The sequence below is a fragment of the Protomyctophum bolini genome (assembly GCF_963924005.1).
Source record: "Protomyctophum bolini genome assembly, chromosome: 17".
NCBI classification, from domain to species: domain Eukaryota; kingdom Metazoa; phylum Chordata; class Actinopteri; order Myctophiformes; family Myctophidae; genus Protomyctophum; species Protomyctophum bolini.
This window is the reverse complement of record NC_137878.1, coordinates 13,847,811-13,907,411: the sequence shown is the minus strand read 5'-3', so window position 1 is coordinate 13,907,411 and position 59,601 is coordinate 13,847,811. Positions and strand designations below refer to the sequence as shown.

The 59,601-nt window shown below is 40.6% G+C and overlaps 3 protein-coding genes across 3 annotated transcripts; 1 reads left to right on the top strand and 2 right to left on the bottom strand.

Moving 5' to 3' along the window:
* Nucleotides 1-24,791: 24,791 nt before the first annotated feature.
* vps72a (vacuolar protein sorting 72 homolog a) lies at nucleotides 24,792-33,449 on the bottom strand. The gene is made up of 6 exons (XM_080787350.1): nucleotides 33,055-33,449; nucleotides 32,204-32,356; nucleotides 30,587-30,707; nucleotides 29,134-29,313; nucleotides 28,044-28,188; nucleotides 24,792-26,311 (listed from the first exon to the last, which is right to left on the bottom strand). Exons 1-6 carry the CDS (start codon nucleotides 33,169-33,171, stop codon nucleotides 25,921-25,923), a joined length of 1,107 nt encoding a protein of 368 aa, XP_080643476.1. The 5' UTR covers nucleotides 33,172-33,449; the 3' UTR covers nucleotides 24,792-25,920.
* Nucleotides 33,450-37,197: 3,748 nt separating this feature from the next.
* Nucleotides 37,198-39,009, bottom strand: LOC308331609 (leucine-rich repeat and immunoglobulin-like domain-containing nogo receptor-interacting protein 1; the record flags this gene model as incomplete). The annotated part of the gene is made up of 1 exon (XM_080787094.1): nucleotides 37,198-39,009. One exon carries the CDS (start codon nucleotides 39,007-39,009, stop codon nucleotides 37,198-37,200), a length of 1,812 nt encoding a protein of 603 aa, XP_080643220.1.
* Nucleotides 39,010-46,227: 7,218 nt separating this feature from the next.
* On the top strand, nucleotides 46,228-49,906 carry ctss1 (cathepsin S, ortholog 1; the record flags this gene model as incomplete). Its single annotated transcript, XM_080787093.1, has 6 exons — nucleotides 46,228-46,344; nucleotides 46,936-47,088; nucleotides 47,669-47,893; nucleotides 48,614-48,782; nucleotides 48,970-49,075; nucleotides 49,810-49,906. The coding sequence occupies 6 exons, from the start codon at nucleotides 46,228-46,230 to the stop codon at nucleotides 49,904-49,906; spliced, it is 867 nt and encodes a 288-aa protein (XP_080643219.1).
* Between the last annotated feature and the right edge of the window lie 9,695 nt (nucleotides 49,907-59,601).

Here is a 59,601-nt window from a genome sequence, read left to right as displayed (position 1 = left end):
ATGTTTCTGCACTGTCAAAAGTAATGCTACTTCCCCCCCAGGAAGGATGATATATGGCCATGAGTGCCTATTTCAAACAAAGTGTTTTTTGACTGGGGGGTCATATTTTAACAGGAGGAATTGCCTGTCACAATTTGACCCCCCTGTATTAGGATGTTGATATTCATTCATCAGCCAACACTCCCCACTGACAGGTAGTACCCCCCCCTCCCCACTGACAGGTACCTCTAGGCCCCCTCATACATGTTACATGTTACCTCTAGGCCCCCTCATAAATAAATTCTCTGGCATCAAATACCACTGTTACGCGGACGATATTCAGCTCCACTGCTCTTTCAAACCGGACAAACTGGACATTTTAACCACCCTCCAGGAGTGTTTGCTCGCTATTGACAACTGGCTGGGGAGCAGCCTCCTGCAGCTGAACGCAACAAAAACGGAGGTGCTGATCGTTGCTTCGGACAAGACTGTCACTAAAGTGGCTTCCTTTATGGGGTCACTCAAGGAAAACATCCGCCCACACCTAAGAAACTTGGGTGTGGTTTTTGACCAGTCCATGCACCTAGACAACCACGTCAAATCACTCACTCGCACCCGTTTCTTTCACCTCAGAAATATTGCAAAACTCCGGTCCATCATCTCCCACTCTGAGCTAGAACTGTCCGTACACGCATTTATATCTTTCAGGTTAGACTACTGTAATTCACTTTTCACCTGTCTCAACAAAACATCCATTGACAAACTGCAACTGGTCCACAATGCTGCTGCCAGATTACTCACCAGGTCAAAAAAGTCATGTCACATCACACCCATTCTAGCCTCACTGCATTGGCTCCCAGTACAATATAGAATACATTTCCAAATCCTCACTTTCACCCACAAAGCACTCCACGGCCAAGCCCCTGCCTACATCACCGAACTTATTCAACCCTACACAAACACACGTTCACTCCGATCAGCCGATCAGCACCTCCTCGTGGTCCCCAGGACAAGATTAAAAACAAAGGGTGACGAGCCTTTGAAGTGACAGCCCCTAGGCTGTGGAACGCCCTCCCCCTGGACTTAAGAACTGTCCTTTCTGAGGCCTCTTTTAAGAAACAATTGAAAACGTACATGTTCAGACAGGCTTTTGGTCACCTATAACACTTGATTTTCTACTGTTTGTGTTTTTATCGGTGTTCTTATTGTCCTTTTTGATGCTATGTTTTTACTGTTTACTCTGTGATAATGGCTGCCTGCTGTTATTATAGTTGTTTTATTTTTTTACTATTGTAAAGCACCCTGTGCAGTGTGCACTCGTGCTGAGAAGGGTGCTATATAAATAAAGGTCATTCATTCATTCATTCAGGTAGTTACCCCCCCTTTTGATTTACATCAAAAGGGCATGTGAACTCAAACCCACAATTCGACAGTTTTAAGATGTTGATATTCATTTTGTATTCATCCTTAGGACCCCAAATCACACCTTGGAAAGCATGAGTGTCTATTTCAAAGTGTTTTTTGACTGGAGGGTCATATTTTGACAGGAGGAATTGCCTGTCATAATTTTGTATTAGGAGAGGACGTGGATTTGTGTTTTGTTTTCCTTTTAGATAATGTGGTGGAACCTCATTTTTATGGAGGGGGGTGTGACGGCTCTGCCTCACTGTAAGCTAACCGGCAGCATCTGTGATGGCAGAGTGGAGCAGGCCGTGAGGTGGGTGGAGCTTAGGGCACTATATAGGCCATTATAGGGAGCTCTCCTGGCTGCAGCTCAAGTCTCTCTCTGTCCTCCCTGCAAGCAGGACCTGCTACGGGTTGCCATCTGGCTCAAGGGCCTAACCACCCTTTTGTTTAAGTTATGTTTTGCACCAACTAATACAACACGCACCCACCACTCTCCACACATCCATACACTGCAGACATTACTGATAACTGATATCCTCACATCCCACACTTCATTATTTGCTATTCTTTAATTACCTTACTATAATAAATATGATCATTGATTACAAAATGTTTATGCTCCTGTTTTGCCATGCATCCCCTAGTAGTGCATGACCGGGGTCATTTGCTATCTTGACAGCTTTTTTCCTAATTAATTCCTTGTAGATACAACTTAATTGTTGTTTCTTTCCAATGATTGTTGAGGCTAGGTTCACTATTTGCTGCAGCTTGCTTTTTCCATTTACATTAAGATTGCCAAACCACATTGCCATGTTAAAAGTCAAGATTCCCTCTATCAGGTTCTTATAGACTGTTTCCATAATATGCTTGCTCACTCTAAAGGAGTTGCTTAGTAGGTGGAGGCGTTGTTTGCCGGTTTTAAAAATCTGGTCAGTATTTTCACTGAAATTAAGTTTGCTATCAATATGTGCCTAAATATTTAAAATGGTCAACTACCTCCACTATTTGTCCACTAATTGTAACAGACTGCACAGGTTCATATTCATGAACGACAAGTTCCTTTGTTTTTGTCACATTTATCCCTATAAGGAGCTTTTTTCACCAGTTCTGGAGAGATGACATACAGTATACTCTGAGGTTTCCTCCCCCGCTGTGTCCCCCTTCTTTAGTAAGGCAAACAAAGCCAAATTAGTTTTATTTTTTTTCCCTTCCTAAAAAAAATAAAGTTTAATACAGCAATGCATTGATATTAAAAAGTTAAACATAACTTGTACATTTGATATACAAGTAATTTTATAAGCATGCAATTCAGAATACTTTTTTTCCCTTCTTTTTGTTGCATAGTAGCAAGTACTCCAGTACAAATTTGACAGAGCAACTTTCATTTATCTGTAGTTGAGTAATAATTGATCAGGAGTACTCAGGATCAAGATACTTTGACTCAAGCACTGGGGTTGAGTAATAGGATGGGAGTAATGCAGACAACCAATTGCCCTTTGGGGAATTTCAAATAACTATCACTACAAATAATTCATACCCTTTATTGTTATGCAAGTCTTTGAGAAGCTTTCTCATTATTTTGAGAAAGAAGTCATTATTTTTAGATATCAAGTCATTATTTTGAGATGGTTCCTCATTATAATAACTTACAGAATATTTGTTTTTGTGTCCATCACATTGGCGGGAATGGGCTTCCATAATAGTGAAAAGTAGTGCACCTTTTTTCTCCCTCTCTCTAGGTCGTCCTCACCTGCATTACCTTTGGTCATGTGTTCAGACGTGATCGGAATCAATCTCACTCTACTGCCAAGTACCTCAAATGCATAATGTAGGAATTTGACATTGGGGCAAAGATATACAGACAACTAGTTAACATATCTCTGCTGTCGGGCAGAAACCAGCTAGCTCCATTTTTCAGGAAATGAAGAAAACCTTTTATTTTTAAAACGAAGCAATACTACCTCATCAAAGTTGGTATTGTCAGATACTTGCGTGAGAGGGGGAGAGGGGGTGGAGTTAGTTGATTTAGCAGACAGTTTGAGGGTCTAATGGAGTTAGCTGGTTTTGTCAGGAGCACTTTAATACTTTTCATTGGTCCTATATTTTTAACCAACACAGATGTAAAGGGTGTTCAATAGCTTTGATTTATGGAGAACAAAAAGGAAAAAGAAGAATGGAGTTAGCTGACGATATATTGATTAGACGCACATTACACATCTTTCCATGTTCTTGTTGTGGATTTGTTCTGACTCAAAGCAGTTGCTTCGCCCCTTGCTAAACTGAAGAAAAAAAGACCCCCCCATCAGAAATGTTCGACACTAATATCCTACGATTTCCTCTCTTCCAAAGCCTGTAAATAGGCGGCTCTCCAGGTTCTATTCTGAATCCCAGCTAATTGTTTGGTAACCATGGAAACAACTACAAGGGCTCCTACTTGAAAGAAAGTCACAGTATGTATCTCTTATTGCTTATGTATGTCCTAAATTGTGCACACTGGGTAGTTTTCTTGTAATTTAAGAGCTGCCAAGGAACATCTGGTGTATTTTGTGTTTTCTGCAAGCCAAACATTGTTTTTGTTGTTGGAAAAGCTCTTAAAGACCAGCCAATGCAGCTATCAGACAAATACCGCAATTCAGACTCCCAAATGAAAGGAAAGTTGAAACACTTTGAAGATATATGGGGTGACAACACATGGATTTAATAAAAATGACAACAACTTATTACTTTGACACAACAATAATTAGCTGTTGTTTTTGTTTACTTGGGTTTGCTTGTGTCTCCGTTTTGTCAAACAATAAGTAAAAACATTTTATAAATATATTTGGATAGGAAACAACAGGCTACTCTCCGGGTTCTATTCTGAATCCGAGCTAATTGTTTGGTAGTCATAGAAACAACTAACCAGGGCTCCTATTGAACTGGATAAGACATTGGCAACACAAATGCACAGAAAGGCGGATGGAAGAGAGTGACAGACATGACAGCGCAGATCACAACAACAAATGCTGCATTTGTCGAAAGAACAAACGCGCGACACATGAAACTGACTGACCAGACCATTGCTGGTGAACATGAATACGTGTATAGAGGCTATTCTGACTGTGAATTGAAGTCAGGATGGACTGGAGTGTGTGGGTGGCAACAGCCTCTAGCTAACTGTGATACAGAGGGAGAGAGAAAGATAGGAAGGGAAAATAGGAAGATTATGAGTGGGTGACAGAGAAATATATGCAGCCTTTGGCATGTACACTCTCTCTATTAATATACATCTGGCATCTTGATAGAATGTATACGTTCATTTCCTTTTGACGTGCAGATTTTAATAACACACTAAAGGGATATAAAGGCTTCCGTGTACAATCTATGCATTTCTCAAGAAAACTACATTCCATGGCTACAAGCAATAAAATTGGTTAAGGTTTATGAATTGCTTAAACACTTTTGACCTGACATCACAGATGACAAACTGACAAAAAGCTGCAATGCAATGCTTTGTGAGTTTGAAGATCGGTTACGTTCACTATTCGTTGTGTGAAGATTAAGGCCCCTTTTCCCCTCGCCCTTTCCAGCTAGTGTTAGGGGTAGTAAGTGCAAGGGCTAGAACCCCCTTGCACGAAGATTTTTTGGGGCCAGACTTAACACCGAGGGATATCCCACAATCCCATGCGAATCTTCAGTGAAATTATTTTCACCAATGTGGAAGGCGGAGGCGGTAAGAAGCCAACACACCATTCTTTTACTTCTTTTTGTTATTATGGAAAAATATGATAATAACCAATGTTATTTGTTACTTTAATGTATTATCAATATGCATCGCCAAAAAGATTGCAATCTCTAGCAAAGATTAACGTTACCTAACTACGGCATTGCATTCATATAACGTTACCCATTCATATGGCATTGGCCAGCTAGCAGCTTTATCCATAACACAATTATCTGTGGAACAAGTCAGATGCAATGCCATTGCAAGCTAGCTAGCACGCATTAGTCCAACCTAACCTCCCATTTCCTCCGTCCAGTCGTCTTCCATTTCTCCTCCCTCTCTCCCAGAATTGCAGTTCTTCTCAGTCTCTCTCTAGCCGAGACTACAATACAAGTAACAAGCCCTCCTCCCTGGCCTCTGTGTGTGTGTGTGTGTGTGTGTGTGTCAAACGCCATTTCCGTACTCGGACATAGCACGTACGCACACACGGGACACGCATACATAGGGATACACATAGCTGTCTATAGGATTGGCTAGCACCACTCAAAAATAACGAACTAACGGAGTAACACAGCATGTAGTAACGGTAACCAAGTTACTGAATTAAAAAAAATAATGCTTTACAGTACGAGTTACAGTCCCAACACTGAGTAGAATACCAGTAAACTATAACTAAAGGACAGGCATGCATTGGGAAAAAAAATGATTGTTATAGCAGGATGGATAATGGGATCAAGAGAAAGCCCCATATACCCGCCACCGAATGGTGATCGTGGGTTAATTGACCTAGACAATGACACACTGGACTGGCTTGCTGCAACGGAGTTGAAGGTCTAAGGACATACGACAGAAGAAGAAGAGCTAGAGAAAGCCGCATTTGCCTTTTCTTCTTTGTACATGATAGTGTTTGTATTTGTTGATGGCATGTATTATTATTATGTATTATTTTTCATGATAGTGAATTGAATACATGGGAACACAATGGAATCAAGTCCCCAGGACCATTTAGCCTTAATGCATTGACATATAGTATACTATACATCATTTCACAGACTGTCATTGACATAATATATAGGCCTATACCCTCGTCATTTAGTGTTTTCAGTGTTTACTCTTCCGCAACCTGTAAGTCAAGGCCTATTCATAGTATACTCGGTTGAGCGGTGAGTGTTGTATTTTTCGGTGGTCAAAATCAGCTTAGGATTTAATTTTAAAAATATATATTTCTCTCTGCTTTTAGATCCCAGACAGCATTTTTTGTGAAAACAAGCATATTCAACTGCCAATAACTAAAGAACAAAAAATTGTGGTAACACTCATCTTTCATTTGAGATATTTGGTGTGTACATAGTAATAGAAAAAATATTCTGTGAGTATTCAATCAATCAATCAAGAGGGCAATATATCATTCAAGACAAGCAAAGCCTTGCTTTCTTTCCCCAAAAAGGATACCACTCCAATAATGGAGCAAAGTAGGGCACTGCTTCCATGTTCAAACAGAAAACATCCCAAATGGTGACAAGTAGGACACTGCTTCCTTGTTCAAACAGCAAACGTCCCAAATGGTGAAAAGTAGGACACTGCTTCCGTGTTCAAACAGCAAACGTCCCAAATGTGAGCACCTTGTTCCCTGACAGTGACAGGTGTCACAGTGCAGCTCCATTGGAGCAGTGCTGGATCAGTGGTTGTTGATAACAGTGTGAACACTGTTCCTCATTAACCACGTTCAAGCTGGCTTTCCCTATTTTGGGCACATCATTATATTAGTCAGTGGTGGACAGTAACTATATATTATATAAGGTCAGTCAGATAATTTACAAATAGATTGAGACCATTAATAGCTTTGAGAAAAAGATTGTGAATATTATATTTATAATTTATATATTACTTCCTGCTCACAGCACATTAGAATTTAAAAAACAACCATTTAAAAGCGGGGAGCCCCCAGAGGAAAGCAGAGCCTACTGGTGGTAGGCACATACATTAGTGGAATCACTGACAGCAAGAGCAAGTGCAAGCTTAAGTATCGCAGCAATTTAATATTAATAGCCGGGACAGTTCAAATGAATAGTTTGCAGTAAAAGAAATAAGGGTATTTAGTTGAGTTATTATATATATATATATATATATATATATATATATATATATATATATATATATATATATATATATATATATATATATCCAGACAACACATGTTATCTTTGACCCACTTTTACTAAAAGTATATGAAAACCTTAGTTAAGCCTACTATTTTCTTTGTAGATTTTAATTATTACAATACACACTAATCACTTTGGCCATTTGAAAATTAATAGATTTACAAGATCACAATGCATCGCGATGCAAGTCATTGTGAGCTTGTAGATGGGCTATTTAGTTTTCTTCTGGATCTCCGGTCTCTAGCTAAAGTTTGAGAACCACTTAGCCCTTTTAGACTTCGACACGTCTTTATTCCTGAAACTCTGTCTTCACAGTGGGAATGTATAGATTCTATTCCTCTCCCTCTTCACACCAGGCATCCACTTTTTTTTCCATCTTTGCTTTGCTAATTTTTATCCCACGATAAAAATAAAAAAAATTCACCCAGTGAGTGTCTATTATCTAATGTAATCCTGGGCTCTCTACACTCCCTCTGCCAACCGTGGGTTATCAATATGTCTGTACACGTCCGTGGCATATTTTAGATTTGTTTTTACACACCATGATAATGTTCTCATTTTGATCATAAGACTCAATCACTGAACGTCAGTCTCCAGGTTTTTCTTTTTTTTTAAGAATATGTATGACACTAATTTACTATCACTATGTATGTATGGCACATCAGTGAGTCCACTGGCAGTGATTCTCAAACGTTTTATTTTGAGTGTACAAATGGGACCAAATAGTCCTGTACAGGTCCATTTGCACACTCTGTTCACCATAGATCGTGCCAACATCAAAGCAAGCGATACTGGATAATGATTGCAACGTCTCAAGTACATCCCCAGAAGAAATGATTCAGTGCCAATCAGTTGGTAAATAGGTCTTCATTCAAAAATGATGAAGGCACTTCATTCAAAAATTATGAACTGGGTCCAACCGGATAACCTAAGCTGGTGCTAAAAATAGCAATACCCAAATTCTCTCTGAGAGGTACTAATGAGAGTGTCGTGTTACATAGTGTAATGGGAATTTTAGAATGCCACATAGAACAATTAGACATATACATGATTAGGGTGCTTCTCATCCTTCCTGGCCAGTCTATTTTCACCATTGCTCATTCTGACTGAACGGCAGCTGTCAACAGCTGAGTCTCCATGCTCACTATACCACTGTATTTGTGTAACTATCCCATTTAGAATAGAAACAAGTCTAGCACCTATAGGTGCTAGTAGGTGCCACCTGTCAACCTACAACCATGAAAGGACAACTAACTAGGACAACTATTTTATTGTTGTAAATGTGGATCTGGGAGAGAATAAATGGGGGTGATTTCACTGACGCAGTAATGCTACCATTTTTCTGTAATGACTGAGAACTCTGAATAAAGATGACGATGCCTGAATGACTATTGACTACAATAGTGCAGCGACTATTCCCCTACTATACAATAACAGACAATGACACTCCTGGATGTATAAAGTATATCTCCGTATACCGGAGAACTCGCCGGTTTACCAACTCGACAAAGCGGAAAGTGGAGAGAAACAAGTTTCAATGTCTTCATCGTTATGCTAACATGCTGTATTGCTGTATTCATGTGTCAAACCCACAGATGTTATAGTTCATTTCCAAAGTGATCAAATTATTTTGTGCAATTAAATGGTCATCTAGGTAATGATAAAAGGTGAGTATGTGAATACCACTGATAGTACCAATGATATTTCAGGATATTGTTTACGAATGAAATTCATTGTTTTGGTACTTTGGTGTTAAAAATTTGGCATTCCTAATTTCCTACTAAACTCTAAACATCTCTCCATATCTCCACTTTTCTGTCAGCATGGTCATCAGCATAACTAGATGATACTATGGCAGCTGTCACTTGCACTCATTATTCCTAATTCTTACACCGCCATGCGAAGTATATATCAGGTATTATATGCATCCTACTGGCCTACCGGCGCCATTTCGACTGTGATGGCCTACATATTTGATCTGCATCAAGTGTATAAAGTTGGTGTTTGAGTGAGAGGGAGGGATGCTAAAAAGTATTGCTGCAAAGTCACTGCAGGTGTTGTGGCAGTGAGTGAAAACAAATCCCTTGTGTTGCCGGATTAAAAATAATGAAATATGGGACATTTCTGAGTAAAATGAGTAAGATGTACACTGTAGGTCTATTCTGTTACATCACATGCCTTCTCCAGAGAGAGAGAAAGACACACACACACACACACACACACACACACACACACACACACACACACACACACACACACACACACACACACACACACACACACACACACACACACACACACACACACACACACACACACACACACACACACACACACACACACACACACACACACACACACACACACACACACACACACACACACACACACACACACACACTCACACTCCTTAATTAACTCATAAACTCTCTCCAGGTGTACACACTCCATTGTCTCCATGCCAATTCTGAAATATCTGTTGTTTTGTCTTGTTTGGTACATGGGGCGCCAGGGCGGCCATGGCCGAGTGGGTATACAGTATAGAGACTGAGGCTGTCTGGCAATCGGAAGTTTTGACCTTTGACCCCAGTGCATGCGTCAATGTTTCCCTCAGCAGCGAGTGCCGAATGGCCTTCGCGCTCGAGTAAGGATGTGCTGTGATTGGCCAGTAGCGTGGCAGTCGGGGGAAATGCTCTTGACAGAACATGATATACTATTCTGTTGACTATCTGGTCGCAACTCGAACAGGGCTGAGCCGGCTAAGCAAACTTCCCGCACTTAGGTGCGCTTGTCAGCATCTCTCGTGTCTCAACTTCTCTTGAGACGGTGCACCTCCATCGTGGTCTACTTACTTTTAACAAATACTGTACACTTTTGAACAGAAATCTTCCTCCTTAAATAATAAAACTGATGATCATGATTTAGGGTGGAAAAGAATCACGGCACTCTATCTTTAACATTACTAACAACTGTGGTGGATGTAGTTGGTCAATCTGCTCTTCCATTGAGAAATCTATATCCTGGGGTCAGGTAGGACCACTACTGGTTGACAAGTGGTATTGCATGAAGGCCAAACGCATTTTTTCCTTTGCCCAAATGGGATTTCTGTAATAGCTCAGCAATAATTCCGGCACTCATGCAGGAGACCCCAGTTCAAATCCTGGGTAGGACATGAAAAATCTGGATTGCTGCTTTAAAGACTTTTTTTTTTTTTAACTCAATGGGTATTTTTGAATTGGAATATTTCTTTATGACCTAGAGAGAATCAGTTTTTGGTACTCTATTTGGTCTGCATGGTATAAAAACGTCTAAATTCGAAACAGCTTCAAGTGAACCATGCACACAATGACGCAATCTGCTGCTTGTTCGCCCATTTCTAACAGGCCAGTAGGAGCTTAACACCAAAAGAATGTGTTATTTGTAGTGTGGACGAGACAATGCTCTGCGCAGTTGAATTATATGGCAGGCTGTCATATTATTTTTCATAAGCAAATCTCAGAGCTCCCACAGAGAGCGAAGACAAGTCCGATTGATCGGCAAATGATGTATGAAGGTACAATTCACTAATTAGGGCCCTCAGAACTCCGTCTTGGGGGAGGCATGTGGAGAGGTGGTTTTCTGGCTTGGGCACAGCTTCTATTCAGATGAAAACAGGCTCCAGGAAACAGGAAATGCATGTTGATTTGTTGATTCCTGGAAAGTCAGGATCAGACTCCCATTTTAACCCATTAAAACCAGGAAACAAAGAATCTATGTAACCACTTTAACCATTATTTTATACTTTGGTTATGCAAAAAGGGAAGATAGCCTATAGCCTCTGGAAGATCTTGTATAGCCTATAGTATAGGCTATACAAGATCTTCCAGAGGGTCCCTGGAACGAAGTATTTTTAGATGGGGGTTGGCAGCCAAATTATACATCATTTTTAGTATCGGCCTCAAGTTTCTACCTTTGATGATGGTGTAATTCCGTTCAGGACTAGGATCGGTGTAATGGTCGGTGCTTTACAGAGTGTAAGGCCTAACAAAATAATACTCAGTTTTCAGATTGGCTGTCATTTTTGGGCTGAGTAGAGGTAGGGAATTTATTTTATTATATTAATTTTTTCCCCCTCTAAATAAATAAATGAGAGGAATGATAGACAGAGGAATAGACGTGGGGCTGACAGAGAGGAAAAACAATGGTCTGGTAAATTAGCAGAGGAGGTGAGAGAGAACTCCCTCAGCCACTGGTGGTTCCTGGACCAGAACCACTGACTAACAGATTGAAAACACACTCATTTTTAGACGTTTATTATTCAATTTTTAGACGCACGTCTAATAGCCGGCTATTGTGCTCAGTGGGGAGTGTAGCTTCACAACTAACTGCTATTTTTGTCAAACAAAACTGTCTGAGCTTTTGTTTTTGACCAATGCCCACTTCAAAGAGCATCTGATCTTACACGTGGAGCAAATTAATTAATAATGACCACAACGGCTGCTCTGCTCTGCAGCTCTGACAACTAGCTGCAGCTATGATGAGCAGTCACACAGAGCTGCCTGCTGAATGAGAGCGCAGAGCGGAGTGAGAGAGAGAGAGAGAGAGAGAGAGAAGGGGCTATCATGGAGGAATGCAAAATGCATGCATGTCCATCTTCATTTATAAATTGTCACCGTTAAAATGAATTTGCTTTAACGCATGATTAACGCGTTAACTTTGACAGCCTGAAAGAAAACTTTATTTTGACTTTGTGCGACCAGGTACGTAGTCTCACCAAAGACAGTTTTAGTGATCAAAGACCTTTTTGGTCTGACTCGGTCGGATTCAGACTTTTTTTCCTTCTTCACCAAATGCCAATAAAAATAGAGTCAACCGGAGACCAAAGTATTATTTTGTTAGGCCTAATACATTAGAAATGCTGTGAATAAGGGTGGGAGTTGTTGATTTCCCCAATTTCGTCATCTCCAAAATGGCAAATACCCCCCATGTGTACTGCAGTCCCCGTCTCTGCCAACCCCCACTGTTGGCCTGGAGAGAGAGTAGACAAGACTACCACATGCCTCCTCTGATGCATGTGGGAATCCACGGAGCTGTGTTGAAAACACTCGGGTAGGGTCGGTGACGTTATAATGGCTGCGGAGCACGGGCGTAGGTGGCGCTTCCGAATGCTCAGCATGCGTCACGATCTATGACTTGCTCACAACTTGTTACCAGCTGAAATATATAGGCCTATTGGATTATCGGTAAACATGCAATCATACCATCATAAAATGGGTTTCATTCTTGTTTTATTATTATTTACAATGGTTATTGTACGTTTTGTTTTGACCATGTATGTAGTTATACAATATATAAGATTAGTTTTGTCTACTCTATCTATAGTATGCAACGACTGTGACATGTACAGTATTCATGTTGTCTGAAACGAGACAGTCCATCTCAAGGGGTTTATCCTATAAAGAAACTTGAAACAACCATGTTCGTTTTAACGCCCAGTCAAACCAACCAGAGGCACTGCTTGCTGGAAATGATTAGCCTTTTAGTTCTATGGACAGTGTAATTAGGGTGTTGTGTCAATGTCATTAGTCCGGCAGCTCGTTATTCTGACGGCGAGTTGGTCCGACTCACCGCATTACTAACCCTGACCCCAACGGCACACGAAGCCACATAGTCAGAGTAATGGATATGGGCAGAGCCCATAACTAGAAAGTGAGAAAACACAAAACAGCCAGCAGACAATACATAAATGTCCTTTTCACAACACTGAGGAAGACCTGCGACTGGTTAGAACACCTCCGTTGCTGAGCAGTGCACCTTGATATTTTCATTGAAACTGGATTGTTGCTGCTGGGATTCTGCTTGCACTGCATTCTCACACGCATAACTTGCCCAGAGTATTTTAGTTAAGAACAGGAAACTAAGGCTACGATTTGCACAAGCTCACCAAAAATTGGACAATATAGAAGATTGGGGAAAATGCTGCCTGGTCAGATGAGTCTAAATTTATTTGGCATCAAAGAATGGCTCTATCCTGTCTAGTATCAACAGTTCAGGCCACACAAGCACAAGCCAACACTGCTGGCCGTTTCCCAGGACATACGAGAGAGTATTTTAATAACTAAAAATGAATAAGGACTACACACAGGAGCTTAAGTTTTGGAAGTATTAAGGGGTCAGTGTATGGGTTGAGGTCTTGAGGATGCAGTATTTGTCAGCAGTTGAGTGGGTGGCTGAGCCAGTGGAAGGCTCATTGTTCATGAAACGCTAATACATTTAAGAGGAAGAGAAACAAACCAAAACATATCTCCAGCATTTCACAACTCAACAGATATTTTGCATGCCAAAAGGCTAGTTCATAATGCAGGTTCATGTTCATGAGTTACTGCATTATAATTGATTGCAATGCACTGTGGGAATGCCCAGTAGCACTTACAGTACAATATAGAGTAGTACAGTACAATACAGAGTAGTGCATGTCTCTCCCGTTAGCATCATAGTGTAAAGTGGGACATTGGCCGCGGAAAGAGATGCTCCAATAATCGGCCAGCGATTGGTGATCGGCCATATTCACTCTGATCTGTGATTTACCCTGTCTGTGATCGGCAATTTACCCTATCTGGAGAAACTGATCTTTTACACCATTTAAGTGGTATAAATGTCAATCAGATATATAGTATAACATCATTTTGCATTTTTGTGACGGGCCTAAACATTCTCTCCTTCCTCCCCACACACAGGAACAGTTTTGAATTAAAATTTGCAACATTTCACAAGATCAGTATCGGACCTATTGGTATCGGCCGATCATGAGAAAAACAACCAGTGATCGGTATCGGTCTTAAAAAACCTGATAGGAACATCCCTAGCCGCGGCCCTTTTGAAGATGCACGCGCATCCAATTGCACTCTATGTGCTGCTTTCAATGGGAGGCATACTTTGGTTAGACATCCCATTGGTTACACATAGCATTGGTCCGACAGGATTAAGGTTGGTGAGGGGTGCGTTAAAACAACCGGATTAAGGTTGGTGAGGGGTGCGTTAAAAGACCGGATTAAGGTAGGTGAGGGGTGCGTTAAAACAACCGGATTAAGGTTGGTGAGGGGTGCGTTAAAACGACCGGATTAAGGTAGGTGAGGGGTGCGTTAAGGGTTGGGAGAGGGTTACGGTTAGGGTTAGGGTGAGGGTTTGAAAGCCTGTACATGTATCTCCAATTCGGCGTTTTTTCAACGGCCGACAGCAGGCGCTGTCATACTCGCAGTCTGTTTTTTTTATGCACCGAGCGAGAGAACAATAACCGGTCAAGATACCACACACAGCATTACGTCATTGTAACACCCGGTTACAATATACGTTACGTATATTTGGCTCTTCAAAATAAGGGTTGAAAGGGGAAAAACCTTGGCAATGCACGATAGATGAATTAATCCCATGGCGGTCAAACAGTAAGACACTTCCAAGACGGCTTGATGTGAACTCTATAATTGCGGCTAGCTGTTAGCGTAAACCCCAGTTCCCAGTGCCACCATACGCGTTCACGTTTTTTTTAATTTTAATATATATTTTTTATCCCACGATTTTGTAACCCATTTTTCACCCCTGTGTCAATCATCTACTGTGATCCTGGGCTCTACACACCCTCCGCCAACCTGGGGAGAGCAACGGACTTAACGCATGCTTCCTTCATGCTTGAGTGTCCAAGTTGCTCCTTTACACCTGACAGGGGGGAGTTTCCCTGGTTGGACGTAGCGCGTGGAAGGAACACGTTATTCCAACCAGTTCCTTTCCCCTCCATCAGGCGCTCCGGCTGGCTAGGGGGAGGCAGTTTAGAGACCAGGATTACTGCATGTTTTTGTGAGGGTACCTACCCTAGGGGACACGGGGAGAACATGCAAACTCCACACAGAAAGTCCCTTTCGCCAACCCCGCCTTCGGGTATGGGCACTGATGACGCGGAGGAGGAGACACGCCGCCAGCACCCACAGCGCCCCGAGCGGGAATCGAACCCAGGACCTTCTACCAACTGTGCCACCGTGCCCCCACGCGTTCACTTTAAAAGACGGAGTTTGCCTGCCCCCACACACACACACTCGCTACTCGCATTGGAACAAGCACACACCGTTTACCTTTCGTCAGAAGCCGCCCGGGCCTGTGATTCGTTTTTCAATCCCATAGTTGGAACAGTGGGGCGTTGCCATAGGAACTGGACCAATGTTAAAAGCTTCCGTAGGCCTCAACCATTATATAGACGGAGTATACTTTGGGGTACGTATATATACTGACACGGGAAAGAAATAATTACCTGGAAGCAGTTGTAGCATAGTTTGTGTGCATGCACTGCTATTGTCTATAGGGCACGGGTTTCCCATGATCACAGCCATTAATATTATACTGATAAATATGCTACCCTTTAAAACACTCAAAAGTAGATTATATGTACGAGAAGCAACAAATCAAGCTTAACATCTCCAATCTAACATAATCCACAACAATTAATTTGCATAATGGTTTCATTATAGTAATTCAACATGGCACATATTGGATTCACAGAAAACATGATTCCCCGAATATTACATTACGGATTTAATGTTTAAGGAACCCACAGCTAAATTAATTTCTGATCCTTCTCTTGGAGAACATTGCTTTGATCCAAGTACATCAAGAGGACACAGATAAGAGTAGAAATATCTGATGTAGGATACAACAACAAAAAATACAAATTAGGCAAAAAAAATGTCATGATGAAACTCTAGGAAATTGAAAACCACATGACTCAGGGGGTGTTAATGGAACTCTGAAGAGGGAAGTAAATAAAGAGGTTCATTTGGAGGGGTTCCTTTTGTTAAGCTTCTTTGTACTATAGAGAGCTAGGGAAGCAAAAAATAGATATGAGGACATGGCAGAGAATTAAATGGAGTCCTTGGATTGAGTTATCACCAGACTGGGCTTAGTTGATTATAGCCAGTGAGGAAGAGGGTAACCTAGGAACTAAGAAACCATGCTGACTGACTGACAGGGTAGGCCACCTGGTTATAACTTGCCTTATAGAGGCTTACAGGAAACTGAGGAACACAGGACTTTGTTTGCAAAGAAGCATCCGTCTCTGATAAAAATACCGTAAGTCTAAAATAGTTTTGAGTCATTAAAGGGAAGAAGTTCCTTATATGTGATATACTGTATGGCGAGATGCATGCCGCCAGAACCACACATGACACATCTGCCTATCTAAAGCCTAATGTTTGTCACATGACAAGCTTGGTGCTTCCGGGTCACACTCTGGGTTAAGGTTCCTACTACCGTGGAGACTGGTGTTCCTGCACATTGCCATGGCCCGGCGCTCTGACAAACACAATTAGCCATACTTGTGGGAGGGAAGCTGGTATGATATGGAGGGGGCATTATCAGTCACTGCACTAGGGACTCCTACAGTAGTGTTTGGTGGGTGTTTGTTCAGCAGGGAGCAGAACTGGGAGGAATGGCGTGTTTCTCCACACGCAGGCCCTCCCAGAGATACTCCTCGCGTGCAGGTGAAGAGAAGCGGCTGGCGACTCCATGTGTATCAGAAGAGACATGGGGACACCTGCCACAAGACCAACAAGTAGGTGTTGGCAGTGACAGACAGGGAATATATTGCACAAGTGGAGAACTGGCAATGACTAAACTGGAGAGAGAATGGGGCTATACAGTATAATAACCATGAGACTGAATCCTGCCAGTTTTCCTTCTGTCAATCTCCATAAATAAATGAAAAAAGAAAAAGTGATGATGGAGAGAAGGAAAGAGTTTACGAGGTGGAGAGCGGACTAGACTACCAGCCAGGTTGGGTGATAGTGAGATGGCAGATTAAAGGGAGGTTAAGAGTGGTAGAAAAGTACTGCCGTAGCAGACAACCCGCAGCACTCCAGGTTCAAACGAAATCCTTCTAGGTGCAAGGCTCGAAGATATAAGTTGAGGTGAAGAAAATGCCAGCACAGCGCCAGTGACAAACGCTGAGGAAGGCCTTACAGGCCGAAACGCATACGTTTTCATTCTCAAAGGTAAAAGAAATAATGTAAAAGGACATATAATGAGTGCTGGCATTTTCTTCACCTCAAGGTTAAGAGTGGTGCAACAACTGCACTGCATTGAGATGACCAGATAAGGAAGAGAGTGCAATTCACTAGCAGTGTTCACCAAGAGTGTTGATGACTATACACTATACAGATGGTATACCATCAGATGGTACTGAGCTGGAGGCAGGGAAACATCATAAGGAGGATAAATGTGACAAGTGTATTCCCTGGAGGTGAATTGGATTCCTGCGGGTGGAAATAGATGGACTGAAATAAAAATAGATGGCCTGAAAATAAAAGGCAAAAGAAAACAAGATGGGTTGCATGACAGAGGGTTGCTGAAAGCAGCCTGGAGTCCATTAAAATAGAGGAAATTAACCTTCTGGTCTGTGTCAGCCAGAGAACAGGTCTCGACTGGTAAATGGTCACTCCGATAATACAATCTAAACCTGACTCGGAACAAGTGTTACTTTAACTCAAGAGCAAAAAAAAAACAGACTTGCAATATGGCTACAGCAATCGCCACGTAAAAGCTACAGGCTGATTGTGTGAATACAGAATAAAAAGAAGGTACCGGTAAGCTTTCTGTTATATTATGAGTTGCCCATGTACATCTAAGTCTGTGTACTTGAACTTGAGATACACTTTATATGTATTGTGTACTGCCTGTACTGTAGCATACTTTATAGATAGGCTACGAGAGACATCTCAGCTCCAGCAAGGTCAGCCTTGCTGCATTAGTCACGGTATCGAGATTGTAAGCAAAAAGCATAACTGACCGTGGCCTATTTCTAGTTGTCTGCTCAAACCGTCATATAGTGTAGCTAATGTCAACAGAAGTACACAAGTATGATTTGTGTATTTTTCCCCCAAAATGTGCACATTTCGCACCATTAATACTGATCCTGAGGGAAATTCACTTGTCACAGCACAGCAGCACCACAAGAAGGATGAAACACAGCTACAGTAACAGTAATTAGCAACAATATAAAAGAAGACTTAAAGTCTGATCTGGTCATCTCATCACCTGACCAGCCGGTCACGTTTGCATATTGCATGAAACCATTAGTAAATAGATCTAGGTGAAATGGTGAAACATTTACAGCAGAACGCCTAGCCAGGCTCTGGCTGTTACATCCCAATAAGCATTGACAGTGAAATGTTAGGTCATGGCAACATGACTATGAATGGCAAGTTGTCAAGATTGCAACAAGCGTGGCTGCTTTGCTCCACAATCTTCCACATAAAGCTGCAATTTCTAGGATCGTAGAAATATAAATTCACAAAACCTGTTGTGCATGTGTGCGCTGTAGTCCAAAACCATAAATAAAAAAATAAAAAAGGATTTCAAAAATGTATTCCAAATCTGGTATGTACCGGTATTCCTTTTCCCCTGGTTTTCAACACACTCTAGGTAAAGAATTGACTCCCCAAAGATAGCAATAGGGCAGAGTCAATGTTACATAGATAAAAACCAATGTGGATGTGTGAGTAGTGAAATGTCAGAGTGAGAGTGCAGTGGAAAGTTACTTCCAGAACTTGATCTGCCCAACTTGCAATAAAATTAATCTAATTTTAGGGCAGTGGTGGAAGAAGTACTCATAATGTACAATACTGTATTTCTTTATCTTTCCACCAGTTTTAGGGAAGCGTATGATTCATTTTCTGTAAGTATCCACCAACACTGTTTAAATCATTTTGACTATAGCCTATGAGCCTCGTATAATTTGAGAAGTTTCATCACTTACGTTAATGTTATGCTTATGCATAAAGAAAGGACAGGTCTTTAGAAAATTCACTGATGGTGTTAAAATAGTTTTTAATAATGTGGCAATACTTGGGACAAACCAGATAAATACTATATGTAGCAGTTAAATGTAGTCTCCACCAAACAAACTACCACAGTTTACTGTACCGACTGGCAGTCAAATTAAGTCAGGAGATCAGTCGGTTGTAAGGTATGAAAAAAAAGTAGCTGAATGCACCTGAGAGCAGACACCGACAGACGGCTACTATGGAGATAAAAATAGCCCGCTGCTATCCGACGGTCAATGCTTCAGTACAACTTGCAAAACGACAGTTTAGTGTACCTTTAAACAGCTATGTCCAATGTTCAATACAGACATTGGTGTGGTGGAGAGCTACCTCAACATGTTGTGAAGTTGTGGATCTGCCATTTATGGCAAGCAACACAGTAATGTAATGTGATTATACGCATGCGCAAAACATGTCCAGGATCTCTGAGCAAGGCGTTGCCTATTTTTTATCATTTTCAGAGGTTAGGTCAGTTTCATTAGATAAGCCCGTTATAAATGCTGAGGCACCACAGGAGGTCAATCCACGGGCCTGGCATCTAGGCAGAGTAAGGTTCACCAGACAAACATAATCCCCCGAAAGTGTTGGAGCCGTCTCTGTCAAACAAAGTAATACGTAATCACCAATATGTAAGCACCAAATTGCATTGCCTAATGCCTATGATAAAGATTCTGACTGATTAAGTCTTGTTGGTCTTCTTGGCTCCCATCATAGACTATAATGTGTGTTGTTCATGTTCATGTGGAGTCATAACATGATATGTCATAGATAGACGACTGACTTCATAGGCTGGAGACACACCATTCCCATGTGGACCCCAAGATCTAAATATGATTCAATTTATTTTAAACACTCTTATTGTTTATACCTAGTTTTAGCAATCTGTGCCTCACCACCTGAACTTGAACAACACATTGGAGAAGGTGCATTGCACTCCATCACACTTGACCTACAGTGAAAAAATATATTTGTGTCTAACAGGCTAGCTAGGCTATGTTTTCTTGCCTGCTCGGTCAAGAATGGAGAGATGGAGTAACACTTCCAAAACTTGAGCGGAATATGTCCTTTCATGAAATGCACATGCAAGATCTATGTTATTTACAGTAGCGAGTATATGTTGAGATAGATTTTAGGTTCTTTACCCTGTTCATAGGGTTCATTGCATTTTCTCCGCTTGCATTGTATATTAAGTCTCCATAGATAAGAGGGTCAGCTAAATGCCTACACTGTCCATCTAGATTCTAGATACACACACAAGCTTGTCCCTATGCAAATGCATATCATAGCAGATAGAGGACCATCTGTAGTGTGTAGTGGAACAAATTAAACACTAGGAGGTAATTGAAAAAAAGCCAATTCCAGCTACCATGTAAATTGGGCAGCTAATCACATTCTATAGGTTAAGACAAGCAAACATCTGTCAAAAATAGATTCATATTGGGTGAAAAATGGGGAACATGACGAAAATACCAGATTTACAAGCTCACGTGTCTTGTACATCGGCTGTTTTTGCTACTGACGTACTGTGAAGTGTGTTGGGGGTTGAACCAGTTGAGCAATGTTGGTGGGGATTGAAGTATAGATACTGTAACTGTATATCCACTGTGATCACTACGTTCCCGGTGACAGCTGAGAAGCCACTTGGGCACCATGACAATATCACACAATATTTATTCAAATTAGTATAGACATCATGCCATGTTTGACACCTGATTCTTATCTGGACCACTCACAGCATGTGTCAGGGCTTGTAAACATTCAGAGGTTAGGTCAGTTTCATTAGATAAACCTGTTATAAATGCTGAGGCACCACAGGAGGTCAATCCACGGGCCTGGCAAGGCTGGCATCTAGGCAGAGTAAGGTTCACCAGACAAACATAATCCCCCATAAATGTTGGAGCCGTCTCTGTCAAACAAAGTAATAGTAAGCACCAAATTGCATTGCCTAATGCCTATGATAAAGATTCTGACTGATTAAGTCTGTTGGTCTTCTTGGTTCCGATCATAGACTATAACGTGTGTCATGTTCACACTAAAGCGATTAAAGCTTTGTAGCTTTAATCTCGGACATACATTGTAAATCAATGGTACTACCCTGTAGTTGTGTGTGTGCCAGTGTGAATGCACCGTGATGATGAGTGGCATTTGGCACATGTACATCATTCATTAGTGGTCCAATTACCTCTAGTCTCCACATGTCATGGCATCATGCAGGGCAGGCTGAGTAAGCTCCATCTCCCTAACCTAGTCTATATCCTTTAATATGCATTAGTATAATGATCTGACACTCACCCGGGGGCTGTCAGGAGATGCTTCCCAATAGCTTAGTCACATTAGGACGACTGTGTCCTGGGCACTTGGGAAAGGCTTGAGGTTCCAGGTTCGCTTTCTCTCTAGGTGAAAGTAGTAGTTTAGATAGACCTGAGACTTGAGGTTCAAGTTAAAGCCAGTGTATCCTGTCCAGGCCAACTTGCAGTTGCAGTGTGCTGTCAGTGTCCGTTGCACCACCAATCCTTTGCACGGTGATTAGCATCAATTTCATCTGGACTTCACTGACTTCAGTCAAGCATTAATGCTCAAACTTGCCTACTTGCAGCAGCAGTGTTAGCAGCTCCTCCTGTGTGCTTCTCCTCTCTCGCTTCTTCCTCTGCCCCCTCGCCTCCAACTGTATTGCGATCCCAATGCAGTTTCCTCGGTATTCGGTAACATGGATGGAGAATCAGTTCCGAGCACGATTCTTGTCATTTTAATTGTTTGTTTGCTCCGTGCGTGTATGTATGTAGCTGCGAATAGCCCCGCGTCATATTTCACAAAATGCCAAATCCGAGCCAATTCACAATTCAATATAACCTATGGGAATAGACAGAGCAAAGTAGTTGATCATGCTTTTTCTGCTCAGCTCACACAGGTAAATATAAAAACTATGTATGTAGCATTACACGACTGTACAATAAGTAGAACTATGTTCAAATGTGTGGAGGGCAGGCTCATCGGCTGAAGCCCAATTCTAAAGCTGCAGTTTGGCTATGCCAACTCTGAACAGTAGAGCTTGCTTACTGCACATCCCGCGCGCCCTCGGAGACCACACGGCAGGAGCCATCAAAATAATGTGTAGTTTTTTATAACGCCTTTGCCTTCAAATCCGGAGGATGTGTATCTGACTGCAACAAACCCCGAAACAGTATACTCTGTGATTCATTGTCTGTTGGTACTCCTCGTGTCTCGCCAGTATACGGATCTTGAAACGCTTCCGTTCCTTCCACATCGAGCGAAATATCCCAGGATTAATCCAAATCCAGACGCGTGCTGCTGAATCGGGTGCAGAATGTGGTGTCTCTGCTCTCTAGCGCATTTGGTGCAAGTCGCACCTAAATGTATGTATTAGGTAATTAATGGCATCGCATGCAATGTGTTGGGAAATCAGAGAATTCTGTCAGTCGATCTGGGGCGGAGATAGTGCGTAATAGACATTTAAACCAACGCCTCCAAAAGGCAGGACGCAGGAGCAACCTACCATGCCTGTCCTGTGCCATGACAATTATGACTGCCATCTAAATCTGAACATTATTTGTAAGATTATTATTCACATTTAAAACACGGGGAACTAAAGCGTACTCATTTGAAATAGTACAGGGAATTGTGTAAAGTTCTATGTTATAAAATAAAATAGGCATAGGCCTATACTGCTGCTGCCAATCGCCACCCCCCGCGCATGCATACACGCGCGTTCCCGTTAAAATAAAAATCTGCCATGAATCCCAAAAGTGGGCTAAATGCCAGAATGAACGACAGTGAATGAAAGTGCATTCTATTTTTAAAACCATCCATTGCGGTTTGCTGCATTGAGTAGGCTAGGTATTTGTTAAAGTAACTGGATATCTTTGAAACAAACAAATGTAGACAAACAGATTAGGCATCCTTATTGCAAAGGCAGGATATAGGCATTCACTCCGAATAGGCCAACATACATGATTAAAAACATTTTAAAGTTGAGTTACAGGCTGGACAAAATGCCATGGAAATGATTAACTAATCTCAATATCTTTGTTGGTTGGTCTAGTCTAGTGCTCTTCTTACCCAAATACAGTCACACGTGCACACGCATGCATGCCCATCTCCATGGAAACTAATAAAACAGAGGGATTGCAATGAGAAGACATCGACAAATGAAATGAAATTACATCAAATCTGAAGTGAACTGTGCTGGTCTATATTTATTGGCAATGGGAAAACTGAATTTAGATCCAACTAAAGAAACACCTCTGAAACGATTCTATTAGGCAATTTAGGCTAGATAAATGAGCAATATGAAAATTCGACTTAAAAAAAAAAGCCATCTTCATGCATGCTCAAAAAAATCACACCCGTGTGAAGTGAGGGGTGCTAATATAAAGTCTAACTTATGTTGCTTAGGGGATGTATAGTGATGTGAAACAAACGGTGCCAACACAAACATTAGACGCCATTAACAATAAAGAGACAATATGACGTAATGAGGCACATTATCACGTACATTTTCCCTTCATTGTCAATGGTGTTTTTAAAACAAACATTAAAACTGTATATAGCCTCAAAAAAGTGTTCCAATGCGGCTGCATTTATTACTAAACTAGGCTAGAGGCTTGACTGACTGGCCAGTGGGATTTGGTTCAAATAAAGGAGCGTATTGCTATTGGTCCACAAATTGAGAGAACCACAAGAAAGCCTTCAAGTAAACCTGGAGAATGAAAGGTCTATTGTTATTTGTTGCGGAGAACAGACGAGCCGAGAGGACAAGGGAAGGAGTACAACACGAAAGAGTACACCACCTACACTCGTTTCCATGGCAACTACCACACTAGAGCAAGCAATGATAGTCCCCATCTCTTCCTATTTAGAACATTGCTCAGTAGGTTCCATAACACCATAGCACTGCTGTGTCCCAAACAAGCTATGATAGCAGAGAGCTTGTTTGGGACATAATTGGTGCAAAATGAGGACATTATCTTTCAAATTGCATTTAATTGTCTGAGAGCACAGATGAAAGTGACACAATAGGGTTATCACATTAATCGCCTGATTTCAATTATTTGAGATAATCACTAATGTTTTTGCATCATCTGTATAATTTGTTGAAAATTTTAGTCTATTATATATATATATATATATATATATTATATTATATATATTATTTTTTAGAAAATAGATTTACAAGCCCACAAGCAAGCTTAGTTATTACATTTTTACACCTTGTTTTAATTCAAAATGCATTGGCCCTGCCTATAAAATGGGTCAAATCCCCATTGTCAAGCATCCTACTTTAGGAGAAAAGAAACATCTTGTTTCCAACTTGACATCAAATGTAGTCATTACTCATGCAGATGACTCTCTGTAAACAGATTTCAGGTGTAAAGATGCATTAATCACCCATAAATTGGCCCCAAGTTGATTATGGAAATGTTATCAAGCCTCCCTAATCAAGCTTGATTATACTCTGTCACACTCACAGCAATAACACGTACCAAAAATAGCCATTCTACATGCTCACAATGAGTTTCAGTGGGGTGTGAGCTAGTAGATCTGCTATTTTCCTTGATCCTCGTTAAGAAGAGGCAACTGCCTTGAGGAAGTGTAAGGGCCCTATGCATGTTTTACTATTCCTATGACAAACATTTTAAAATTGTGAAAATAGTGTATCAACAATTCTACATAGACACCTTGTGAGGTTGCAGATCAGCTATTTGAACTGGTTTATTTTGTATTTTTTAAGCATAAGCAGATATGTCCAATAAACTCAGTTCCACTATGTCACAACAGATGTTTCTTCTGGGTGGAAAAAAATATATATATAAAAAGTCTAACAAAAAAAATACAAATTCAATTGTTTACAATTAACCTTTTTTGTTCAACAATGATGTCTAAAAAACCCATCTTAAAAAACAAACTATATTTATTTCTGCCAAAAGGTAAGGCCTCATCCACCCCATCCTAAAACAACGTGAAAAGTCACTTTTTTAACAGTTGCACAGGAAAGTCACATTTCAAGAAATGATGTTGACGACATGATGTGATAATTGTGGCAATTGATAAATGTGGCAATATAAGTGGAATTAATCCTTCCAGAGGTATTCTGAAGGAAAGAGGACAAGAGTAGATTATTCGGGTTGCTGTACAGTACAACAGGGTTAACTGGGTAAAATACTTATTTTACCCAGCCTATAGCAATCATAATAATAATAAGTCAGACTAATATCACACAACACTGTCGCAATTTTCGGTCTGGCTTATTAGCCAGGCTAATCATACAGTGCAATGAGGCTCTTACACCTGTCAATCAATGCCCCAAGGCAGACTCGAGCGAAGGAGTCACGTGACAAAAATAACAGATCTACAAGCTAACAACGTAATGTGTCTTAGTGCAACGTGTTAGAATTTTAGATGTGAAATGACTGTATACATTAGGCCGCACTCTTGTGCAGCGTACCACTAATTCTTACCATGTTACGTATTTCACGTAATATGTTTTGGGACATAGTTTAAAACAAAAATATATATTCCTAAACAATGTATATCCAAACATTTTCCAAAACACTTGATGAATTTCTAGCCAACTTTATTCTGATTCCAAAACAGTGGGGACTGGGGACCCTGTTATATGCTTATGCATCAGCTTTACCTACCCATGCCTATGAACATGCTTGAGACTGTAACGTTTTCATACTTTGAGAGCCAGAATATGTACACTCACTGTCATTATTGCCGCCCTTTTTGTGTCCATTAAAAAAAATCAACTCAAGGTAGTCAAGGTAACAAATAAATAAAGAAAAAAAGCATGTTTCCTTAAGTCTCATGTTGCAACGGCACTCTGCTTGACAACCATCTTCTGACGGCTGCCTTTTGATGCCGACGTATCAAGTCCTGTCACCACTCCCGAGGTGCTGGGGAACCCGTGAGCAGCCACATACTTCCGGTAGGCTTCCCGGATGATGCGGAAGGCTCGTGCATTGGCGTAGGGGATGTCGGTGACTGGGTCTCGGTACAGCGCGGCCTTGTGGGTAACGGGGCACACCTCCTGGGCGGGCAGCTGGGGACATACCTGTGCGCTGCCCGGGAAGCCCACCTCCAGAGCCTCGTCGTCACTGAACGTTATGTAAGTACGAGAGCACAAACCTCCCGCTGTTAGCTGCGAAGGCACAGTTGGATTTGCTGGGGCTGTCTGAGGAACGTCCTGATCCAACCTTTGAGAAGAGCATGAATCATAGAAAGAAAACATATTGACACTTCTGAATTATGCACTGCATTCTGAGTCACGTTCTCTGCCATTACAATGAGAAGATTAATGAGCACTTTCTCTGCGTCTAACCAGTAGGTATACTAATCTCCCACTTCCCTCTCTCAACTCATTTAAAAAAGTTTCAACCAGGCACTCATGTGAATAAAAGTCACTGGAAAATTATAATATCTAGTGCTCTTGCAAGGAAGATATAGCCAAACAACAAAACGAAGATCACGGGCAATGAAAAAACAGTAACAGCCAGCTAAAAAAAAGCCAGTTAAAAAGGCTAAACTGGCTTTGTAAATACATCCTACATCCAGTTTTTTTTATGCCTGGGACATATATTTCCTTGTCTGAGTCATTTAAAACAAAGGTTCATAAACTTTTAAGATCAAGAGTCATCATGTCTTTCCGGGACTCAAGCTATAGTGAATATTTACAAGCAAAAGCTGCTAAATTCACTACAATTCTTTATGTATAACTTATGGAATTTCTTAATATTTGTATTTATTCATCTATGAAATAATTCTGAAAAAAGTTTGAATTTGTTTTTAATGTAAGAAAAAAATGTGAATTCTTTGGATATTTGGGAAATAATAAATTAAAACAAAGGATATTAAAAACACATTGACAATCCAAAAACAGGTCCCGACCGTCTGTCTGGGAAACGGTGATTTACGGTGATCTACCTCCACCACACACATTTTCCTATTACTACTGCGTTCAGAAAGGAGCCATCTACCCATTTTAGTGATAGAACTTATGGTCCCTACACACTGTAGTTGTTTTAAAGTTGTCGGCGAGTCAACAGATTGTTATTTATTTCACACTGCAGTCTTTTTTTTAAATTGTCTGTCATTATATCGTTGTGGCTTTCACACTAAACGATTGGTCGCTGACTAGGCATTCACCAAGATGCGATCTAGACCCGATACATATAAGCAACATAATTTGTTTTCTATTTCAATTCATTTTGACAATCTCACGCACGTGCAGGATACCGTGATACAAGCGCGATACCGACACAGGACGCATCTCTCTCTCACACACACACACACACACACACAGGAATAGCCAGGCTACACAGGGCGAAAAAGGTCAAAAAGTTTGCTCTGAACTGTTGATTCCGGTGCGACATTATTCAAGTGAAATGCGTTGGTTTTATAGACTATTTAACAGCAACATTGGGCTAATATAGCTTGCATGTAAGACACAGGACAGGGAATTACCCAAGGAATAAAGGTTATATCATCTTATAGTCGACACGACAGACAGACGGTGTCAGTGAGTGCTCTCATTGGCTGTAATACAGGACTTCTCTGGATGGCAACCCATTTCATACTGTACGATGTCCAGTCGGCGACAGAGCCAAATATCAACACTGCTTGATATTCAGAAACGGTCGGGAAGGCGTCGGCGAGCACTTTTATCGGCGATTTTTGTCGGCGAGTGCCAAAAATGGTCCCCAACAGCATAATCGGAGCAAATATCGTGCAGTGTGTACGAGCCATAACAAATTTCTCTAGAGATTAACCTGAGGGGACTCCTTCTTTCATTGGTGTGTCGCCCCGGTTGAACCTAAACCCCAACCTTTAACCTCACAGAAAATATGCCTAAGCCTAACCTCATAACCACATCGACCTGGGGGAAAAAAACAGGAAAAGAGAGTCTCCCCTAATGGAGATGGTCCTTACCCTTCCACGTCCACATTTTCTTCCTTTAGCATGGAGTGCGAGACGAGAGGCATGAGGACTGAATGGTAGCGAATGGTTGGGCCTTCAAATTTCCGCTTCTTGTGCACCTGTTTCTTCTTATCGGCCTCCAACCTCTCGTAGTTCTCTTCAGGAATGGAAATAATCAGTTCAATTGCATCATCACTAAGCAGCACACCCAATAGATCCAATAGATTTTAGATTTTATACGTTGGCTATTCAAAAATAGCACATATACAAGCTCACAGCGTGTTAGCCTTTGTTGCTAGTGAGGAGTCACTTTATACTGCGCTGCGATCTTGCTTTTTTTAAACGTTTACAAAAATTATTTTAAAGTGTGAGAACTACTGATTTAGAAAGAATTTGTAGAATTGGCCTAAGCTCTTAATGGGTTAATCCGGTTGATACCAAATTTTGCACAACAGATGCCAACGATGAACCTCTGTCCCAAATTGTCCAGAACGGCTTGTTATAGCGCCACCAGGAGGCCGACTTTTATATTACCGGTACTCCTCCAGATTCTGTCCAAAAGTCCCGCAAATCATTACACACATCTCTATAGTCATGTGTTCAAGTCGGATCTGTCCGATATTTCATATTCCATGGATTCCAGGATTGGCCTGTTTTGAACAAAAAGCCTCAAATCATGAACTCAGCGTGCAATTTACGTGAAATCTTTCACAGACTTTCCTACTAGGCTGGGGAATATATCCCACCTTTTTCACATTGGCCTATTATAGCGCCACCAACAGGTGGATTTTTGCAAAACACATTTTTGGAACAAAATGCCTCAAATCATCCAATTGCCATCCAAAGCATATAGAAATGGCACCCTTTTCACATTGGCCTATTATAGCGCCACTAGGAGGCCACAACCTGACCTGCCCTGGTGGAGACCTGTGCCCCGAGGGGCACTTTATCTAGTTGGTGTTTATTGTGTTGTGCTGAGACAGTACAATGCCTGAGAGAGAATACAGAACTAAATAGCCTACTGAACCGAGTCAGGCAGAGTTCTAAGTGGTACGAGTGAGTGAGGGTAGCATTGGTTGCAAATGCAAACATGTTTTCTTACCTAAAGATCTGATGTTGATTTCAGCCGTTAGCTTGGCCTCCGCCAGCAGCTCATCCTGTGTAAGAGGCCGGTCGCGGTGAGCTCCTCTCCGGCGCCTCGGGGCATCCTGTCGTTCTTGCAAGCGCAGATTTGTTTTTCGAGTGTGCTCGCTGGTCGACTGCCGCACAGACTTCCGAGCAGCTATAGAAGATAATATGTGAACAGCTTTATGTATATGGTTGAAGTCTTTAATGAATGTGAACGCTTTTTTTGATATGAACAAAAACAGCATGTTTCATCTGAAAGATATGATAAATGTTTTGCCAATAATTAAACACACATAGTTGTCATTCAAATTTAGGTCCTAATCAGAATTATTTTAACACATTTGCCTCGATGAGGTTGGTGTATTACAGTGCATAACAATGCAAACCCGGTTGAGAATGACTTTAAAAGACTTATTGTATTATATTACTTATGGCTCCAAAAACCCATTTAAGCACGACTAGAACGGTGGAATTAGTTCTCAAAGCACCTCGTAAGTTTTAAAGGAATTACTTCTTGGCTTTCAAATCTGTGCTCAGGTCCTTTTTAGGAACCTCTGTGTGCTGTACAAGGCCATTGCTGGTGGTATGATAGGTGCCAAATGTTCCAAGTCCAACAGGGAAGATAAGCTAAGGTGGTAGTTTTATATTAAGCACAGACAAAGCCCTTCTTAATATTAAACTACTAAAGACATCACTCGCAGAGAGATGGCCAGTCAATTTTCATTACTGAAGACATAATGATTCGTGATGAATGTAAGAGTGTTGGTATACTGTATGGCATCAAGAGGTTTAAAAGTGATACAAGTGGGTGCTGTGTGTGTCTATAATTAATTACATCTCCATAATCTAACATGGGAGAACAAGACTGCCTTGATTACTCTTTTTGCTGAACATGGGAAAGAATGCATTGTTCCTAATAGCCCAATTTTATCCGATACCATTTCTTGATGAGATTGTCGTCATGATTAAGTAATTTTGTCGCTCATCCAAATTCCACAGTGTATAATACAGTAAAGGGGAGATCTATCAATAAGAGAACCGGAATGACGAAATGTCTGTGATCAATTTCCTTTGCTCTGGACACTTTCTCACTGTTTCTCACATTCTTGAATCTTGAAATCCCTAAACAACTCTTTATGGTAGATCTGCAGTGTTCAAAGAATGAGAAACAACGACTTATTCATACAATTGGAAGCTTACACGGATATGAGTAATGGCTCTGATTTCACCAGGGTATGGTGACTAAAGGAAGATTAATCATCACCTGCAAAAAATAATTCCAGTGTTCCGAATGCATACAGACAAATGACGTGTGTAAGCCAAATTGCCTATATTCACACAGTGGCAATTTTCTCTTACATCATACTCGGGTGTAGATTGATTCCCACGCCATTGGGGTGAAGTAAGAGTAATGGAAGGTATCTTACTCTCTCCAAAGTCCTGGAACTCTTGTGGAATCTTCCTCTTAAACTCAACCTTGGCTTTCTCCGTCTTCTTCAGCTCTACAGCAGGTCTCTTGGGTTTGGGCTTGGCAACTTTCACAGGTTCCTTAGATGAAACGAATAGAAATGAACCAGGTTTGTTTCGGTTTTAGAGTAGTATTAAACAGGATATGGGGAACCGGAAGATAAGTCATCCATCCCATAGACCAGGGATCTTGTACCTGAGGTCTGCAGACCACTTCTAACTTTTTATTTTCCTTTTATTTATTTTTCTTGCTATTTTTTTTGTTACTAATTTTTTTTAATGGTTTTTCCTGGTGAAATGCAAGGAATTGTTTCTGTATATTGGCATATTCGAAATAAACATGACAAACAAACAAACAAACAAACTTAAGTCTGTGACGCCATGCATCACAAAAATGATCTCCCATATGGGCCTGTTTGCTATGGCTCAATACTGCTTTGTGGGTAGTTGAAGAAAATAGCATGTCCGAAAGTGACGTGTTGTAAGCTTGTAGTTCTGCTATTCTATATTTGATTTTTAGATTTTTATGTATGGACATTTTTCAACAAACGACTGGTGATTATGAAAAGATAATTGTGATTAGCTCAAATAATTGCCATTAGATGATTATATGTAATAATTGTGACAGGCCTATTCAGTAGCCTAGTTAACCGTTAATTGTGGGGAAAACATTTGCAGAAAATAGCAGATCTAAAAGCTCATAATGTGTTGTACAAAGGATTCTACAATCTTTGCCAGAAGTAAAGATTTGAGTTAAAAACGTTCACTCATGAAATAATATATATTAAAAGAACATTTTCAATGTGTTGCAATGCATTGTGACCTTGTAGATCTGCTATTTTCATGAAATGTGTACTAAAAACCTTTTTAACTACCGGTATGTCATGCCAAAAATAGGTATTGATTACTAATCAATTATCTTATTAAATAAATAAATAAAACATTTGTGCTAATTGAGGGACTGTACATGACGTCTCATGTCGTCAATGTTTAACTGCTGCCCTAAAGACACTTCAATTGCCCATTCAATTCATGTCATTATTAAGTGCTCTAAACAAACATTAAAAAGTCCATAGACCTGGCCGCCATATGACGTCATCTTCAAAAACCATGCATTGGAAGGGCTATACATTGACACGAAAACGCGTATTCAGGGCGGAGTCACCACCCCCCGGGTAAACTGTGATTTGCTCTCGTTCACTGCAATGCAATTTGCGGCATTTCCAAAACAATATTGCGCAGAGTAGCGATTATCAAACTTATTTGCAATGACATACGTTGAAAGATCTGTTGCCCGTGGACAAGGCACGCTACCTCCGCAAGTTAGATATTATCGGCATAGATGTTTGTCCGTATGTTATTAAGGATTGGAAAAAGTTGCATTGGCAGCCATAGAAAATTCTGCCAGGGTAAATGTCCCGGATGTGACGTTTTGGGGCGTTCCTGTCTTGTTTCGTGTCAATGTATAGTGCCCGTCAAAAAAGTATAATCGATTAGTTCTATTAAAGGTTGTGCCAGACTAGCACTACTTGATTCAGACAAATTTTAGCAGCATAACTTTGACTCTTTAAGTTTACCTTGTAAGCTTTAGTGATGACCCGCATCTTCCTACGAGGTCCTTCATCTTCCTGGTCACTGTTCGGCTCGTCGCCCTCGTCAATGTCAAAGTCACTGTCCACCTCGTCCTCTGTGTCTGAATGTTCTCCATGGTACTCATCATCTCCAGCTTCCTGGGGGGGGGGGGGGTAGACATATAGTCACATTATACTATCAGGTAGACACTTTTAATTTCACAAAGGCCTGAAAGCCAGATTTATTGTTGCCATATCACTACAAAACATTGGCAGTTTTATTGAGTGCAAAAGAAAAAAAAGGCTCAACGGTGTGTAGCATGAGGAATCAAGGATTCGTCTAGCCAGTGGTTCTCAACCCCCAAAATCTGATAAACATTGTGAAAATAGCCGGTATACAAGCTCACAACGATTGGAGGTGTTGTGAGCTTGTAGATCAGCTAGTTTCGCATTTTGTATCTACTTTTTATAGTAGTTTATTGATTATGCCTACTTTTGATTCATTTTTTTAATGTATTTATCTTCTTTTTCCACCCCAGGTATATTCTTTTTGTCACTTTACTGTTAACTGCGGACCCCCAAGCCACGCACTGCGAAGTGCGAACCACCAGCTCTGATCCAGTGCATTGGACCAGGGATACGAACCACCCATCTAAGCTGCTGTCTGCTAATAATCGTTGCAAAACATCAACGGGCAAGCAAGCGTAAAGGATCACTCGGTAACTATTCAGGTAATGAATCAGATAGATAAAAGGAACCATCCATGTCCAAGATGCTAGCATTAGCATTGCTAGCTATCTATGTGTCGGCTAACAGAGGCTAATTTACGTTACGTTGACTTTGTAGTTTGTACTCACATCGTTGAATCCGCCGTAAGTGGTCTTATAGAAGTCGTCGTCCTCTTCAACATCCAGTAGTTTGGACAGGCGGTTCCCCGCAGTTTTGCGGGGCTCCCGTCCCACGGCCAGACTCATGGTTGCAGTGCTACTACTCTAGTTAGCTAACTCCTCACTAGCAACAAAGGCTAAGCTGCTGCTCAGCTACAACCTTAGGATGCCTGCCTTGCCTGTATGACTCGTTTGGTGACTTTGGTCACTCCGTAACTAGCTGTCCTTTCCTAGATTTCTATGACAACTGTTAGATTATACGTTACAAAGGCAGTTTGTAAGTCTCACTCATCAAACATCACAATGTGTGGTGCTGTGAAACCACACAACACTCAGCCACCTCTTCTTGTTGTGCTTTTGCACAATTTCAATTTGCAGTGACTGGCAACTATAAAGTTAGGTGCATTGTCGCCATCTACTGGTTCTTCTGGTGTGACGCGAGGTTAACTATGACCTGTCCTAGCGGTTCTCAAACATTTTAATTTCAACCCTATAATAAGTGAGAGTGTACAATACAAAAATCGCTGTTATTTTAGATTGTTTTGTATAATCATACAACATAAACATTAAAGAGACTTGTCTCAGTTCAGGCTGCATGAACAGCGCTCGAGCGCTCCGTTTCTACAGTACAAATGGAAGCAAATGGTCCACCCATACACTGTCAGAGCAGTGTTGCCAACTTTAGTGAGAGAAAATAAGCCAACCTTGTAATTACCTACCTCCAAAAACAAGCCAACACTTAAATCAAGAAATAAGCCAAATTAATCTCCCCTCGAAAAACAAGGCAAAACAATCCCAATAATATGGCCATATAATCCTAATAGAAAAATATTCAATACATTTATCATTATAAATACTATATGTCTATAATATTTAATGTTTTGAAAATTTACTATCAGTATTACACACATACTTGACTTGAGCCAGGTAGAGACACGTACCAGACAGAGTCGACTGACCAAACCGATTCTGTCACTCAATGTGATTCACACACACTCCCCCATAGGCCTACTTTATGGGGAATATTTATAGTACATATACCTATGTCAAAGAAATGTTGGCTCGTTATATGTTCCGATTATTATTGCTTCTTGTCCCCTGGATCCCTGGAACAAAACATTTACAGATGGGGGTCGGTGGCCCAATACATTTCGGTGTCCTTGACATGAAACAGTTTGAGAACCACAGGTGCCAGAGCCTGCAGGTGACAACAGCAGTGTTGTCAAAGTTACTCTAAAACGGTAATATTATTACTTAATACTTATTACGAGTTACTTTAAAAAATATATATATTTGGCTACTATTGCTCCCTGCCAAAAGTAACTTATTACTTTTCTTTCTCGCCCCCAGTAATTGCATCGTTTGTCCCCAAAATTCAGCTTCTGCATTTTCAACATTAGCAGTTTTCCCCCCTTTTTGCAACCTACATTGTACAATCCTCATTGTTTATTTAACTTTAACTTTTATCTGAAAAGTGTACTGTATAGTGTACACATCACGATAGGTCCATTTGGTTCCATTTGTACACTTTTTTGAATTAAATGAACACATAAGACTTTTACTGTGTATGAATTAATAAATTACAGACTGAATGAAAACCACACCTGAGCTCTATAGGGTTACTTATTTTACCCCCTTTTTCTCATAGATGCAGATGGATCTCTGATCTACACTTGTCAGTTGTCATTTATACTTGTAGATCGACTGTTTTTGGTGATTTGCTGCAGTGTTGGGTCAGACTTGGTCCCGTTGCATTCGTTCAGCTTAATGTCAATTGGATGTTTTGGTACTTGGGTCAAAGTATCAGGGCCGGTTCTGAGTACTGAGTACGAGTACTTGAGGGTGGTATCGGTGCGAGTAACCGATACCAGTATCGGTATCGGAACAACTCTACTAATCAGTGACCAACCATCGGTCCCCACAGAACAGTGGTTGCTCTGCATCTGAGCAAATAAGCTAGCAAAACAAGATGGTCTTTCTAGAGAGCCAAAGAAAAAAATGCATCAGCCGTCAGGTGCGCATGTGAATGTGTGCACAGCATGTGTGCGCTCACCATTGAGTCCTTGCCAGCCTGTTGGCCGGTTGTCAGATGACCATGGCTACAGCAAAACCCCAACCTTTTCCTTGCTACACCTTTCTGTTGGCCAAGGCATGTCATCATACACCAATAGCGGTACATGGATTTTCTATAAAACATTGCTAATGATAATGAAGAGGTCATATGCCTTTAGTCATTCTATACTTATTAGTTATTTTCCATACTTCTCTAAAAGGCATTTTGTTTTAATTGCTATTCTTATTGAATTATACAAGTATAATGTACAAGTAATACGCATAAGCAAAACATTCCCCCAACCACTGATCCTCAGAGCATGAATACCATTTTAAAATGCAACATTAGATCAGAAAACCCATGATATCTTTCTCTTTAACCAATTACTTGCTGAAGTAGGTGCTGGAGATACAATTGACTGACTTAGCAGGATCCTTTGCTCCATCTTTCTCTGCAAATAATCAGGATGTCGGACCTCTTTTATAAACAAAATACATATCAATAGAGATGCAATTAAAGTTTAATTGTGGACGACTGGACGTGCATCAGTACCAGGTCATTTTCAACAAATCAAATATACAAACACATTCAAAATGGTGGAAACAAAGTAACCATCATCAGAAATTCATAACAATGAGTTCTAATACAAACCTAAATCTCAATTACCGGTAGGCCTATTCTACGATGCCTATTTGTTTAGAGGAACAGTTCACAGAGAAGATTGTGTGCACATCTCAATGCCTATATTCAGGCCAGGTGCTGGATGTCAGGCATCAAGGCAAACATCATATTTGCCCGATGAAGACCTAGACGGTTGCAAAATTGTTGTCTTAAAATAAAGTAAGTCTCTTCTTTGATATTTGTTTAAAGGACCACTTCACCACTTTTCAACTAATCTTCATATAATTGGTCCTCACTAATGTTCATAATAAAATACCACAATTTCTTCTACTCGGTCTGTGTCTCATAGGAGGGCTGTGGGCAGTTCAGAAATCCGTCCACCAGTGGCATCATTGTTAGACCGATTTTTGTTTTTTCAACAAGATAGTTTTGAAGAAATATTTAGGTTTTTATTATCGTGAGAACGATGACTTCCATTATCGCATTGCAACTTTTCAGGAATAAAAAGCCTGTAGTTTCTATTAGCTTGGATTCCCCATCGATGATGTCACTGGTGGACGGTTTTCTGAACTGCCCACAGCCCTCCTATGAGACACAGACCGAGTAGAACAATATAGTGGTATTTTATCATGAACATTAGTGTCCAATTATATGAAGGTAGGTTGAAAATTAAGTTCAAATGCAATAGAAAGCAAAGGGCACCGCAGTGTGCATCACAATGCTATTTTTAGACAGTGTGCGTCAGTGCGTGTGTGGCTTTAGGACCCTATGCACGATGACATTACCTGCAGCCTAAATAAAGAATTCATGGTCTACTCAGCTGAGCTTACTGCCTGAGTCATGGCATTTATCTGTGTCGAATGTGGGAAGCTGAGTAGGAGGTACCTATATAGGTCTACTGTATAGCTGATAATCTTCTAGATTAAAGCTGAACAGTGCACATTTAAAATATATACCTCATAAATATCAGAAATCCATTGATCTGCAGTATTACAATACTATTATTTAAAGTCTATCTATTACAAAATCATAGAAAATATAGAGATAACATTATTACAAATGAACTTTAAAGATGAAATGAATTATCTATATATCCCCAAATGTTTCATATAAGGTTGTATTATGGTAGGCCTAACAAACAATAATATTCTCCATCTCATGCACATTTACTTCTGCAATTATGAACTATCAATCCCGAAATCTCAGTTAACCTTTACCTAATTTACATTCTTCATTCACTTCAATATATTTGACCGTTCTAAAATCATTAATAATTATATCACATTCAAATGACATTAATAATCATCACCAAAAATCTGAATTAATTTGCTTTACTATTATTGGATAAACTATTGTGACATATTACATTCATTGGCAGTGCATGCATATAGGATGTTGCCAAATAGCCTATTCTGAGAAATACTTTAAGCTGTGTTGCCTCAAATTAACTTCATTGTATACCTGCCAGACTCCTTGGGGCCCCCGTTGATATTTGTCATTGTGGTTCGTGGCACATATGCAATTGTCGCTGTGCGCTTTAGTTGCCCTTTACCCTTACTCCAGAAGAGAATGAAAAAGAAACATATAGTAACAGAGCTGGAGAATGAAAGAAACCCAATCATTACTGCTATCACCAATGTTTTCACATCAAATGGGTGGCTTTCATTTACGGCTGGGGATCGAGAGGGAAACCAACCTAATTTAAAGGGATACCGGGAAGGTGAAGAAAAGCCCCGGACATGGAGCCTAACGGGGAAGCTGTCATTTCCACCAGCATTAGACGCCACGCAAACATAAATACCGCTGTCTTGTACTTGTGCATAACGAACCTCCAGTGAGCCATTAGGAAGTATCCGTATTCTACCAACAGATGAAATAGGTATCAGCTGTGGGTTTAGCCAGCTGATTTCAGGCACAGGATCCCCTTCTGCTTTGCAGTAAAACAAAACGGTGTGACCGTCATCTGCCCACATCTCTCGAGGCTTGCAGTTCAAAATCTGCGATGGCCGACAGGTGAACAGGATGGAGAGCTCAGACTCCGAGAAATCTAGAAGACTCCGTCCCTGCAGTTGGACCAAGTTAGTGCAACTCGGAGGATGTCCACCAAAATCTAAATCCAGTCGCTTGTGTGCCACCCATGACAAACGGCAGTCACATACTAATGGGTTGTTATTGAATCTCAAAATCTGCAGGTTGTCCACTGAATGAAAAGATGTCTCCTCTAGGGTGGTCAGCTGGTTCCCAGAGACATTAACCAAACGGAGGTGTGCTAAAGTGTGGAATGCTTCAGCTTCAATGTGCAAAAGTCTTCCCCCGACTAGATGAAACTCTTGAAGATATAGCAGTTCTCCAAGCGAGTTCCCTTGAATGGAGGTGATTGGATTAAAGGACAGATCTAAATATATAAGGTACACAAGATGATGCAGCGGGACATATGGCACAGAGCTAAGGTTGCAGTTGCTAATGGTTAAATATGTAAGATTTAGGCCAAAGAGGCTGTTTTCCGCCAGAGTCTCTAACCAGGGGCAGTTAGAGATGACGAGTAGCCTAAGGTGCCCGAGTCCCCGGAAGGAGTTGTTTGGCAGCGTAGTGAGGCCGAGCCGGCTCAAATGTAGGCTTGTCAGCCCATTAAGTTGTGCGAGTGCCTCTGTTGGTACAGTGGTCAGATTACACCGGTAGAGGTGCAGATCTTGTAAACTAGTTAGGCCGTTGAAAGCTTGTGGGGAAACAAATACCAAGTCATTCTCACCCGCCTCGATGCGCGTCAACGCTGCCAAGCCGCTGAATGTAAAATCTAGCAGTACCAGTATCTCATTGTGACTTATGTCCAGTAGCTGCAGTCTGGCCAAGCCTCTGAAGGCTCCTACAGGGATGACCTTGAGCCGATTGCGGGCGAGACGCAGAGTCAGCAGGCTTTCCAAGCCTTGGAAGGCTTCCACTTCAATCAGAACCAGAATGTTGTCGCTCAAATCCAAGTCCCATAGTTGGGTTACGGTCCTAAACTGCTGGCGTGTTACCGTTTTGATCTTATTGTGAGTTAGATTTAGGATTTGAGAGTCTTGAGGGATTCCGTCAAGCACAGTGGTAAGTTGACGCTCGGAGCAGTTGACTTCCCGCCCCTTTGAGTCACACTGGCAAGGCTGGGGACAAAGCGAGGGTGTGTCCAGGGCACATGCTACACCTGCTGCTGCCCACAGGTAGATAGCAGCACCCCAGCTCAGGTGTCGCTGGACAGCAGCCTGTTCAAACATCTGGTGGCTTGCCTGTGTTTGAGAGAAATAAACGAATGACGTTTTTATTTCCAGGGAGAAAAAAAAAGTCTGGGTCCGAGTCCACTTCAATACGACATAGAGTAGCGCAAACGTCGCATCACTCTCTGCTGATTTCTGATCGTCTGCACCTTTGTTAAATTGACACACACACACACACACACACACACACACACACACACACACACACACACACACACACACACACACACACACACACACACACACACACACACACACACACACACACACACACACACACACACACACACACACACACACACACACACACACACACACACACACACTCCTCTCTCTCTGTCGCTCTAATTAATTAGTCTCATTCTATAATTAGATCGTCTAGATTCTCCTGGCGGATCCTGCCGGGAGCTGCCTATGTCATAGAAAGCATAGGTGGATCCCAGGCTTACAGCAGTGACTGGTAGGAAAACAGAAATGGCTTGTTGCTTGAAAAAGTAATATATAGCTCAAAATGTTATTGTTGCTTGGTTCATGTATCATGGAACATGGCATGAGTGTGTCTCTCATGCCATGCCATGTCTCATCATGATGTTGTTACTCACTGTGCTTAGACAAATTGCAGTAGTTTCTCATAACCAGACACATGAGAAGAAGAGGTTCAGTCTTCTTCCATTATTTCTGAAGAAACACCAAAAGTGTATTAGTACTAGAAGCTCTAAGGATATAACAGCATAACAGTCAGGACATATTGTTGTTCACATACTGTAGCACTAGAGCTGTAATACAATAGGTCGGGAAATACATTTATAGAGCACTATTATTACAGAATGACAGGAAATATGTTTATACATCGCTGATTCTAATTTACAGCATGTCAGGAAATGTGTTCATATAGAACACTAATACAATAGTCTTGTCTTTAACTTTTTTCTTGTCTTTTATTTTATTTTTAATCTTTGGGAATTTGGGGAAATGATGGCAAACGTTTGAAAATGTGACTATATGGACATTGCCCAACCTACGGTGCCACATTTAATCTACATTGGATTGGTCTTTAACACCCTTGTCTATATTCAAATGTTTTCGGTACAGGATGTGAAAAGATTCTACTGCTAGATACATGAATTGAAGTAAATACTTTAGAAAACATTGGTACTCAGAATTTCATCTAGGACTTGATCATTCTCTTATAGTTGTTTCTATCTCAGTTATAATTTGTTCTGTTTTCTCTAAACACTATAATGTCTTTGCTCACAACTTGCAGATCTGCTATTTTCGCTGAACTCCAGAAAAGCGACACTAGGGTTCAAGTGGTTAAAACATGACTCAGACCTACAGAGTGGATGCATTGTAATAAATTGTTGCTGTCAGACAAAAACCTCTTATCTCCATATTCTACCTTTTTGTGGGTTGTTTACGTGAATGAATGCTCTACTGGCCTACTTGATCATACTAGAGCGTCACACAAAAGTAGCATGCAGATCCACAAGCTCGAAACTTGCGAAAATGAAGATAATAATAACGTTTTTCCATCAAACATTTCAGAGATGCCATATTTGCAAAACCATTACTGAATCCACCAACAGGGGACAGTAAAAGCCAGGCAAAATGCCAATTAAGTTAAACATTAGACTAGAGCATGTTCTGGGACCATAGAGCATATATTTAAAAAAGTCAGTCAAAGATTAGTCATAATGGATTATAAAATGTACCTATTTTAATACCCATTCTTAACATCATTTTTACCCAGGGAGAAAATGCCACCATAATGATACTATTTGACAGATTTGAGTGGATGCTTTAGTGTTACATTATTATAAATATACCAAATTACTACTAATTACAGAATTGACCATGAGTACCAGAAAGTCAGCTTAAATTGTGGGACATCTTCATTTGTATAGTACGGAGCCCTGGAATGGCCATAGTATGAAATATAATTGATCTCGAACGGTCAAGATAATATCTCGACTGGGACTCGGTAGTACGGTATTATTAACAGATAAAATTAAACATTACAAATGGAAATTACCCTCCACTTTTTGGAACCTACAATCATTTAGTTTTCATTCAAAAAGTGGATGCATTATTAGTATTCACGTTCACGTCTGGTGTTATTTTCCATGAAATAGAAGTGGCTGCATGCTTTCAGCTATTTCCACAGAAGAAATATTTGGAACACACAAGTTCTAGTGATGAAAGAAAATCCCTAGGGCAGCTAATGTTGGAGATTCAAAGCTCATTAACTACAAAGGAACTGTGCATTTTAGTATGACATTTAAAGGCAGATATGTTCTCAATACAACTTGAAGAAAAAAAAAAACAAGAAAGTATAGAGAACTCACCTTCTCTTCAATTTTGAGGACTTCTCAAGTTCTCAGTACAGTTGTCGGTAGGCTACAGTACAGTATATGGTTGTATAGTATCTTCCTCCTGCAGTATAATGCCAATTATGAGACTGGAAGAGAGACCAAATGCAGGATGTTTAGTTTTTGGCTGTTGAATCAACTTTAGACTGTTAAAACTATAGAAATATCTACAACATTATCTATCGAACAGCCCTTTAAAGAGCCACTTAGCTCATCCTAGTGACCTAAAATGACACTTTTAAAATCCTCCACAGGCTTCATCCTCATTCTGGGATATTCCTTTTGAAACTCAGTCGTGTGGAGGAAGCATGTCGTTACAGCTCAGATCTCCCCTTTTCTCTGATGTCCTCTAGGAAAAAGAGCTGGCTCCGACTGCACTGTATGCTGCTGGGAGCGTACACACGTGTCCATGGAACTTGTCCAGGGCGTTGTCTTGGATGACAGGAGCCAGTCAGAGGTCAGCCAAATTCAGAGATTTTTGATGAAAGAACAGATGGAAGAAGGAAGTGGGCTTATTATGTAAGTGATAAATGAACAGCGAGCCGGATGTCATAATTATAAACCCTGACAGGGTGTGATGATTCAAAACCCCTACCCGCAAAAGGGTCTTGAATCACCCAATTTTTATTCCACTTATTACCCAAACTACTCACTAAATAAATCAAGCTGACAACGGGTACAACAAGTACATCAGATAACAAGATTATTGCACAACGAATGTGGAGTGTATTCCTTATTAACTATAAAATATAGGTTTAAATTAGTGGTTAAACTGACTTTAATAGCTATAGGCCTACTAAAAAATAAATAAAATAAATAATCTGGGGACCCCCTCAAGGACCCCTGATGTCCTTGGGCCCCAAAGACAGAAGGGACGAGACACTGGAGCATCACAGACTATTTAAATGCCCGGGAATCCAGTTTCAAAGATGAGCAACGTCACAGGCTATGATGTCCGAGTCACGACGTTCCCATGTGGATCCTGCCACACAGAATGCCTGCATGCACTTTGTCATCCAATGTAAAAACCATTATGCCCATCCTACACACTGACTGTAATACAATGTAAAAAAAAAAAACAATTAAAGAAATGCCATGCTTTTTCTTTCATGTGATTTTCCTTTGTTAAAATAAGTGTTTTAACCCCCCCAAAAAATGGCTACTTACCTTTAAGCAAAAATGTATCAGAGAAAGCTGATGCCTCACAATAAATCAACACAAAACTCTTGACGAATAGAGAAAACTGAGGGAATGTAGAAGCAATCTGTCTGCAAATTGTCTTAGTTCTGCCATCTGCCTTTAAGTCTTCAATCTGCCTTAAATTGCATAACAGTGTTGGAGCTGCAGAGAATTCTGGTAACATCAAATTGAACTGGTAATATATTGAACAGTAAATTATATATAGATCATACTGTATCTTTGATGGAGCATGTCAACCTGGGTCATTGGAATAATTATTTCCTTTCTACCATTAAAAGGTAGAGTGTAGTTTGGTAAAACAAAATGTTTTTTTTTGTGGAAAATGTTAAAGCTCTATATTCAGATAGTACTGTCATAAAGTGTTTATAATTTATTTCAAAACATACATTTTCAGGTGGGTTGCCAGTTTCATTCAATCAGAGAGTGAATGTATGGGAATGTATGTAAAAATTAATGTAGTGTTCAATGTTTGGCCCTGACCTGTCCTTGTGTGAAATGCAAATCTACTTAATGTTAAAAGTTCAGGTTTGTTGGGTAAAATTGAGCTCAGAAAACCAAAAAGAATTAAGAAAAACTACAAAAACTAGTTTTTATGTCACAATCCCTTTATCTTTCCCGATTGGATAAAATTGGTTTCCCAACATGAACATTCATTTTCTGTTTTGCAAAAGTGCTGGAGACATTGGGGAGGCCCCTGTTACTGAACAATTCTATAGCAATGATTATTAATACAGAGCTATTTAGCACTTATTTTAGCAGAATAAAATCACATACTGCACCTTCAAACAGCACCCATGGTTATTATGTCAGTCTTTACGGTATATGTACACATGCTACCTTCCCTCTAGAGCATCCCATGCTGAACCAGGCCAACCATCTGGTTCCTTACAACCTGCACTGATCAGCACTTTTCTGTCCAGAAGAACAGCAGCAATGGGGGGCAAGATGAGCCTCAGCCAAAAGGCTATTGAATGTGTTTATTGCTCTCGTTTCATTCTGTGGTGTTTTGAAGAGGTGTATCAACCACAACCACAACGTAGAAATACTCTGTTACAAATAAAGTCTGGTATTCAAAATTTACTTTAGTAAAAGTAGAAAAGTATTGGCATCAAAATATACTTAAATGACCAAAAGTAAAAGTAGACTACTATGCGCAATGTCCCGTTTCACAAGTTATCATAATATGATAACTGATGATTATGAATGATGTATAAAATTCATAACAAATCTTTTGAAAATAGCCTCTGAGATGTAGTGTAGAGTAGAAGTAAAAGTATGAAAGTAAAAGTAAAAAGTAGCTAATAGAAAAATAGTACTCAAGTAGTACTCAAGTACTGTTACAGTACTTTCCACCACTGGTTTCATTCCTTGTTGTTTGCATAACAGTGATTTCACATCACAAGTGAATATTAGGTAACACCAGTAACGCAATACAAAACTTAGCCTACTTCTCAGTTGCTGGAGTTCAATTGGTTTATCACAGCAATTGGTTATTGATTACAATAATATTACAAGGGCAGACTGGATAGACCAATGTACCGTAATATATTTTTTTGTCACTGTAATATTATTTGTTTAGTTGTTGTATTTGTCACTGTACATTTTCACCTAATGTGAAATTAGTTCTCTGCATTTACCCAGTTGGCTATTAGGAGAGCAGTAGGTTTTAAATTAGGTTCACATGACTGACCAGAATCCACAGAGGGGCAGAGAGAGGCAATAAGATCAGGAAACATTAGCGTGAACATTGTCTAGCATGTTAAATGTGAGCTTTGAGTTCTATCTTCAGGACAAGAGACAAGACTTGAATACAGCAAGGTATGTTTAGACTAATCTCATTTGCATTATCATATTTAATCCATCAAAACCAGGAAAGTGTCTGTGTCATTTTAGATTTGATCGAATATATAGAGCACATTAGTTGGCCATTTAGAAAATAGCAGATACAACCTCATAGCGCGTCACTTTGTGCCGTGCTATGAGCTTTCTTTTTTTGATTGTTAGAATGTGTGCAAAATATTTCCATAATATATACTTTTTAAAGCGAACATTTGTAACTCAAAATGTTCTTCTCATGGTCCCTGAGATGGGGTGGGCGCCGGGCGGCCAAATGCATGTATTTGTGGGGGTGACATGAAAAGGTTTGATGAGAACCACTGATATAGATTAGAATCATACGATTTTCAGAAAACTGTTTTGTAGAGTAAAGAAATTTGTATAGTCAACCTCATGTCTAACAGGGAGGCATGCATGAATAATGATGCTCCACTCTGGGAGGGAAAGTTAGTCACATACATACAGTGTTGCTGAGAGAGAGAGAGAGAGAGAGAGAGAGAGAGAGACTCAGAGACTGAGGTTATTATACTTATACTTACTTATGCCTATCGCTCCTTTTCATGGAGCATAGGCCGTTGACTACAGTTCGCCAGAGTCCTTTATCCTGGGCCTTCTTTTCCAGCTGTTTCCATGTCAGTCCACACTGCTTGATGTCAGTCTCAAGGTCCCTGCGCCAGGTGTTCTTCGGCCTCCCCCTCTTTCTTGTGCCTTGCGGGTTCCATCTAAGGGCTTGATGTTATTATAGGAGGGTTGAAATTGCAAGGAATGGTTGATATTGCAGGCCGGGCATTGTTTAGAGTCAATCATGAGTGAGAATTGGTTGAAATAAGGTGTGCGCATCATCTAACATCTTGAAAGATGTTAGATGTTGTAACCCTTATTTTACATAAATCAATTATCCAGATTCTAAGAACAACAATAACAACAAAAACCTGAAAGTTGTAGTCAAGTAAAAACAATATTCTTTCGAACAACTCTCACTTAGATCATATTAGTGTGTCAGTGCTACAAAAACATCTATTTCTGGCCAAACAAGAAATCAAGAAATAAAACATAATGAAAGGATGTCATGGGATGACAGCAACTGCCAAGAAGCCGTGCAATACAAAGGCGCACTCATCCACAACATTATTCATTTAGAGTTTGATTTCACGAGGCATTGACACTGTTATGTTTTCCAATTGGTACTGATTATTTGCAAGGCAATTTGGATGGTCTATGATATTTGTAGTTAATCTGAATTTGTTTATGATGGATTTCTCTAAATCGCCAGAGCAAAAGCAGAATTAAATCACTGTGGTGACCATCAGTGTCTTTTGCATTGTTTCAGCATGCACATCTGGGTTGCCGTGCTGCTTCTGACCGCTCCTGTTCTCGGTCAGATGTTCGCTGACTTAAATGAACAATGGGAAGATTGGAAATCCAAGTATCAGAAGATTTACCAGGACCGGGTAAGATATTGAATACTTTTCATTAATTTTGCTTCTCTCATACAGGTGAAACCTAATATGCACCATGAATGAAAACAATATCAAACCTATATCAAATACATTTAAATCTATCCATCTTTGAAGGCCCCTATTATACTATTATACTATACTATCCTACACTCCGGACATGATAGTCTTGCATTGGAAAACTCCAAACCCAAAGTATGCAAAAAAGCAACTGTGAGAATGGTCACACACACACACACACACACACACACACACACACACACACACACACACACACACACACACACACACACACACACACACACACACACACACACACAAATCAGTCTGTGTGGTGCTTGTTGTTTCAGGAAGAGATGGTCTACAGGAGAACGGTTTGGGAGAAGAATTTAAAGCTGATACTGAAACACAACCAGGAGGCCTCAGCAGGGATGCACACCTTCACAGAGGGACTCAACCACCTGGCTGACATGGTAATACAATGTCCTCAAGCGCACATGCAGGCTCCCCATGTGCTGGTTTAATGAACATATTTAACTGCAGTATACTGTAGATACAAATGCAAAAACAGTGCCAATCATGTCCCCTGTCAATTTACTCTAGAATGACAATGTTTCATCCAAAGCTACCAGTAATCAGGAGATTTGTCACCCCACTGTGGTGATATATGGTATGGCACACTACATCATCTGATAATGTGCAGATTCAGAATCCTATTTTCTGCTACATTAAAGGGAAACTTCACCCTTTTCCCCAAGAAATATATATGTTAATGACATTAGAAGATTTAGAACACTTTCCTGGGGGTCTTTATGTATGTAATATGTGGTTTTAGATATTTTAGATTTTAGCAGTGAGCCCAGTCTCTGATGTCATGGACACTGGGCTCTCTTACTTCCTGGACTACATCAAGGACTGTTTAAAGAGGACGAGACGCGAAGACCGAAGACCTAACTATTTCTTAGTGGGTCCAGAAAACGGACTCTTATCAGGTGCAAGACAGAGATACCTGTATTACACACATTACATACATTACATAAACGGACCCCCTTTTATCTTTCAAGACAGCAGAGGAGATCAACACAATTCTGAATTGTTTAAAGATGGAGGACAATATTAATTGGAAAAACTGGACCATCAAACAAGGAAGTGGCGTGCAAGTGCCCCAGAGAGTGGACTGGAGGGAGAGAGACATGGTCAGCCCAGTCCAAAACCAGGTACACCATATATTCTCAGCATATCCAGACAATTGGACAAAACATCTGCAACAATAGTCTGAGTGTAAACAAGGGTGAATCATTTCCATTGTATTAGTGACTACACTCTGACGCAGTGATTCTCAACTGTTTTTCACAGGGAAGAAATGCTGGAGGTCAGGGCCAGACATTGAATAATACATTAATGTTGACCCTGTCAAGATCCACCACGATGCACATTGTGGTCTCATGAAACTGGTTGAGAAATGCTGAAATGCTGCTCTCAAACCCCCCCCCCCCCAGAAGAGAAGATTTATGTTAAAACAATTCAAAATTATTCAAAATTTTCCTACAAGCTCACAGCATGGCTCAAAGTGACATCATGTGAGCTTGTAGATCTGGCATCTTTCAATAGCCACAAATGGACAATGTGTTTAGAATGATTACGATGCTACATTAACTACTTTTGCTGGGGACCCCCGTACCTCACCTTGAGAAGCACTGCTCTAGTCTAAAGGGTACCTATAGTGGGAACTTGGCATGATGTTTCTGAAATGTCTCTCTTTCTCTCTCTTTCCGTTGTGTGTATGAACCCTTAAAGGGAATGTGTGGGTCATGCTGGGCCTTCAGTGCAGTAGGGGCCCTTGAGGGCCAAATGAAGAGACACACAGGTACCCTCATCCCCTTAAGTCCACAGAACCTGGTTGACTGCAGCAGCCAGGATGGAAACCTGGGCTGTAGGGGTGGATACATCAACAAAGCCTTCAACTACATCATCCGCAACAAAGGCATCGACTCGGAGAGCTTTTACCCCTATGAATACAAGGTTGGTTGAACCCATTTTGTTAATAATTATAATAAAATCACACCCATGTGAAGTGAGGGGCGCTCTAATCATCGTACATCATCATCAAGAATGGTGGTCCCTTATTGGCCAAGGGTTCCCACCGACATACATTTGCTCAGACACATATGACAAAGACAGTAAATGATCCGTTCATTGTCAATTGCATTAAATGTTTGTGTTCAGACAACACGAACATTAAACTCTATAGCTGTTTATAGGAGGGGCTAGCACCCCTCAATAATAATATAAGAAATAACTATTATTATAATTGTATTATTATTATTAATTTGTGAGGTCTTCATTGTTAAATTATCTTAGTTCTGAAAAGTTTCAGCCTTGCTGGAGATTGGTTGGTAAATTAGCTATATTCCGTTGGATGTAAAATTACGGAATGACAAATAAGTCAAAGTCAAAGGAAATACTACCAAACTTGAGGGAATTGACATGACAGTATTATATTATATTTTAGTGTGTGAGAAACAGAGTAACACAATAAATCAGATATAGAAATGTATACAGTACGGTCAACGGTGGGGATGTGTTTATATGATAAATACGCCTTTTGATAAGAAAATGCATATTGCTTATTTCCTTGAAAGACGTAGGCCTATACAGTATAATGCGCAACATAGTAATTGCACTGTACTCTGAAGAGAATGTGAGTGAAATTAATCTAATTTGGATTATGTCACTTTTAAGGAAGATGCATGTCACTACTCCATCAAGGGGAAGGCTGCATACTGCTCTGGGGTCAGGGTCCTTCTGTCTCATGGCAATGAGAACACTTTGAAAGCTGTTGTTGCAACAGTGGGGCCAGTAGCGGTGGGCATTAATGCCATGCAGCCATCCTTTCACCGCTACAAAGGAGGTAAGGCAGGCTGCAAACAGTGGGTTGAGAGTTGGGACATTGGGCAAAGGCGTAACAAGTAGTTGTGATTTAATGTTTACAATCAGGGAGAAAGTGAGTACCGTATACACAAAGATTCTGGTTAGTGTGTTTTCCATTGATTCGTTCATTAACCATCAGGTGCAATTTGAACCATACTGATTCTCAGGTGTATACGATGAAAAAGACTGCACCTCCCAGCAACTAAATCATGCTGTGCTGGTGGTGGGCTATGGTGCAGCCAACGGACAAGACTACTGGCTTGTGAAAAACAGGTGAATAAGTCATCTTAATACTAAACATATCAAGCTCCTTAGATTTTTAACTAAAGTTCCTATATTTTAACTAGTTTCTATTGATCTGTATCACAATGATTTATTTTCAAGGTTTCAAAGAACGGCCCCACAGGTTGAGAATTGCTGCCCTAGATCAAAACAGATGAAAACCTTTAGACCTTTTCATGTGTTTAGATAGATGCCAGAACCTTAAAGCAATGGTGTTCAACCCTTTTCATATCAAGGTCCATTATTTATTTGGCATTTGAGCCACGGATCACCGTTTGATGAGCTTTAGCCTTGCTGACCCAAAACAAAAGAATATTTTGTTGTTGTTCGATACGATTTCGCCCACAATTCCATGCCGTATTGATATGGGTATATGATAACGGGAAAACCAATTTAACTCTTGAGAGTGTACAATGAAACCAAAAGGATGAGTAAGGGTCCATTTGGTTTAATTTTACACTCTTATTGTTAAAGATCAATAAGAGTCCATTTGGTTACCAACTTTCCATCATTTAGCTGTGGACCACCGGGAACCCACTCAAGGACCGGTTGAGAAGTTGAACCACTGCCTTAAAGGTACCAGTGAAATTGAAATCAGTTCTGAAACTATAGTCCTTTTATTTAGTCATTTAGTCAGTGGAGAAGTCAAATTAATGAACGTAGCATATCAGTCTTATCAGGTATTTAATATTATGCCAAACATTCCAACTGTGTTCTGCTTCCAGCTGGGGGACTAGATGGGGTGAAGAAGGGTACATGCGAATGGCCAGGAACAAGAATCTCTGTGGCATTGCAAACTATGCGGTCTACCCCACTCTGTGAAGTTGTAATTCTGTCACCCTGACAATAGAGTTCAGGATGTATTTATATGTACACTGTAGGCTGCTTGCTTGCAAGTTTGAATTATTGTAATTGTATGTGTATTGAAAGGTTGCAAAACAGTTCATAATGTCAGTGTTCAAAAAGTATTGTGCTGATTTTTTTCTCTGTAAATTATATCACAGTATTCATGGTGTATATATACACGTATACGGAAGTTTATAAAACTATCAAACTGATCAGTTATTATGTTTAAGAATTGGTCGGGGGGGGGGTAGGACCAAGGGATTTGGGATTAGTTTATAAACATTTTGGTATTTGTTTATAAACATTTGTGATTTGTTTATAAACATTTGTGATTTATTTATAAACATTTTGGGATTTGTTTATAAACATTTGGGATTTGTTTACAAACATTTGGGATTTGTTTATAAACATTTGGGATTTGTAAGTCTCATGGGGGGGGGGGGTAGGACCACTACCAGTCTCATGGTCGGGGGGGTAGGACCAAGGGATTTGGGATTAGTTTATAAACATTTTGGTATTTGTTTATAAACATTTGTGATTTGTTTATAAACATTTGTGATTTATTTATAAACATTTTGGGATTTGTTTATAAACATTTGGGATTTGTTTACAAACATTTGGGATTTGTTTATAAACATTTGGGATTTGTAAGTCTCATGGGGGGGGGGGGTAGGACCACTACCAGTCTCATGGTCGGGGGGGGTAGGACCAAGGGATTTGGGATTAGTTTATAAACATTTTGGTATTTGTTTATAAACATTTGTGATTTGTTTATAAACATTTGTGATTTATTTATAAACATTTTGGGATTTGTTTATAAACATTTGGGATTTGTTTACAAACATTTGGGATTTGTTTATAAACATTTGGGATTTGTAAGTCTCATGGGGGGGGGGGGGGGGGGGGGTAGGACCACTACCAGTCTCATGGTCGGGGGGGTAGGACCAAGGGATTTGGGATTTGTTTATAAACATTTTGGTATTTGTTTATAAACATTTGGTATTTGTTTATAAACATTTGTGATTTGTTTATAAACATTTGTGATTTGTTTATAAACATTTGGGATTTGTTTACAAACATTTGGGATTTGTTTATAAACATTTGGGATTTGTTTATAAACATTTGGGATTTGTAAGTCTCATGGGGGGGGGGGGGTAGGACCACTACCAGTTTACCTGTAGTAAGTCTCATGGTCGGGGGGGTAGGACCAAGGGATTTGGGATTTGTTTATAAACATTTTGGTATTTGTTTATAAACATTTGTGATTTATTTATAAACATTTGTGATTTGTTTATAAACATTTGTGATTTGTTTATAAACATTTTGGGCTCTGTATAATATGTTGCCTAGGGCCTCAAAAGGCCTAGAACCGGCACTGTTTAAGATACATTACCAGATAAATAAATCAGTATGTTTAATCGGTTAATACATACTGTAGTTAATACATCTTTTTTTTAGTTAAAGTTTTGTTAAAATAAATAAATGTCTCCATATATGGGCACAAAAGGGACATGCAGCGGGTGTTCCTCAATTCCCGATCAATTGTAGTACATGACTAAATTTAATTTATTTAATACTGTATACTGTCAGGTTTTCGAGTGTACAATCAATCGCAGTATTACATCACATGCATCTATGTACTGTAGTGTAGATCATGGACATCTAAACATGAACACGAACTTCTCTGTCAGATGAAAACCTCCAAAACAGGATTCAAATTTTAACCCATTCTGACCGGGCACCCATTTTGGTGTTGGCATCATGTTATGCTTTAGCTATTGAAAAATAGCAGATCTACAAGCTCATATCGCGCCACCGAGTGGCGCGATACGAGCTTGTAGGTCTGATATTTTTGAAAAATTCGAAGAACGACTGACATTTTTAGAATCTGATCTCAGGTCAGAATGGGTTAATCAGACCAGTGTGTGTCCCATGGAAACCTCGTATGAATCTGATCTCAGGTCAGAATGGGTTAAAATAGCAAAAGTAGCAGATCGACAAGCTCAAAATGTGTCGCTTTGCGTCGCATGTCAAGCTTGTACATCTGCTACTATTAATGCTTTTGTGTGACACTGTAGTATGATCAAGTAGTACTAGGGCGTTATTAATTAAAACAAAAAAAAGTTAGAATATGGAGATGATAGCTTTTTGCCCTGACCGTCCATTATAATACTATATCATTCTGTCTCTTCAGCTCCCACACTTTGCCCTCGGTGGCATCCAGCCTCTCTCTCTGTCGGCCCATAGTGTGCCGCTGTCGTTCCACGGTGTCTGTCAGCTCCTTCACAGCTTCCCAGAGGTCAGTCAATGAGGGGGTACTTGGTTCAGCATTGCTCTCCGTCTCATTGACTGATCCTCTCTCTACCTGAGCCCCGGCTTCAGACATGCAGGACAGTAAAACAAGCAAAGACACACAACCCTTCATTCTGATCACAATGCCAGGACTCAATTTCTCAGTATCCCTGGCACTGTGTGTTGTCTTGTCTTTGTCGGATGGAGCTGTAAAGGAGTATTCTATTCCCTAGCATGGGCTTTTAGAGAGGGACAAAAGTAGTGCAAATATGGGAGGAGTCACAAATTGATTATTGTGTCTGTTTAGTTGTCTTCAACAGTGTTGCCATGTCTGCTTATTATAATGTTACTGTATCTGAAACTAGGTGGAGATAGTACCAGCAGGCAGTAGTTCACAAGGTGTAACAACTAACAAGGTTGTGTGTGTGTGTGTGTGTGTGTGTGTGTGTGTGTGTCCGAAATTCCGGAAATTGCAAAATGGAAATTGAAAATTGCGGAAATTGCGGAAATTGAAAATTGCGGAAATTGCGGAAATTGGAAATTGCGGATATTGAAAATTGCGGAAATTGCGGAAATTGTCCGACACCAGTGCCTTAGTTTTTGTGTTGTTCATTTACAGGTCCAGGTGTGCATACGCATGTGCGCCTGTGTGTGTGTAGGTGCACGCTTCAATATAACCCATCGTTTTTTTCATTTTTTCCAAATCCTCAAAAATGATGAAAAACGGCGTGCTATAGTATGCCGTACGACATGGTCCAAAATGATGAGAAACGAGGATAACTTTTTTTTTCAAAATTTCAAAAAACATGGGCTATAACCCATCGTTTTTTTCATTTTTTCATTTTTTTCAAATCCTCAAAAATGATGAAAAACGGCGTGCTATTGTATATATTTTTTCATGTATCCCATATCCCTTACATGGGCTACTGGCCACATGTGGCCCCCACCTAGCTTCTTAATTTTGATCTCAAAGTGCACCAGATTGAAGCATTTTCATGGCAAATTTACAATTTTTTCTGGACCCCCCCCGGCGTGGCAAAGCAGGAGGGGGGGGCCTCAGAAAAATATGTTGCCTAGGGCCTCAAAAGGCCTAGAACCGGCACTGTGTGTGTGTGTGTGTGTACATGTGCAATGCATGCATGATGGTAATGTCTGTCTATCTGTCTGTCCCTCCACTGATCATGTGACTGGGTCACATCTTCTGGACAAATCCACAGAGGGGTGCCCATAACTCTATGGGGGTGCTCTGGGCGCAGCCATTACTGAAGTGTAATCATCACTGATTAGCTACACCTGGCCAACAGGCCACTGCTCAGGATGCAGTGCCTTGTTGTTGTTGTTTTTAACATTAATGGTTCAAGTGTGAGTACTAGTATGTCATCATCTATAAATGTCACCCACACTCCTCTAGGACTTTATGACCTGACAGATATTTCTTTCCAGAACTCTGCTACTCAATATATTTCATGATAGAAAGCTAAACACCGCCCCCTTGTGTCTCAACATGACATAACAAACTGTCCATTACTATGCACTGTTTTGTGTTTTCTTTGACAATGCAATGAAGGATGCAAACAAATATTAAAAGGTACAGGAAACCAATGTTTCGACAATATAGTATTATATCTTGCTCAGGGTTTAACAGAAACGTAACGCACACATCACTTAGTGTGAATAGGATACAGGTGAACTCATCTCGTGAGAGAGTATGAAAATGGGGAAATGCCCTGCATGGGCAGTGAGATTATTAGTCTGGCCATGCCAGGCTATAGGTGAGGTGTGGGTACCCATTACTGACAATGAAGTGACCAGACAAAACACAAGTACTATTTCAGTATACCACTGTGAATTATATCCAAAAATACATATTTCTGGGACACTATGAGAAATATAAATATAGTATACATACATGGTAGCAATTGCAAAAGAAAACAAAAAACAAACAACAAAACAGCAACAGCACCGACGGTGGCTCATTTAACGCAGATGTCACATCAGCAGCATGGTTGTGCTGCCACTTCTTGAGAATGCGGTCCATGGAGAGTTGCAACCGCTGCATGCTTTTCCCACTGCGTCAGGGGACGCTCTGCGCCTCACATCTACAAGCCCCAACAGTCCAAGGTTTCTTGATACTAAAAGTTTGGTAGTTTCAAGGATGACATTCTCAGGGTCTTCCTTTCACGCACACATGCAGGGATTGCGTGCATTTCAAAATATCCTTACATCTCTGTAAGTATAAACTTCCCAGCAGCAGCTAGCGTACAGTTCCTACCTCAATGTCTTGTGCAGGGGGGCATCGGACTGGGACACTGGGAGATGGCTCGTCTCAGGCTGTGATGGGACCCTGTGGGGCCCACGGAGATGGCTCGTCTCAGGGTCCAGGGCTTGGTGCTGCCTACACCACTGGTGCAGTGACTCTTCTTCATATTCTGGAATTACATAAAGAGAAAAGATAAGTGTCATTATAGCCTTGTCAACCCCCACAACCCACATTTTACAACACAACCTCCCTCCCACAAGCTTACTTTTTTAATATATACATTTTTCTCAAAGTGGATGCCAAGGTTCCGTTAGTTTAGATTCTAAATGGACCCTGACAGGTCTGTAACTCTGAGAGTGTAACATGTTTAACCAAATGGACCCTTACAGCTCTCAGTGTACAAATGGAACCAAATGGACCCTGTCCACTGTCTCAAGAGTTAAGAGGAGATCTTGAAATGCAAGAGTTTGAAAGCCATTGTGAAAAAGACACCATGAGCCATATTGGAACAGTTACCTTAACATTAAACATAAACATAACATCTCAGTGGCATTCATTCACAGATCAAGTTCCCCAAACGGAATCATTTCAAACAAACTAACAAAGCTAAAGGTTTAAGTTTAACATGTAGTTACCTTCTGTTCACTAACCCTATGAGCACTCAGTTTGGGCAAAATGGGGGAGTCCAAAAATGATCCATAAAGCACCAGGGAGAGCTCCAGATAGACCCCTACCCACGTTTGAGCACTCATCGTGGGCATAGAATTGAGAAGAATTACCACCAGAGAAACCGAGTCTGCTCACTAACCCTATACCCGTCTATGAGCACTCATCCTGGGTATAAACTCTGGAAAAATCCCTAATTGAGAGTGTATAGGCCTAGCAAGCGCACCACAGATCATATAGGCTGCATGGCTAACAGGGCTTGGGCACTATACCCTACCATCTCTCGATATCATTTGATAAAGGCATATTAAAAACATGACTTGTATACACCCAATGAAAATATAAACTTCACAGAATATATATACCACTTCGAATTATAACAATCGGTTGAAGATTATCTGAATATCGCACGCAAGTAAAATCTCTTTGCAACGGGCCATTGCGCTGAGCACTGGCAGAGTTTTACCTATAGGCTATAGGATATTCTTGTGAGGACCTCTGCATGGATTCATGGTGAGTGTGGCACCGACGATCTGCAAGCTCACAACGCGCGGCATGTGGACACAACACTTGGAGCTTGTAGATCCACGGCTTGCCAAGCCGTGTATATCCACGGATATCCCAAGCCGTGTATATCCACGGATATCCCAAGCCGTGTATATCCACGGCTTCCGTGACAATTACCTAAACATGAGAGAGATGTGAGTGCCATATATGCGCACGCACGATGATTCCATTCACACCTCTCTCTCTCTCTCTGCACCCTCTCTCTCTCTCTCTCTCTCTCTCTCTCTCCTCACATGACCATGACCATGAAATGGAAAGCAAAATACAGCACATATAGTTTTACATGACACGCATAGACTTGGTGTAGGCTACTGCGCAATGGCATTTGGCCTGGGTCCTTATTGGTAGGCTAATATCCACATTTCTCTGTAGCGGTCCGCAATTAACCTATATTGTTCAAGCTTCACACTCCAATACAAATGAAACTATTTGAATAAAGGTTGTAGGCCTACACATCAGTGAAATTAACCTCTGGGAAAATCCCTAATTGAGAGTGTAGGCCTATAGCAAGCGCACCACAGCTCATATAGGCTGCATGGCTAACAGGGCTTGGGCACTACCCTACCATCTCTCGATATCATTTGATATCTCAACTTCTTTGCAACGGGCCATTGCGCTGAGCACTGGCAGTGTTTTACCTATCTTGTGAGGACCTCTGCTTGGATTCATGGTGAGTGGGGCACCGACGATCTGCAAGCTCACAACGTGCTGCATATGGACGCAACACTTGGAGCTTGTAGATCCACGGCTTGCAATTACCTAAACATGAGAGAGATGTGCCATATATGCACACGCAAGATGATTCCATTCACACCCCCTCTCTCTCTCTCTGCACCCCCCTACTACAGTTAATTCATCATGAAGTCATCATGAATTAATGATTGAATGAATTGTGATGAAATAATGCTTAACTAATTCTTAACTAATGTATTAGTTAAGCATTAGTTAATCATTATTTAATTTCTGCAAGTGTTACCCATATTTCTAAATACCTTTTATTGTCAGATAACATATCAACATTAATTATGCACGGGCCACGGGGCAGCCTCGTGACATCACTGACGAGCAACGTATACAGAAGTGGTCCTGTACACAAATGAGTCTCTCTCACCTCCGACCATTCTTGTTATCCAAACAGAGCCATTGAGACACTTTCTATTGTACATGAAACCAAAAACTTGATAGGATTCGTGTCCAGTTCAACAATTATGGATATGTGAGATAACTGTTTCATTTTCAGAACCCTGCTACAGATGTGTTACTTTTTCTTTTTCTTTTCAGTCTATACTGCTGCTTGTTCATGGCAGAATTGTTATTGGGAGAATGAGGTGTCAATCAAAGGTTCATCCATTAGGCCTACATGGGGGAGTGGCCCTGCACATTTCCACAGTTTCAGCTTCCAAATGTAAACCCGTTTCATTGACAAATTGAGTTTGCACAGCAGTAGGATTATTAGCATTTCCCATTTCCTTTGTTTCATTCAACCAAATTTCCACATCACCTTTAAATGTATACTGCATTTTGTAATACTGGAAAAACCACTCGTTTTGATCACAGCTTCAACTGAAATAAAGTAGGCCTAAATAAAATAAAGCAAATTAAAGCCGTGTAAAGTGGTCAACAAAAGTACGGCTTCCCACACACCCCCTCTCTCTCACTGTGTGCTCAGAAGGTGAACAGGTGATGTTAAAGATAACCAGGTCTGCCACTATGCCCGTCACTCAATCATCCACTAGGCCCAGGGTATAGTGCCCAAGCCCTGTTAGCCATGCAGCCTATGATTTGTGGTGCGCTTGCTAGGCCTACACTCTCTCAATTAGGGATTTTCCCAGAGGTTAATTTCACTGATGTGTACAACCTTTATTCAAATAGTTTCATTTGTATTGGAGTGCGAAGCTAATTGCGGACCGCTACAGATAAACTGTGGATATTAACCTACCAATAAGGACCCAGGCCAAATGCCATTGCGCAGCAGCCTACACCAACAAGTCTATGCGTGGTGTGTGCATAGCCGCAAGTGAAACTATATCGTTCTGTATTTTGCTCTCCATCCCGAAAACGCCGTTTGCGTGTGGCTGAAAGGCCCAAACGCACAAAGAAATGTGCGTTTTCCAAAAGATCCAGAGACGTGTGCAGAATAATGCAGAATTACATTCATATAAACATTGTAATAATACGTATAATAATCAGGACTATAGAGGGTATATGCGCATGCATAAAGTGAGTGTCAAATCGAGTGGCAAGGTGAGTTTAACGTTGTTTAATGTTGCAATCAGATAGGAGTGTCACTGACTGTTTCAGAACCATGGACAGCGACCGTGCCACTGTCCATGGTGCTGAAACAGTCAGTTTCTGGAGAGTAACAAAGTGTATTTATTCAAGTAGGTTACTGTTATACAATTTCGAGCTACTTTCAATTTACTTGTCTAATTCCATTTGTTGATATGTCGTTTATGATATAGACTAAGCTATCTTTACTCCACTAAATTGAACACTTTAGTTATACTATAGCCTATATAGCAGATTTAGATATTTCATACTTGCTATAGCCGACAAGCTCACAACTTTATTGCATTGCAACACTGTATGACACGAAACGTGTAGGTTAACACATTCATGAAACACAGGGTTTATGATCACCAATGCATGAAGTCAGTATGCTTAACAATATGATTCCCGACCAAAAATAAACATGCACCAAACTTCAAATTGTGACTCTTTGTAAAAAGCTGTATGTTAACTATACAGACAGACTACAGTATACTATAGCATAGATTATAGGATATAATTGTGTCAGGTCAACCAAGGAAAGGCTACCATCTAGCTCAAAATTACAATTTTATATAAGTTTAATTATAAACCTCATGAGAATAGCTTTCCTCTTAAAAAAATAATAATCCAAACATCTGCTTCCTGTGTTCACAGTAATTCCCCAAATAGCTCACTGCCTATACATGGCAACAAAAGAAGGCAACAGAACGCAACCTTTTTTTCCCCCTGGCCCAACAGCTTGACTGTTTTTTTGAACTGTTGCCAAGAGCAGACTTTGTGATCACCGAAATGAATGGGAGGGGGGGAGGGGGGGGGGGGGGGGGGGGGGCTATAGTTATAGCTATAGAGGGGGCTTCGTTGTAATTCCCTCCTCTGTGTTTGGGAATGCATGAATGTCACCAGCTGCCACGTCTGCTCCTCTGTGGAGAATGTCCAAAAACCTTAATTATCGCGCTTAATCATCCATGGGATTGAAGCAGGGGAGATCCTCCTGTAACAGATTGGCGATGTAAAACACACTCATTGCATCGCACAGTGTGCGCGTGTGTGTGCGTGCGTGCGGTGCGTTCGACATGTATGGAATCCCCGAGAGGGTCCGTGTGGTCTATATGTCCTCATAATCACGCGTCCTCCTCTCCTCCTCCTCCCTGCAATCCACAGCTATACATATGGATTCATTGTGTTAAATGTTTCCCATATAACCTTGCTCTGTGTGTGCACACACACGCACGAAGCCATGGATTAATGAGGTCGTTAAGCCTGCCTTTGTGGCTTATAGTTGATGATTGAGACCGCTGACGTGTTTATTGTTTATTGTTGAGAAATGTTATGTATAGTTGCGTCGATTATCAGCCTACGATGCTGTGAATTAGGCCTATATAGCCAGTATGTAGCCCTCCAAGATCATGCTCACGACGGCCTCAAACCTCTTTTGTCCTAAATTGGGGAGCTTAGAATGTAAATGCAATAGCCTACTATATCTTGGGCAGAGTCAGGAAGACAGTGGGACACCGGGCCATTTGCTCACTATCAGCAAGCTAGAATAATTGATTGAACATTGATTCTTAGTGTTGATTATCGTGTATTAATCTAATTATAGTAAACTAATACTATT

Coding starts and splice junctions, on each gene's coding strand:
- vps72a (XM_080787350.1), bottom strand. CDS start 33,171: ATGAGTCTGGCCGTGGGACGGGAGCCCCGCAAAACTGCGGGGAACCGC. Junction 29,314..30,586: donor GTTCCAGGACTTTGGAGAGA/GTAAGATACCTT, acceptor TATCTTCTATAG/CTGCTCGGAAGTCTGTGCGG. Junction 26,312..28,043: donor GAAAATGTGGACGTGGAAGG/GTAAGGACCATC, acceptor CTCTTCTCAAAG/GTTGGATCAGGACGTTCCTC.